At 38.3% G+C, this 50,578-nt stretch overlaps 3 protein-coding genes, 1 long non-coding RNA gene and 3 other non-coding genes across 7 annotated transcripts; 6 read left to right on the top strand and 1 right to left on the bottom strand.

Moving 5' to 3' along the window:
• Positions 1-16,045: 16,045 nt before the first annotated feature.
• On the bottom strand, positions 16,046-17,460 carry LOC122003481. Its single transcript, XR_006117973.1, has 2 exons — positions 17,034-17,460; positions 16,046-16,951 (listed from the first exon to the last, which is right to left on the bottom strand). It is a non-coding gene; the product is annotated as an uncharacterized LOC122003481 (long non-coding RNA).
• A 574-nt stretch (positions 17,461-18,034) lies between these two features.
• TRNAG-GCC lies at positions 18,035-18,105 on the top strand. The gene has a single exon. It is a non-coding gene; the product is annotated as a tRNA-Gly (tRNA).
• Positions 18,106-18,183: 78 nt separating this feature from the next.
• Positions 18,184-18,254, top strand: TRNAG-GCC. Its single transcript has one exon. It is a non-coding gene; the product is annotated as a tRNA-Gly (tRNA).
• Positions 18,255-18,333: 79 nt separating this feature from the next.
• TRNAG-GCC lies at positions 18,334-18,404 on the top strand. The gene has a single exon. It is a non-coding gene; the product is annotated as a tRNA-Gly (tRNA).
• Positions 18,405-19,727: 1,323 nt separating this feature from the next.
• LOC122003480 (polygalacturonase-like) lies at positions 19,728-21,388 on the top strand. Its single transcript, XM_042558590.1, has 4 exons — positions 19,728-20,189; positions 20,290-20,579; positions 20,657-20,885; positions 21,004-21,388. Exons 1-4 carry the CDS (start codon positions 19,758-19,760, stop codon positions 21,220-21,222), a joined length of 1,170 nt encoding a protein of 389 aa, XP_042414524.1. The 5' UTR covers positions 19,728-19,757; the 3' UTR covers positions 21,223-21,388.
• A 23,224-nt stretch (positions 21,389-44,612) lies between these two features.
• Positions 44,613-46,225, top strand: LOC122003479 (bidirectional sugar transporter SWEET1a-like). Its single transcript, XM_042558589.1, has 6 exons — positions 44,613-44,867; positions 44,950-44,986; positions 45,108-45,203; positions 45,289-45,568; positions 45,648-45,767; positions 45,860-46,225. The coding sequence occupies exons 1-6, from the start codon at positions 44,834-44,836 to the stop codon at positions 46,019-46,021; spliced, it is 729 nt and encodes a 242-aa protein (XP_042414523.1). The 5' UTR covers positions 44,613-44,833; the 3' UTR covers positions 46,022-46,225.
• Positions 46,226-47,651: 1,426 nt separating this feature from the next.
• Positions 47,652-48,650, top strand: LOC122007395. The gene has a single exon (XM_042563263.1). It carries the CDS (start codon positions 47,652-47,654, stop codon positions 48,648-48,650), a length of 999 nt encoding a protein of 332 aa, XP_042419197.1.
• Positions 48,651-50,578: the final 1,928 nt, after the last annotated feature.

Genomic DNA, 50,578 nt, shown 5'->3' with positions numbered 1-50,578 from the left:
CTCTCTTTTAAAATCATGAGGATGGTTTCATAAAAGGAAAGTTTTCTCTAAAATTAAAATCTCCTTTCAATCTACAAATAAGGAAAGATATCAAATCTTTTCTTAATCTTTTGTAGAAAAGGAAAGATTTATAATTTTTAAAACTCTCTTTTAAATCATGAACATGGTTACAAAAAATGAAAGTTTTATCAAAAAATTAAAATATTCCTTTTAACTACAAATAAGGAAAGATATCAAACCTTTCACTTAATCTTTTGTAGAAAGCTATAAAAGGAAAGATTTAAATTTTAAACTCTCTTTTAAAACCATGCTTCTACATAAGAAAAGATTTTAAAATAAAAATCCTTTTAATTTGGTTAGGGCCGACCATACCATGCTTGGGCTCCAAGCATTGGCCGGCCACCTACTTGGCTCAACATTTTGGTCTTCGCCAGCCCTAGTTTGGGCTCCAAGCTAACTTGGTCGGCCACCTAAGGGTGGGTAGGAAGGTGAGTATAGGTGGGTATAATTCTCTATATACAAGAGGCTACGATAGAGACCGAGAGGAGGAATTGGTTTTGGTCTCCCGATGAAATTAAGCTTCCCATGTTCGCCCCGAACACCCAACTTAATTTCATCAATAATAATTCATTCCACTAAAGAATTATTATTGAACTACCGTACCAATCCCAAATTACATTTTGGGCTCCTTCTTATCATGAGTGTGTTAATCTCCCTATGTTTAAGATGTCGAATGTCCACTAATTAAATGAGTTATTGACAACTCACTTTAATTAATTTCTTAGTCCAAGAGTAGTACCACTCAACCTTATTGTCATGTCGGACTAAGTCCACCTGCAGGGTTTAACATGACAATCCTTATGAGCTCCTCTTGGGGACATTATCAACCTAGATTACTAGGACACAGTTTCCTTCTATAATCAACAACACACACTATAAGTAATATCATTTCCCAACTTATCAGACATATTGATTTATCGAGCTAAATCTCATCCTTTGATAAGTCAAAGAAATAAATACTAAATATATGTGTTTGTTATTATATTAGGATTAAGAGTACATACTTCCATAATAACTAAGGTCTTGTTCTTTTATTAAGTCAGTATAAAAAGAACTTACCTTAAATGGTTCTGCTCAATACACTCAGAGTGTACTAGTGTAATTTATCAGTCAAGATAAACTAATACCTAATTACACTACGACTATTCTAATGGTTTGTTCCTTTCCATCTTAGTCGTGAGCTACTGTTTATAATTTATATGGAATTGATAACATTATCTTCTGTGTGTGACACCACACACTATGTTATCTACAATATAAATTAATTGAACAACTACACTTAGCTTATAAATGTAGATATTTGACGAATATGATTCTTATTTCTAAGTAAATATTTATATAAAAAGCTAGGCTTTTAGTATACATTCCAACATGACCCTTATAAGGTCATTAAGAAATCAGCATCCAGTGCCTATTACCTGTAGGATGCTCAGGTTAGAAAATTTGATCATCCATGGAGTGCTAATTACCTCCAGTCTTACCGTGTCTGAGGGTGTTATTCTTTATAACAGTAGTTATTTAAGAGAAAGATTTAAGGGCAGGGAATGAGCACTATAGGCATATGCATAAAAAAAACTCGATCGGGTAATCTTGACTTGGATTAAGCTTAATTCTTTCAATGAGGCACTTCGGAAGTCCTCAAGTCACAGACGCAGGACTTAGTTAAGTCCTACTATGCTCCTTATGCAAGCCTCGAACAAAGCTCTTCTAATTCTCGGCTGACTGTCCTAGCCAAGATGGGCAAAGATCTAAAAGATCTCTCACAATAAGTTCTTTTGGCTCTTGGCCTAACGAGCTCCACCTCACTTACATACACAGATCTAGCCTAAGTAGGAAAATCCCAATGGAGAGCAGGGACTAAGGAGCCAGAGACAAGCTTTTATAAATAGGGGAAGTAAAAAAATAAAATAAGATAATAAATGTGCTAGACAAGGAATCATTTAAATTCGAAAAAACATCATCAGACATTTCTTTAATGATTTGATGATGGTTTAGTAAATTCTCAGGAGGGTAGGACGACAAGTACCCTCCCTCTTGGAGTTGTTGGACTTCTCCTGCTGCTCCATAGGCTAGTGAGTGGATGAAGCGATCTCCTACCTGAGAGCCAAACTCCGAAGAGCGCAGGTACTCTACCCGATCGGTCAAGCGACGCTCTTTCTCCCCCGCCTTATAAGTTTCCAAGGCCTGGGCTGAGTGAGACAAGGCAGATCGGGCTTGAGACAGCTCTGCCTATAAGGAGCCTAGCTCTGTAGCTGGAGATTCCAGATCCCTTCTATGGTCTATGAGGAGCATGTCCTTGGAGTTAAGTTCCTTAGTTAGATGGTCCATCTCTTGTTTATACATAAGCTTGAAGTTCTCCAGGGTTGTAGTTTGTTGATCTAGCTCTAATCGAGCCTTCTGCTTGAGGGTCATCTCCTCCTGATACTTAGCATCCGCTGATTGATGGAGGGCCTCAAGCTTCTTCTTGTCATCCCTTAACCGTCGGGCCTTTAGTAAGGCCTCACTGAGGAGATGTTCCTGGGAAGCATTTAACTTTTTTAAGGACGTCATCTCTGCCTTTAGTTGACGCAGCTCTGGAGGGGGGTCAGAAGGAGGAGACTCTAGGTCTTCAATGCGATCCTTCAAGATCTTATTCTATTGATACATGTCCATGGCTATCTGACTCAAGCGCAACATCGTGGTATAGAGCTGACTATAGAAAAGGACAATCAGAATTAGAAGGGAGGAACAATAAAAGAAGTCAAGGACTGACTGCAGTAGCATCTTCAGCAAACAAGTCTGCCAGGCCATGAAGTTGGACAGAGTATGTCTGATCCATAGAATCTTTCCAGGCCGTTGCCAGTTCCCCCTATAACAGGGCGGTACCATCATAAGAAGAAGGGTCATGGCATATCCCCCGCTTGGAAGGTACATTGTCGTGAAAGCGAAACACCCGGGACCTCCGGGAGCGGTCCCGTTGGGGATAGGATGAGTAGAGGTGGATGGTCGAGGAGAGGAAGGCCCGGCCAATGCAGCTGGTATGGATCCCCCCTCTAGATTAATCTCTTCCTTAACGACAGAGATTTTCCCTCAATGAAGCCCCGGTCGAGCATCTGAAGGAATGGAAGGGCTGCCCTGGGATTGTGGTTCTAGAATAGAGGCTGCCGCTGACCGGGGCACCTGGGTCACAGTGGAGGCGCTGGCCCCAGGGCCGACCTTAGCAGGCCTATACCTTGGCCGACACGAAAGCGTCTAATCATCTGAGTTTGACCTCTCTTCTGAAGGAAGAGGGCGACGAGCCGGAGGAGCACGAGAAGTTTGCTGAGCGGGTTCAGGGATAGAGCTACCATGATGTGTTGCAGGAGGGGTGGCAGGATGAGATGAAGTACTATCCGTGGTCATCCCAGGAGTGGTCGGATTGGAAGATGGGGGGCATTGCTTGCTTAGGATTGTTCACCCTCGATGATTTATTTCCAGAGCGTTTAGTGGAAGAGGCATGATCAAAGACGGCCTGCAAGAGTGTCCGCTGTAGCAAAGTAAGGGTTAGGATAAGAAGGAAAAAGCAAATTAGGACAAGGGTAACACTTACCAAGGGAATGTGGAAGCTACGAAGGAACAACGCTCAGCCTAAACAGGTACAACACATTCTCCTTCAATAGCACGCGTAGGTCGAAGTGCCAGCCCGCTAGATGTGCCTCTGCTTCCACAAACGTAGGGTCTGCGCGATAATTGCCTAGGAAAGGCGCTGAAGGAAGCGAGGATCTTCGCTTGGTGGGCCAATCTATGGCAGAGCGAAAGCGAAGGACGAAGTACTTTGCTTTCCACTCGGGCCCTAAAGAGGGTAGGAGGGTGAAAAGAGTGGTCTTGAGGCGGGCCTGGAGACGAAAAAAGCCCTCGGTAGGGCATCGAGGGGAGAAGAAGAAGTGGAATAGGTGAGGGGTCCAACGGAGGTCACATAATTCACAAATAAGAATGTATCCACACATAATTCGGATAGAATTAGAGGTAAGATGACAAAGGGGAATGCAGAAATAACAACTCACTTCAGAGAGGAGAGAGTGAATATGAAAATGGAGGCTAGCTACAATCTGTTCTTTGAAAAAAGTCACATAACCCTGAGGAGACCAGGAAATTTGATGAACCTCGGAGGGTATGATGATGTGCATGGTTGTGGACACTTCGTAGTTGAAGCGAAGATCATCCAGATCTACGCCGCTGAAGGTCAACTTGCCAGGAGCGGGCCTAAAGTATTGAAGGATCCATAGAGAGCAAAAGGAGGGTGAGAAGGCAAAAACATGCCAGAACTCACCCCAACACGGGTTATAAGCAAACAAGGCCTTCACCAACTACCTCTCAGTCAGTATTTTAAACTCACTACATCAGGGGTGATAGAGGGGCAGGGCCCTTGCCTTGGCTCAGGGAAGTAGTTTTTCTGGGGGCAACTAGCGTCGCTATAGTCATGTAATTCATGGATATTCAAAAACCCCCCCTTTCTATTAAAGATGTCTACATGTAGCAAGGGAGTTCCAGTGGGAAAGGAGTAAAGAGACAGAAAAAAAGACTGAAACCTGATCAGATCTACATTTAATTGATAAATTACAGGGGAGCGCCCCTCAAAATCTCATTCTTAAATTAGTAGGAACATAGAGGTAATCTAAGTGCTTAGAATTCTCTTCCGGTGCCAGTCGTGATTCGGTACCTCGGGTAAAAGCGTTCTGCTTGACTTGCTTTCTCAAGATGGATTTGAGCTTGTTCTAGCTCAGCTTGAGTCAACTGAAGGATGCACCGTTGTTGAGCAATTGTTTCATCTTTAATCTTTGCCTTTTCCTGTAAAAGGGATATGGAAGAGGTGTGTTTCTCTTTCAAATAGATCATGAATTGAGCTTGGCTCTCTAGGTTTGAATAAGCTTTTTGTTTCAGTGCTACCTCAGTACAAGCCTGTGATTTAGCAACTAGTTAGAGTTCTTCAATTTCCCTACGAAGAGAAGACTGAAAATCCCTCTCCTGTGTTATCTCGGCTAAGGCCGTATCCATCTGGGCAAGCAGCTGGGTCATATGAGCCAGTTGCTAGCGAAAGTGTGGTAGTTCATCAAACTCGGATTTCAACTCCATGATTAGGGGATGTCAGTTAAAGGAAAGTATGTCTCTATGGGTGAAGGTCATCCCCTTTTAAAGAGGAAGAGAGGAGAAGTCAACTTCTGTAGAGATTTAAGTGGCCCTTCTCCCGAGGTTAATTGAGCAATTAAATAGGTTACAATACCGATGGTATGGGAAAAGAAGCAGCATTTAAAGTCATAATGGTGAAGTAAATGAAACTTGAGTTTGAGTCTAGTCAGTTGGACTTGAGTCTTCTTCGACTAGACTTGGAGGGGAGGCTTGTGATATGGTGCATAAATATGGGACTCGATAAGGCCAGGCAGTCAGAAGTCAAGGGGACATGACAATCAAAGACAGTTGAAAGTCAAGGAGATGTGGCGGTCAGAAGTTAAGAGGACGTGACAGTCAAGGACAATCCAAAGTGAAGGGGACGTGGCGGTCAGAAGTCAAAGGGACGTGACAGCCATCAGTTAGGAGGGGAAAGAAGGAGTTAGACCGCCTAACATCATCAGTCATATAATTCCCGATCGGGTATAAATAGATCAGGGTCTTAGATCTGATACATAAGATGCAGCCTGAAGTAATGTCTGGCCTACCCGGACTGGTCGTGTTTCCTCAGCTCAGACCACATAGCCAGACCTGGTACTTTTAGTAAGACAACTCCCAGTCGGCCCTTTAGCGATCCAAACGTGAAAGATGGGGCCCTCACCACAGCTCGCCCCCCTCATCAAGACTCAAGCCAAGTGTCACACCCGAACGGTCATCCTGAGCTGTCCGTATCTAAACCCGAGTGGGGCAGAAAGCACTAAACGACAACAATGTCAAGGAATCGTAACCTCCTGTCAAGGAATAACTGTCATACATTAGGGAATATTCCAATGGTCTGCTCTCATCTGCGAATGGAACCTTCCTTTCACCAATAGGAGGCAACTGTATACCTTCTCTCACCCTACAGGCCCTGACACCCGATATTCTCTAACAACATGCAGGTTCTGAAGGTACTCAACATCATATAAAAAGGGAGGTCCTCTCCCTTAGCCAGGTACGCGCACATTAGCACTCGTCTTCTACAGTTTTTTTTCCTTCGTACACTGTTCTTCTAGGGAAAAAGTACCTGATTTGAGTATTGGAGGGTCTGCGCCGGGGACTTTTTTCTTAATTTCTAGTCTCTAACATTCCATGTGCTTGTCTAAGTGTGCGCAGAGCCTAAGTACCGCCGGTCTCATCACCACTGTCCTTGAGCTCCATGTGGGGGTCCATCTTTCTGGGGCACATACGCTAGGTGTGTCCAAGTCGCCTCTTCGTCAACACCGGCACCATCTCAACCGGCCTTCGTCTGACTCAGATTTCGGACAGGATCAAGCTCGTTTAATGAGGCTCGTTAAGATAAACAAACCAAGCTCAAGTTTCATAGTATTCGGTTCGTTAGCTCGTGAACATGATCGTTAAGCTCATGAATCAAGTTTTAAATAAAAAATAATAGTTTTAATATTGAATTTATAGATTTTACACTCTACTTATGAAACTTATAGAGAAATATATTAAATTTATTTATTATAATAAAATTATATATTTTAATAAGAATATTATAATTTTCTCTAAATATATAATATACTTTTTAATATATATATATAAATTTATATTTATTAAGCTTATTTAGGTTCGATAAAAGTTCGAATAAGCTCGTGAGACATGAATATATTCGTTAAATAAAACTCGAGCTCGAGCTCGGCTCGATTATAAACGAGTCAAACTCAAACATTCAAGAGTTCAACTCGGCTCAGCTCAATTACACCCCTACTCTGCCCCCACTAGAGAAGAGAAGATAGTCTTTAGGCTGAAGATACAAATGGAATAAATAGATGAACACAGACTCTGATATAGCTATATATGTATTTTTAGTTTTATACTAGAAATTTCTTAATTTTATTATTGGTTTAAATTATAGCACATATATTAATATTGTAAACATATATATGGAGAGAGGCTCTCTCACGTTTGGGTGCGCAGGGATTGGTACAAATTCAGCGCTTAGATTATACTGAACCAAAGTTGACTCGTGTGCGAGCACGACCTGCGCATGTCGAATGCCGGACCGATCAAGGTAAGCTTTACCTAAGCGAATGAATTAACATTTTGCTACCTAAATCTCTTTTTCGCTATCTGTTTAAAAGTGTAACAGAAACATTAATATAAAATTAATGGCGATATTAAATTCATTAATGGTGATTTCGTAATATCTCAACATTAATGATGACATTAAACATATTAATATTGATTCCGTATTAAGACATTAAACCTATTAATGACGATATTAAACTAAATATTAAATAACCATAATTTGATCTTCATTGCAGTATAAGGAGGATGAATATTGAACAAAATATATAGTAGCAGAAGATAGAAGAGAGCAAGCAGAACAGCAGGAAATGAAGCTCTTTCCATCCATGTGCTCCCACAAAAACTCTCTCAGTCGTGCATCCATTCGGCTAAACTACTCGTGATAGCACTCGGATACATTCTCAGTTCGTCACAAACAACAAATTAAATGCTTGGTTGCGTGCGTAGTTTTGCCATTATCTCATGGAACACAGACGATCCGAGAGAACCTCGAAGCACAGCCGAAGGTGGGGCGAATCTGTTTCAAGGAAACTGTGTTGAGCGCAAACCTTCGTATCTTACTCAACGAATTCCCTTTCCGATTCGATTCTACTATGCATTGCATCAACTTCATAACTTAGACTATGCACAGGAAATTTGACAGAACTAACTCCGTAGATAACTTTAAATTATCCGTTCAGAACATCTCAATCAATAAAATAAATTAGAATTAATTTTATATTATTTAATTCATTCCAATGGCTGGGAGTTTGATTAGTGGGACTCGGGATCCAAGATTTGCACAACTGGTGACAGACACGGCGAACTCGGCCTCGATAAAGTCGACAAAGATTGACTGTTGATTAAGTTGAGTTGAGGATTGAAATACTCGTTGTGTTGGATTCAACTTTGCGTTGGATTCAATATATCGATGAACACTTTTGCTTGGAGATGAAGTTGCATTCATGCAGGGTTCATCTGATATCTCAGCAGGAAGAGTAACTTGGCTTCTACATTAAAAAAAAAGGCAACTCAGATGAACAACAACGTGCATGATGATATATATATTCATTAATTCAGCAGTTCCTCTTAACTAAGATTGATGGAAAATAACTGATTCACAGTAAGATAGCGTTGCGTAAGAAGGTTAAAGAGGAAATACCTTTCCTTTAGTTTAGATATTTGCCACAAATACCTTTAACAGTTAATAGAAACAACACTGTCGTGTAAATTGAAGAAGAAACAGAGAGAATCGTAGCTAGTTTTGTTCTTTCTTGACTCTTACCATAAAGCTATCCTGTTTGGGGAGATCAACAAAGGCAAGAAACACTGATATGTATATATTATTTTTCCCCCCTTTTTATTTGGCAAAAAGGAACGATTCGAATTTTAGTGGATTTAGAATGTATATTTGATGATGCACTAAAAATGCTCGAAATTTTCCTTCTGTGTTTATATAAAAAAAAAATCAACAGACCATATAATTAAGAGATATATTGCTTGATTATTATTATTATTATTATTATTATTATTATTATATATTATTATATATATATATATATATATATATATATATATATATATATATATATATATATATATATATATATATATATATATATATATATATATATATATATATATATATATATATATATATATATATATATATATATATATATATATATTATTTTTAGAAGTGTATAGTAGAGGGAATTAAGATGTTTTCCTAAAATAGAGCTTCCTCTTAACATTTTTTGCTTTGCAGTGATTATGAGGAGCTCTTGGACAATTGGAATTCTGTTCGTCTGCATTGAGCCTTACATTAATTGAATTCGTTCTTTATAGAGAACTACTTGGGATCATATAATCTACAAATTCCTCCTTAATTTTGTTACAACACTTGGAACCAGCGGTGGATCTAGGAATTCAAGTATGGAGAGGCTATAGCGATCTTAGTCGAGCGCGGCCAAATTTTTCTTGAACGGTTAATTAATTATATGTAATTAAAAAAATATTTTTTAAATAACTTTACATACAGGAGAAAAAGGTACAATATATAAAAAAATCCATACATATGAAAGCAGTCTACTAACGAATACGTGACAATTACGTTATTCGAGACTTCATATTCTGAAAATACTATAAAATTAGCTCATTGTCGACAGTATTAAAAACATCTTTCTCGATATAGACTACCAAACTGTCATTTATCCATTCATCTTTAATATTATTTTGTAAATCTATTTTGATAATATTCATTGCCGAAAACACCCTTTCAACGGTTGCAATAGCAACTGGAAAAAGTAAGACTAGCTCAATTATCCAAAAACCCAAAGGAAACACACGGTTCTTCATTATTTCAATCATTTTCTTTGTAAGAACTCCCGAATCTGAAATGCTTTCAAATCGTTCATCTGATCTGACGTCATCAATATATGTTTTAAGTTCTTGTTCAACTAACACACGCTCATTCCAAGAAAAATCATCCTCATAAAAATGAACCAGATTCACTAACTTCTAACTTCTATACATCAAATCTAGAGAATGAGTTCTTAGGGTCGGGCATGATATACAAATTAGCAAATCTGTATATAGTTATTTCAGAGAAACGACTATCCATCTCCTGTATAATAATATCGATAATCTATAATTTAAAAACCAAACAACAAAAGTAAAAATTGATAAATATGCTACTGTTTAAAAGAATTTAATTGACTGTAAATAAAAAAAAAGAATTATGAAGTTAAAATGGTAGTAGTGATAAAAGTTAAAATGGTTGTTGATGGTATCTGTCATATTAATTATTTCAATGGAATAAGTATTACAAAACTTCTTCACATCATCAAGTAAAACGTTTGATCCAGAATCTCTCAACTTTTACAATTTGTCTTTCACATTATTGATCAAACGCATCACATTCATAATATTTTGATCTTTATCTTGTAGAACCATTGATAAATGATTTGTGATGGTCAATATATGTTTCATCAATAGTAGAATAAATACAAATTCATACCTCTCCATTCTTTCAACCAAAGTTCTACTTAAACCCTTAGAAGAATGGTTATCATCATTAATCAAATTTTGAAGAACCTCTATAATATATGTCCACATTTGTTCAATACGACATAAAGTTGAATGATGAGACCCTCATCGTGTATCTCCAAATCTAGCTAGACTAGTTTCTTGATTTAGTCCTCTACCAGAACTAATCTCTCCTCTTTCAAGAAATTCAACTTTTCTATCATGTTCAAGTTGTTGAAGTTTATCGGCCCTTTTGCAAGATGATGCAGATGTGTTCACAATCGAACCAACAATCCACATGAAATCATAAACATATTGATTTTGTTGAGCAACAGCTACAACCACTAGCTAGAGTTGATGAGCAAAACAATGAACATACCTTTTGATCCTGTCTGAAGGCTAGAGAGATGACACACTGGTTCTGATGGATGATTTGTTGATCGACAAAAGACTTCTTTAGCTTAGAATGGAACCTTCCTCCAATCTTGCACATAGTCAGACGATCTGACAAAGTGTTAGTGATCAAAGACCAGGGAAGGGATCCCTGGCAAGGCCCTCCAACGCTTACGTCAGTACACTTTTCGGCGAGTGGGCGAAGAAGAAGAACAATAACGGATATGTGTCAGAATAAGGTTTAGATGATGCTCATTATGTACCTTGCTAACAGAGAGGATCCCCTTTTATATACCACCTCTTACAACCTCTGTGATCGTGAGGTGGCTCCTTGTGTCAGAGTTTTTTAGGTGATGGAAAGAGTACAGTCTGGGTGATCGACAATGATAGTCTGAGGAATTTTTTTCTACCCACAGATGTACATCTTTTATCGCTTATGTCTTAGGCCTTTGATGAGATTGTTGAGATATACTATTGTAACTGATCAATTATATTAGTGAGGAAATCCCCAAGGAATATTCCGTAAAAACCTTTAACCTATATTGGTATCAATTTACTCTATTGTGTTCTAAATATTGCAAAAATCTGTCCAGAGACTAGTATGATGCCCATAACATGCCAAAGATCTATTCAAGGAACCATATGATAAATTATGTATGTTAGAGTTTTTATTTTAGGCACAATATAACCTCAAGCAACTTAAACCAAGTCGACCATTACCTAGTTAACCGTATATATAGAGTTTCCTAAAGATAAGTGTCTTTAAGCCCAGTCGGACTTCATCCGGCCGGGCGTACACAGAAAGTCTTATGTTCGACCGACCCTTATTCGACTGATCGTATATTAAGATCTTTGTGAGGCTATGTCTTTGGGCCCGGTTGGACTTTGCCAGGTCGAGCGTACACATAGAATCTTATGTTCGACCGACCCTTATCCGACCTATTAAGATCGTTGTGAGACTAAGTGTCTTTGAGCCCAACCAAACTTTGTTCGGCAGGGCATACACAGAAAGTCTTTTGTTCGATCGACCCTTATCTAACCGATCATATATTAAGATCTTTGTGAGGCTAAGTGTCTTTGAGCTCGACAGGACTTTGCCCGGTCGGGCGTACACAAAAAGCCTTATGTTCAATCAACTCTTATTCAGCCGATCGTATATTAAGATCTTTGTGAGACTAAGTGTCTTAGCTTTGAGCCCGACTAGACTTTGTCCGGCCGAGCGTACACAGAAAGCTTTATGTTCGACCAGCCCTTATCTGACCAATTGTATGCTAAGATCTTTGTGAGGCTAAGTGTCTTTGAGCCGGTTGGACTTTGCCTGGTCGAGCGTACACAGAAAGCCTTATGTCAGACCGACCCTTATCGGACCAATCGTATATTAAGATCTTTATGAGGCTAAGTGTCTTTGAGTTTGGCCGGACGTATACAAAAAGCCTTATATTTGATAGACCCTTATCCGGTCGATCGTATACTAATACTTTTGTGAGGCTAAGTGTCTTTAAGCCCAACAGGACTTTGCCTAGTCGGACGTACACAAAAAGCCTTATGTTCGACCGATCCTTATTCAACCGATCATATATTAAGATCTTTGTGAGGCTAAGTGTCTTTGAGCCCGACCGAACTTTGCCTGGCCAGGCGTACACATAGAGTCTTATGTTCGACCGACCCTTATCCGGTCGATCGTATATTAAGATCTTTGTGAGACTATGTCTTTGGGCCAACCGGACTTTACCCGGCTGGATGTACACATAGACTCTTATGTTCGACTGGCCCTTATTCGACCAATCGTATATTAAGATCTTTGTGAGACTAAGTGTCTTTGAGCTCGACCGGACTTTGCCTGGCTGGGTGTACACAGAAAGTCTTATATTCGATCGGCTCTTATCCGACTGATAATATATTAAGATCTTTGTGAGGCTAAGTGTCTTTGAGCCTGACCGAACTTTGCCTGGCCGAGCGTACACAGAAAGTCTTATGTTCGACCGACCCTTATTCGGCTGATCGTATATTAAGATCTTTGTGAGGCTAAGTGTCTTTGAGCCTAGCTGGACTTTGCCCGGCCGGGCATATACAGAAAACCTTATGTTCTCATTTGAACTCGGCCAGCTATTTACTGATCGAGTGCATTATTTCTTTAGTTTCAGTGTAAAATCCCAGAGTCCTTATACTCGACTGAATGTGTACCCAGCCAGCCTTATCCAAACGTCATGCTTCAAAGACACATAGGTAGGACCTGAGAATTTTGAGGCTGGGTGATCAACAAGACCAAGTGTGGAATGTTTCTCTATCCTAACTTTGACCGCCACATCACCTTGACTTTAACTACCATGTCATCTTCTGTATTCGCTCGCTATAACCCGTATCACCTTCCATACAGATTTTCTTTTATTATTAGTGACTTTAAGCCATTAAATTCTCCAGACATATTTAAAGTATCATCATATCCTTGACCCCCTCAATCTCACCACTGACAAACCATATTTAGCAAATAAAGAGTCGATTGCCTCTTTCAAACAAACGACTATAGTTGTTGCAATATGAACTACAGCCATAAATTGTTCAATCACCTCTCCATGTTTGTTCACATATCTAATAATAACTGTCATTTTCTTTTTCAATAAATAATCACGAGCCTCATCAAGTAGTAAAGTTAACCACCTATCTCCAAGATTAGCTAGAATAGCATTTGTGGTCTCAACCGCACAAGCATTCACCAGTTGCTTTTGAATTCTTGGGGCAATCATTTGATTATTTCCATATGCATTCATTCCAACAACTGCCGCAACTTCTGAACACTCTGAGCTATACCATTCGAGCAATTCTAAAAAATTACCTCTATTAGATGATGTCGAAGACTCATTATGTCCCCGAAAAGGCAATCCTTGTAGCAACAAAAATTGAATTACTTTTAAAATGGCAGTCAGGCGTTTACGATAAGCAACTTCAATCTCATGTTTCCCCGATGAAAATGAATACTCCACACTTTGTCTTTGATTCTTGAAACCCTCAAACTGTATTCTTACCTCATTGTGGGCACTACTAACTCCACCTACATGCTCATTGAATTTTTCAATTGTTTTTTCCAATTTAGGAAACATATCTCGTAAACACATCATCTCCTCCAGACCCTATATTACTAGGTCTAAAAAGATAACATTAGAAACAAAAGGTTATCCTTTGAAACACTATACTCCAACCAATCACAGTCTTTAAACCAAACATCTTTGAAACATCTATTGTCTTTATCCATTTTTTTTCTTGGAAAAATATGGCCTCGAGATTGACAAGGACCCATAGGAACTTATTCTTTTCGAATATGATATCGAACACCAACATCATACTCTTCAATCGATTTTTGTAAACCAGGATCAGCAATAATTTCTACTTCACTACTAAGATTTCCAATATTTTCAAATAAAATTTACGGAGGAGGAGGAGGAGGTGGTTGTGGACCTTGTGGTGAAGGAGTAGGCTTCCCATCGGGAACACTAGATGATTCAATTGAACTCCTAGGCCTCTTTGTAAAATATTTCAACATTTTCTATAAATTATAATATATGGGAAAAAATTATCACATAAAGTATTATTTTACTAAACTTAATGTGAACAACTTAACAATAAGTAATAACATTATAACACAATTAAATTATTTAGCATCATTCATCAACTCAATTCTTTTACAAAAATAAAATTAATTTAACATAAATTATCAATATTTTCAAATCACAATTGACTAACAACTAATAAAAAAACTAATTACATCATAGATTTAGAGTTTATACAAAAACTAAATTTCAAATTATCCAACAATCAAATATACAAAATCTAAATTTTTAATTATCCAACAATCGAATATACAAAAGCATCTAAACATTTAAACAATCAAACTTTTTAATTGGTAATTGTATGTACAATAAGTCAATAATTATTAATAAATCATACGTACATTGTAATTTGAAAACAATCGAAAAATTGAAAAAATAAAAAATAAAACCCACTTACATGAAGTTGTGGCGCCGCGCTGGACCCATGAGGGTCGTGACATTGAGACTCAGTCGAGTTCAATCAGTTGCTAGGGTTAATTGTTTTTGCTCGCCAATTGTTATTCAAAATCAAAATGACACGTCATTTGCTAGAAGCAGACGACGTGTCTGTGTCGTTCGACACATTTAAAAGAGAAAAAAATGTGTCGAACGTTGCATCATCTGCTTCGAGCAAACGACATGTTAAAAAAGGGGGAAAAATAACAGAAACGCATGAGCAGGAGAACGCCATAATAGAGGATGATTTATGCATGGAACAAGAGGAAATATCCTCCATCTCTGCCAATGGAATCCCATAATACTAGGGGTTCCACAGCCGGTAAAGGAGGGGGGACAACCGTCGACACCGCCTCACTGGTGGATCCGCCCTTGCACGGAACAACTTGGCAACATAACAAACATTTGTTTAAAATGGTAGAAAAAATTTAAGGCCATTTGATATGGGCTGTTACGAATGAACTCAGATATGACATGGTAGTCAAAGTCAAGAAGAAATGACAATCAAAATTAAGGTGAGGTGGCGTACCAAGTCAAGGCGAGGTAGCAGTTAGGGGACCACTCGCAACAAGGCTTGGTTCCTCGCCCAGCAAGACCCTCTGTGTCAGGACGTCTGGTAAACAGGCCAGTTTGATGAAAGGAGCTTAGTGCTCTCCGCCTATAGTAAGGTGCCTAGTATATACCCGACCAACCATCATCCGTCCTAATTCCAGAGAGTCCCGACCAACCACAAGGCAGGTCGGGTATAAAATTCGAGCAAGACCCGGGGACCTAGAATTCCGCTTTGGGTGCCTAGTATAACCCCGTCCTAATTCCAGAGAGTCCTTCCTTCTTTCAAACAAAGGGGTCTTCACTGTTCATTCTCCCGTCTTCCTTTATATGGGCGGTCAGATAAACAACTGACTGGAGTTACAAGGTTTAGTATTTTTATCTTCGCCAAGTAACATATAAGACAAATCTTAGAAGAAACCTGACTAGATTTTCAGAGCTCAAATATCACTTCAGGGACAAGCCTCCTAATATAAGGATGATTGACTGAAAGTACCGGTCGAACCTCTCAGGAGCTAAGTTCTTCATTCTTTAGAAACAAGTATCCTTGCATATGGTTGATCGGTCTTAAGAATTGTCCAAATCTAGGGGGCATAGCTTCCCATTGCTTCATAATTAGATCTTCAACATTACACAACATATATTCGAGCGATCTTAAGGGTCGCACGTCCTACCATTACTCTGCTCTTATATATACAACCGGCCGTCTAAATATCCGATCGAGATATTTTCCGAGACCATATTGTTAGAGAATAATAATCACTTGTCAGAGAATAACAACCGCCTGTTGGAGAATATTCTTTTGTTATTACACAAGCATTTAATAGAACTTTCCTCGAAGGTGACTTTACATTTTCCATTGGCTGACACTTACAGCATATTCCTTCAATCGTCTTATTAATGACCTCAGTTACAAAAAGGGTGCACACGGGTAACAGAAGATTCCTCGGAGGGTAACTATACGTCTACCCAAATACATATTCTCTTACTTGACAACTTCTAACACCTGACATTCTCTGTCAACTCATGATTGCAGAGGTTATGAGATGTGGTATATAAAGGGGAGTCCTCTCCGATGGCAAAGTATGTTTTTGGGATGCTTTATCCTTGAATATGCCTTGGCACGCTCTGCTACATGGCTACTGTTTAATTTTTCTGATCAGGCATCACATTAACTTGAGTGTCTGAGGGTCTTCGCCAGGGACCGCTTCCCTAATTTTTGACATTGATATTTGTCTACTCTCTCGAGTGTGTGCAGAAAGAATTTTCATTCCTGTTTGCAACTCCTTCTCCTATCTAAAATCTTCATTCAACCTTGCAACCACCAACCCAGCGCGCTATCTCTCTAACTTTATGACAGAATCATCATTAATATCTAATAATGTTTAAAAGCAGGATTACACATAACCGTGTTATCTACATGTAAGAGAAGGTGATGCTCTTCGCGTCAGAGGGCAACAAGGCTAAAATCAGCAGAACTAGTAGTACGCCAACAGGAAGCAGCAACAGCAAAATTGGAGGTGGAGGCATTGGAGGCAGAACTAGTGGAAGAAATACTAGTGATGCTACAAGGCACAGAAGTACCAAAAACATTTCTGCACCGAAATATATTGGTGCAGGATCTCTCCAGCTATTCTCCTTTGAGTCTATCATTTCTGTTGCTTTCTCCATTTTTCACACTGATGAACCAACAAGCTGGAATCTCACTGATGTCCCCTTGCGTGAAGTATAAGCAGAGATATTTATCACTTTCTTGGATTCAAACAAAAGAAACAAATCGAGGCTTACCTCTGTGCTTTCGTGTTCCTTGGCGCCTCTGAAATATGTGCCCCCTCTATTGCTTATGGTGAGAAGTTTACAGTGGAAGCTCGATCAGTTTTGGGGAAAGAGATGAGATGAATCTGCTTATGTTTGTGCCGAATTGGATGGTCTCTGCCAGTGGTACTCATCCTCAATTTTCTATTATGATAGCGATCGATGTACAGATATAATTGGAGAAGGTGGAGAATGGAGTACAAGTTGGTCCACTAGTTTGGACTTCTTCCAGGATGGGATCAACTTGCAGATGGTGACCTTGAATCCCCCCTTGGCCGAAAACTTCTTCCTTATCAGATACTTGTAGACTACAACCACTGAAGTGAGTTAGATGATTTATGAACATCCTAGTTCCTTGACAAATTGCATTTGTACCCAGAAGTTAGTTTCTCACCATATCTCCCAACCTGCTAATTGCAAAGAACAGCAAAAACAAATACAGAATATGCAAGAAAGATTAGTAAGGGATGGATGAGTATTTTTGATTAATTAGCTATCTGTCTGACACCCAGTGACCAGTTCTGTCCCCAAATTTCTCTATCCCCGTATCCTTTGTCGATCGGACGGATCAGATTATATCTCAAGGCATCATGGCATCCTTAAGATGTGTGCATCATGACATCCTTAAGATATGTGCAGTATCCTCGTGAAATGCAAGGCATCCTTGAGATGTAATCTGGTCCGCCCGATCGACAAAAGGATACGGGGACAGAGAAATTTGAGGACAGAGGATCTGAACTGTTGAATATCACGAGGATACTGCACACATCTTAAGGAAGTCATGATGCATACATCTTAAGGATGCCATGATACCTTAAAATGTAATTTGATCCGTCCGATTGGCAAGAGACACAGGGAGATAGAAGATTTGAACTGAGATCTGAACTGCCCAGCGACAGGCATGAATCCGCGAAACAAGTCCTAATGATACTTCAAAATGTAATATAAAGAATATTTGCACAATAAAAACATCCGCACCAGTGGTCTAGTGGTAGAATAGTACCCTGCCACGGTACAGACCCGGGTTCGATTCCCGGCTGGTGCATCTTCAATTTTATTTTAATTTTATTCTGCAAGTATTTTAAATTATTAATATTTTGTAATATGTCCACAAGATATACCTGCACCAGTGGTCTAGTGGTAGAATAGTACCCTGCCACGGTACAGACCCGGGTTCGATTCCCGGCTGGTGCATCTTCAACTTTATTTTGGTTTTTATTCTGCCAGTATTTTAAATTATTAATATTTTATAATTTGCCCATAAGATATAACCGCACCAGTGGTCTAGTGGTAGAATAGTACCCTGCCACGGTACAGACCCGGGTTCGATTCCCGGCTGGTGCATCGTCGGCTTTATTAATTTTTGGCTGATATTTTGCCAGTATTTTAAATTATTAATACCTTATAATTTGGCCTTAAGATATATCCGCAACGATGGTCTAGTGGTATCATGCTAGTCCAGTATTCCATGTTTATCTGACCGATCTGTAAGCAAATAATTACGAGGCTGTCTATTGGAGTCCTTTTATTTGCTTCATAAAATTATTGTTTAGAATTTTTAACTGATTAATAGACTAAAAAGATTATGTGATCTGAATAAGACAATCGACCCAATTTACTCGGCTAGATTAAAGATTGGATGAGCCAGATAAACATTTGTGTACAAATATAAATTTAATTAAGTTTATTCGGATATGAAAGAATCCCAAGTACACATTCAGTTCCTAAACGTTTTAAAATATCAGACTAACTTGTCAATATCAAAATGCAAAGAAGGGAGCAAATCTCGGCTTCTTTTGCAGGTTACTTAACTGGTTTATGGGCAAAATATGTGACTCTCTCACTAACAAACACAAGGCAGAGTTTAATTTAGTAGATTGGCATAATGTTGGCTACCTTAAACCGTACTCATTCAACAATATCCATTTCTCTTCAGTCAAAATTTCCACTCGACAGACAAGAGCCAGGAAACAAGAACCTTGCATGTATCCAATTTCCATGGAAGAAAAGGCATGCATGGACAAAGCCAAATAATAACACTCTTATAATATTTATAACAAAATCAGAGTGATATATGATATATGTATCTTGATATCATTTTTTTTGGGTAGTTTAGGTTAAGTTCAGCCTAAAGAATTAATAAATGTGCATCATGATTTCCATGCGAACAAGTTAAGATCTGCAATCAAGTGTTTGGCAGAAGCAGAAAATGATGGACGATAATCACAAGCCTTATATCGCGCTCAATTCGGTGGAAAATTATCAACAATTAAGTCAAAAGTTGGATATTACTTCTAGCTAGCTCGTAACTAACTTGTAAACGGTTTCCATTTTACAATTGACGAATTCATTAAGAGAGAAAAAAAGTTAGGTAATTCTGGCCAACTATATATATATATATATATATATATTTCCTGTGGAAAGCAGAGATTTTTTCCATTCACTTTTACTTAACTTTTTTGACTTCAAGATTCATTCACTTCTAATTAGGACCGCATTTATCTCCTGCTTTGCCGCATGCATGCAACCTTCGAACTTGAATTAATGCTCAAAAGTGGTCAATTTTCGGTTACAAATCAATTTCCAATTCTCTATTTAGCCTCCATTTCCACGTCTATAAATACCAACACAAGTTAATTAGCATGATCATCATCAGTTGCTCAGGTAATTAACAAGCTCTTAAATAGCCGATAATTCATGTCTCAACTCAAAAAACCCGTCATTCTTCTCTTTCTGACGATCATCTCCGCCACGCACGCCTCTCCGGGCGAGGTGCACGACATCGTCGACTATGGTGCGAGACCCGATCGACCTCGGTTCGACTCGTCCGATTCCTTGCTCCGCGCATGGGCCGCGGCCTGCGAGTCGACCGGATCGCCGACCGTCAGTGTTCCGGCGGGAGACTTCTTGGTCCACCAGGCCACCTTCGCTGGCCCCTGCAAGAGCAGCGAGATCACCGTTCGGATTGGCGGCACGCTAGTCGCGCCGTCGGGCTACGGCGGCGAAAGTTGGATCGTGTTCGACAACGTAGAGGGGCTGTCGGTATACGGCGGGACCATCGACGGTCGAGGCGGGGCCTTGTGGGCTTGCAAGGCCGCCGGCGGTCGCCACTGCCCCGCCGGCGCCACGGTACGTACGTTCGGAAACGTGCATTAATGCAGAATGACGTGGCATTTAATGCTAATCAGTAATTCGCACGTTCTGGGTATAATTGCATGCGCACGTGCAGTCGTTGAAGATAATGAACTCGAAGGACGTGGTGTTGAGCGGGCTGACGTCGGTCAACAGCGAGCGGTTCCACGTCGTGATCCACGGATGCGAGCACGTGACAGTGCACGGCGTGAGGATCTCGGCGGCGGGCAGTAGCCCCAATACCGACGGCATCCATGTCCAGATGTCGACGGACGTCACCATTACCGCCGCCAGCATCAGGACCGGCGACGACTGCGTCTCCATCGGACCCGGCACCACCAACCTCTGGATAGAGCAGGTGGTCTGCGGGCCAGGCCACGGGATCAGGTACGTACAGAATCAGCATCGGCATGCATGCAAGATTTTAATTAATTAATATATATATATATATATACTTGATGTAGTATTGGGAGTTTGGGGAAGGAGTACGAGGAGAAGGGGGTGGAGAACGTGACGGTGAAGACGACGGTGTTTACGGGAACGGAGAACGGGCTGAGGATAAAGACGTGGGGGAGGCCGAGCCAGGGTTTCGTGAAGGGGGTGGTGTTTGAGAATTCCATCATGCAGAACGTGCACAACCCCATCATCATCGACCAAAACTACTGCCCCGACCACAGAGGATGCCCTGACAAGGTCAACATGCAGCTTTTATATATATATATAATATAAAATATAAAATATATATATATATAATATAATATATAAAATATATTTTATCTTACTCGGACGACTTTCTTAATTCTGCATGCAGAATTCTGGCGTCAGGATCAGTGAGGTAACTTACAGCGACATCCATGGGTCGTCTGCAACGCCGGTCGCCGTGAACTTTGACTGCAGCGCCAGTAACCCGTGCACCGGAATCGGATTGCAGAACATCAAGCTCACCTATGGAGGGGCAGCGGCGGAATCATGCTGCAAGCACGCCGACGGCGAGGCATCCGGTTTGGTCGTGCCTCCGAGCTGTCTATGATGAACGCCGCCTGCAGCGTAGCTTGTACACATGGCTCCGATATGTTAAAGATGAGAAGCAACGAAGGGAAAAAAAAAAAAGAAGGAGAAGAGTGTTGTAGTAGAAACTGGATATCATGAATATATATATATAATTCAGACTGAGCGTCGTCTGATTCTTATTAAAATGCTAAATTTTTAATTCGTGTCTGCAACTTGGTAAGTGATCATTCTACAAGAATAAGTTCAGAGCTATTAATTTCTGAACTTAAAATATATAGCTTGATTCGAATATACTTGTTATCTAGGTTCAGATATTTTAGGACAGACCATTTTAATTAAAAGAGGGGAAGCCCTGTATGTCATGTCATTGCCAAACCTAAAACCTGCCATAAGTGCCATCGTGATCCTCCAACTCCGATCACGGTGTATGTCATGTCATTGCCAAACTTAAACCTTCCTTAATTGTCGTCGTGATCCTCCAATTTGTTGGAAGAAACAATATGCTCTCGTAAATTTACGGGTTATTAGTTGAATTTAAATTACACTGAATTAAATTCAACTTATAGTCGAGATGACCTGAGCGGATAATTTTAGGCTACCAGCAAGGGTTGGTTTCTGCTACGAGCCGAAGAGCGGCAGAGTAGATTGAGTCGCCGAGCGGGGAAGATCGACTGAGCAGCAGGTATGTGTTGCCGAGTGGGCAGATCGACCAAGTAGCATATCACAAAATCCGCTCGGGCAGAGCAGCCGTCTGATCAGATAGGTCGACCGAGCAGTACAATCGGGCAGGTAGAATGGTCGATCGGGCAAACAGAGAGAGAGAGGCTGAACCGGCAGTAAGGCTGAGCAAGTTCGACCAAATAAAGAGTCGACCGGACGAGAAGTTGGCCCGAGCGAGTAGGCAGACAGAGCTAGGCCGGTCGGGCAAAAAGACAGGCGGGTTGAGATGGTGTCGGTCGGGCGAACAGTGCAGGTCGGGCAAAGATGTCTAGCGGAGAGGCTGACCGGACAAGTGGTCGGTTGGGCTTTGAGCAGCGCACCGAGGCCTACGATTAACGTTTCCTTGAAACAGATTCGTCCACCTCCGGCTGTGCTTTGAGGCTTATTTGGGTCGTCTATTTCCCAAGACGAGCAGGAGTTACACGACAAAGGAGGAGGGGAATAAAGGTGGAAAGCCCACCATTTCACTCGACCATTTTTATTCTGCATTAATCTCGAATTTAATCCATCCATTACACGACAGTAATCCCGATCAAGTCAACATGGTTTAATGCAATCTGAGCTCTGAATTTGCACCCCCCCTACGCACTCACGCGTGAGAGAGAACCTCTCTCCATGCATTTGTTCACATCCTCAATGCATGTGAATCAATATAAACCAACCAACATGCCATGAAACTCCCAATGTGGGACTAAAGTCTCATTCACAATGGAGTCTCTTTCTTCTTCCATCTTTTCTCCATTCACATCACTTATATCCAACAATCCTTCACATGAATGGAGATAGAGTATGTGATAGCATTCAATAGTTGAGTCAAGTATAGGATAAGTAGGTTTTACCTTTCGAAACTTCTCTTGTGAAGATCTGGTTGCTTACTGGCTGATAGTAGATATGATGTCCTTGAACTATACTGTCGTTTGTGCAAGCAGTGACAAATCTCACCCAAGACTCTCCCTGATACAACTCAGTTCTCATGAGTGTGTTCATTCTTGGCCATGAACACGCCTGGTTCTATGAGAAGCTCTAAGAATTGTGCCTCCAATTCTCTTCGAAGTGACCCCACTTCTTTCTCACATAGGTGATCCCTTAAGAGTATTTCATGTTACTCTTCTTGGACCATTAAAAGTCGTGTGCTTAACCTCCATCCTTCATTGATTCATTGGGGCATTCTCCCACAGTGTGTCTAGTCAGTGCAAATTAGTTGTCCCTTTGAACCTAGTTCTTGAGATCTCCAGTCAGCATAGGTTAGGTGTCCTCTGCACTGATCGCTGACAACGGTATCAAGCTCATTCCTCGTGATAAGCTTGCAACTAACTTTCGATTGAACCCTTTGGTTAGCGGATCCGCTAGGTTATCCTTTGACTTCACATAGTTAACCGTGATAACTCCCGTTAAAAGTAGTTATCTCATAGTATTATGTTTACAACGAATATGCCTAAACTTACATTATACAGATGACTTTGTGCCCACCCGATTGCTAATTGACTATCGCAATGTATGCAAATCGCCGACACAGGTTTCGATCATCTAGGAATATCTTCTAAGAATTGTTGTAGCCATTCAACCCTTCACCATATTTGTCAAGAGCTACAAATTCAGATTCCATCGTGGATTGGGAGACGATCGTTGCGCAGGATAAAGCTTTGGCGAGCGTCTTCCTCTGCAGATCTTCCTCTCCACTTCTTGCGATCATTCTCACAGGCATACACCAGATCTTGGAGGCTTAGAGAGGAGTGTTGGTGCACTTCCAAGCAAGTCAAGAGGCGTATTCAAGCAAGAAGAAGCAAGCTAGGGTTTTGTAAATCTTGTAAGATTTAATTGTATAAGCTTGTTTTTCTTTCTTCTTGTATTGTGAGTTTGTACAAGGTTTCTCCGCCTTCGGTAGTTACTGTAAAGGAGTGTTTTCATAGTGGATGAGTGAGTGAGGGTAGGATCCTTGAATTAGTCACCTCTTCTTGAGGTGGATACCAAGCATTGTGAATGTGCTTTGGGTGTATTTCCGCTGCATATCATCATCATCAAAGCAAGCAACGAGCGCGCGACGAGCTATTCACCCCCCCCTAGCACAAATCGACCATAACAGGGGGGTCCATCACCGACTGAGATACGTGAGGTTCATTGTTTGCGCTAGAGTTACTGTTGCTTCATTTTTCTTTACTATTCCGGTGACCGATTTGAGCATCGGACGGCCAACCCCGGGGACCCTTCCTTGGCTCAGTACTGACATTACTTGTTTTGCATAGCGGAGCGAGGTCTATAGCCAGTCAGCGAAGCCGCCACATCCCCAGCTTTCCACCTTTTCGCTTTCGGACAAGATCACCCTATATTTTTTTTTATCTAATAGTATTTTGTTCCTTGTATTTAAAAAAATAATATTTGACCCCTTTCTTAAATGCGAAAAAATTTATAAAAGAATGTTCTTATCTTTTTGATATTTTTAATAATCTTAACCAGAAAAAAAATATATTGAATTTATTGATAATTTATGTTTATTTCTATTTCCTTTATTGATATTTGAACTAATTCTAGATAATTCAAGGCCTAATTAATACTTTCAACATGTGCATGATGACTGATTTACTAATTAAAATTAATAAATTATATGTAAAATCTAATAATATATAAAAATTAATACTTAATTATACAATTAAAATAAAATTAAATAGTTTAAAATGTATATTTTCGTCGTCCCAACTTCGCAGCCTTCAAATACAATGTATAATAATTATTTTCTTCACTTTTTCCTAAATTTAAAATTTTAGATCTGTCCTTGTCCATGATTATATAAGGTTATGCGAAAATAGACAAAGGTATAATTTTCTTTTCTTACGCGAAGATAAATTTTCTTCATCTTCTTCAAGTTCTTTTGCTTTTTCGTGTATGCACATGAGCCTCACATTTCAATTCATCATTGACTTGAGTCTTGACTGTCAAAGAGGGTAACACCGATAACGCTAACCCTCAGCTGACAAGCTTTGCTTTACAGGACACTGAGAGCGGATGCACCGATAAACTGACATCAATCACAGATCCGAGCGAGCAAGAAAGGGTACCATCACTGGATGCTTCTATATATTTTTTTATCCTTTTATGTATATTTTTTCCTTATGTATACCATCGATCCAACTAATCAATAATTCAAGAGCTAACCCTGAAAAAAAATATATAATTATTTTCTACATGAATTCAATATATTTTTTCCTATTAAAATTATAAAAAAAAAACATATCAAAAAGATAAGGACATAATTATCTTTATAAAATTTTCACATTTGACTTTGGTCAAATAAGGGTTAAATATTATTTTTTAAACACCAAGAGTAAAATGCTACCTGATAGAAAATACAATGATTAAAGGTATTTTTCCCTCAATATTATTCAATTTCTATATATAATTTTTTAAAAATAAATTTTTTAAAAATAAAAGCTCAATAATGTTGAACCAACGGAATCATTGGTCTAATAAAAGTTTTTTACCATTGACATTATAGTGGATGATCAGAAGTATAGTATCCCATAATTATATATTTTATTTGAAGGAAATTTTTTTATAAATATATCATAATTAAAAATTAAATATATTTAAGGTGACAACTTGACCTTCTCCACCGTAGCTCAAGGAGAAAAAAAAACTCAATAAGATTATTAATAAATGAGGTTGAATAAGTTTAATAAATAAGTTTGCAGATTATTAAGTTTACATCTTAAGCTGTCAGCGAGGGCCTGTACCCCGCCTTTAACAGCCGGTGTCAGAATCCAGTAGCAAGAGACAACGCCAGATTACTTACTACATATCTCCCCTTCCTCGTTGCCGTCGCCACCGTCTCTTCCTTATCCCTCTTGCTCGACGCGTCACTCGTCTTCTCGAGGAAAGCAGTGATATTGGATGGATTCTTGGAAGAGCAACGGAGGTCAAAGAGCCGCATACGATGGGCTTCCGGCCGCCGCTGCGGTGGGCGGAGAGATCAGCCTGAGTCACAACCCTGGCCTGGCGGTGCACTGGTCGACGGAGGAGCAGGCCATTCTGGAGCAAGGATTAACTGAGTGAGATTCGCCTACAAGTTATTTTTCCTATAATTCATGGCGATGGCACAAAAATAAGGTTCACTCCACTTGCTTGCAGATATGCATCAGAAGAAAGCATTGTTGCCTATGCAAAAATTGCATCGAAGCTGCCAAACAAAACGGTTCGGGATGTAGCCCTGCGTAAACGGTGGATGAATGATTGTAAGTAGCTAGGTTCCTATCCTACTTATTTAATGTATGCTTTCAAATGATAATATTCACACGACAATTGTTGGCTATTTTCAAATGAGTTCCCCTTTCTGGTTCTATTTTTTTTTTAATTAAAAAGACATGCCATATATGAAAAAAAAAACCATAATGAAAGAAAACCCTTGCTCAACAGAACATGCACTATAGCCATCACTTCAGAAGACTAGAAAAAGATGCTCCATGAGAAAAACCAACAGCACCAAATTCAGCTTGCACCAAAAGAAGATGTCCCACAAGAAGTAAGAAGCTCCACCAGAAGAAGATATTCCACACTACATTCAGCCCAAAGAAACATGAACATGAGAAGAAAGAAATGCCCCCCAAATAATAAACATATAGCCTCAACAACAACATTTCATAGCTTCATGAAGTCCTGAAATTTTTAAAACAATTGAAAGCCCAAGAAAACCGACATGCCATAACATAACACCAACCGCCAAAATGTGCATCCACAACACGCAAAGAAACATGATAATGTCTCCAATAAACCAAACCCAGTACACCTCCAAAGGAATTTCATCAGCTTCCCATTACATCAACTCTTGATCTCCCCTCAAAAGAAACTCCACAGCCAGTCCAAGGCTGCCGATAAGAAACCTCAAGATCACAAACAAACTCCACTTCAGAAAAGCCACAACCCCAAGATCTGCCTTCAAAGCCAAACACATTCAAAACACACTTCGGATTTGAAAACCAAACACCAATCCTTGTTCTTCCACCAAAACAAAACCTCCCCCATTCCACAAAACCAAAGAAAATACCTTCCTCAACAATAACAAGCCTAAACTCTTCATCAATAAACATTTTACACCGGCACCAAAGAATATTAATTTTGAAACAGCATTCCATAACCAAACCAATCTTCACTACCATCCATATCTACCAAAATATCTCTTCAACAAAAACATCTTCAACTCCGACAATCAAAAAATTCAATCCAGCAAGAGAAATCCGAAAACATAACTTCAATGGAATTACCACAGCTTACTTAACCAATGCAGAATTTGCATCCAAACATAGTTTCAAAACTCTGTTCTGAACCTCCTTGAAGAACTACAATCTCAGAACGAGCAATATTGAAAAACTCCACAAGAAAAGGAGCAATCTCCTCCTCAATAGATTACAAATAATCTCTTGCCTTCCAATACAGCCAAATAATGTAAATCCTTTAAACTCCAAAGTTTATCAAGCCTCCAAAAATCTATTGGAAATGTGAATAGAATAAGGAGGTGAAGACGAAGATACTCTATTATTCATGCATTTTTAGTCCCACATTAAAAGCCTCTTGATTTTATTGTTAGTTTAAATTATGACACATGCATTGATATTGTAAACATATGCATAGGGAGAGACTCTCATGCATGGGTGTGCAGGGGTGGGTGAAAATTCAAGGTTTGGATTTACACTAAACCAAGTCACGACTGAGGTTTTTTTTTTGCTTTTAATGGCAAAAGAGAGAGCAAGAGGAAAAGCAGGAAGTACCCGTGTTCTCCAAAAAAAAAAACTCTCTCAGTCGTGCATCTGTTCGGCTGAACTACTTGTGATAGCATTCGGGCGCATTCTCAATTCACCACGAACAACCAATGCTTGGTTGTGTGCGTGGTTTTGTTATTGTATCTTGCGAAATAAACGACCTGAGAAAACCTCGAAGCATAGTTAGAGGTGGGGTGAATATATTTCAAGAAAATTACATTGAGTGCAGACCTCAGTATCTTACTCAGCGAATTTCCTTCCCGACCTCAGATGATTAGAATGTTGACATATGATGAATTATATTTTCTTCGACAGCTCATTATACAACCATTGATTAGCTGGGGCATAGGAAAACAAGAGTTAGAAATACTAAAGTATATATATCCTTTATGTCAAAGGCAAATACATTAATTCAGACATGTACTTAAATCTATATCACGTATCCAATGTTTCAAATGTTATCAATACATTCATCAAATAATCAAATATATTTAATTAGGTGATTCTCTGTCCATGAGTACTTCATTCAACTTGTCTAAAGGATGAGTTATACGTTGGCTTGTCATTCTTTGGGAACAATATGTTGATATATATATATATATATATACAGAACAGATCCGCTGCGGACCTGTTCGTGCGGAATGCTGCGGACCTGCCCTCGTGGCAGGTCCGCGTCAATCTTATAAGTTTTTATTAATTTTTTTATACCAGCTCCCAACCCTAATTTCCGCAGCGGACTTCTGCTTCGTCTCTCGCCGCTTCATCCTTCGTCGCGATGCACCTGCCGAGCGCTCCTTCCTCCTAAACAGAGTCGAGTCCACCTTCCTCCTTCGCACCCGCCGTCTCTCGCCGCAAAGGAAGCTACGAGTCCTCCGCACGAAGTCGTCGCAACACACTTGTTGAAGAGGAAGCTAGGGTTTTCCCATGTCGCGACGCACTTGTTGAAGAGGAAGCTCTACTTTTCCTCCGCTTCATCCTTCGTCGCGACACACCCGTCGAAGAGGAAGCTAGGGTTTTCCCACGTCGTCGCCGTCTTTTAAGCAAGACTGGTAACACGATCCTGCATTCTCATTTCTTCTTTCATCATTCCTAATTTCTGAAACTACTTAATACATTTTGTATAGACTTGATTAACTTCTGATTAAACCTCATTTCTTCTTTCACTTTTCTTAATTTCCAGCATTCTCATTTCTTCGTTCACTTCAAAAATTTAATTACCTATGATATCTAATTTTGAAAACATGGGAATAAAGGTGACAATTGTCTGTATCGGGCACCTTTATTGTAAGTTAATTTTATTGTAGGAGTTGATTGATAGGGTTCTAATGTGTAACACTTGCAACTTGGAAAAAAAACAGAGGATGTATTAGGCAAAACACTGATTGGGGTACTAGAATTATTGAGAAATGGCTTAAACAACAGTGATTTATTGTTATTGCTATTGCAATATTCCTGTGTGACACATGTGTCCATGGTTGTATTTACATGATCTTAAAAAGTCAAGCAATAATCTTATCATACACTATAATTTTTCTGTTGATAAAATCATTTGGTTACTGCATTATTTCTCTGTTGGTGCTTAATCTTTTGATCAAAGTTGATCATAGTCATGTATACTTGTTTACTTGGCTTGTTTGAAAACCCATATCTTGTAACTTTATGCGATGCTTCAAATTTCAAAGCCACTGTTGAATCTGTTGATTGTAGTCCTGAATGAGCTTAAAATTGTGGTGGGTATGAATTGAGGAAATTTAGGTATTTTAATGCAAATTGTGGCTACTTTTAATGCAAATTGGTCAAATTTTTTATAAAATTGTGTGATTTCCCCATTGCTTAAGCAAATTGCTATTGTTTAGCTTAATTTTCTCAAATTTTACTTTTTAGGTTGCGCTAGAATGACTTCATCAAGTAACAGCAGCATTATTCATACCAAATATGAAACTGTGCGATGCAGGGACTGCGGACTAAGAGCATTGGTGCTAGTCTCTAGATCGATCAAGAACCCAGGAAGACTATATTATGGATGTAAACATCATGGATGGTTAAAGTGGGTGAGGTCTGATACTGGATTAAATGAAGACACTAATGATATACATTTTAAGATGTTGCCAAGAGTTGAGTCAAGGGTGGTAAGTGAACACATTGCTTATCCAGGATATAATAGGGGAAATTGGAATCTACCGCTTATGGTCTGGATATTAGTGATAGTGAATTTAATTCTTTTGGCTATATACTTGTTTTGTTTGTTGGTTGGCCTAGTTAAGTAGTGCTAGTGTTGTAATGTGATAAAAAAAATGTAATTATGGATAATGTCGACATTTGTCTTTTTTTTATTATGGATGGATATTAGTTTTGTGCTATGCTTAACTTGATGATCTTAAGTTTACTATTTTTCAAGTCTTAACTTTACTATTTTGTAAATGCTACATACAAATCTCACGATAATTGTTGAAATTCTCTGGCCAATTCTTCCCTTATATGTCTGTTGTTCTTTGGATCAACCTCTTGTCCATGGCCATGATTTAAGCTCCTTGCGTACTCGATCTAAAGGCTGTAAAATAAAATTTGAACTTAAGCACTTTGTCTTATTCCTTAATTTGAACTTAAGCACTGGCATGATATCTGCAACGTAAAAAGCTCACACCAGATTCACACCAGATGGTTAAATAATAAATCAGACGAATCAGAAGCGAAACAGACAATGTTGTGGATCGGTCAGCAGACCGATCCATAGCCCTCTGGACCGATCAGGACGATCGGTCTGGGAGGCTTCTGATCGGTCTGTGGACCGATCCACCTATATTCACACCAAATGGTTAAATAATAAATCAGACGAATCAGAAGTGAAACAGACAATGTTGTGGATCGGTCAGCAGAACGATCCATAGCCCTCTGGACCGATCAGGACGATCGGTCTGGGAGGCTTCTGATCGGTCTGTGGACTGATCCACCTATATTCACACCAGATGGTTAAATAATAAATCAGACGAATCAGAAGTGAAACAGACAATGTTGTGGATCGGTCAGCAGACCGATCCATAGCCCTCTGGACCGATCAGGACGATCGGTCTGGGAGGCTTCTGATCGGTCCACAGACCGATCCTCTATTGTCCTCCGAATCCCATCGCTTCCTGATCGGTCACCAGACCGATCAGATAACCCACAGAAAGCTACTGTTTGGTTACTGATCGGTCTGGTGACCGATCAGATAACCACAGTATCGCTGGATCGGTCTGTTGACCGATCAGATATCCATAGTATCACTGGATCGGTCAACAGACCGATCCAATGCCTATGTAAGGTCAGAGGTCCCCTCTGACCTAGTCCGGAGAATGAACGAGGAGTATCATTGAATTTGCGTCTGATGAGAGACTTTGATGCTTCAGACAATGGAGTATCATTTTTTCCTTGTATGCTCGATCTTTTCACCCGTGTCTCTAATATAGGGGTAATACTCCCAATTGGTTTAGGAAGAGGACAAGAACTAGGTTTGGTCGGAATTAAAAGTCTACGTGGTGGTTTTGCAGCATTATCCTTTCCGGACACATTGAATACACTTATCAGCAGAGTCCTCTAGCTTCAGATACCCGTTACAATGGAACACTGAACTAATTATAAATATTAACAGCCCAAAGGTAAGTAATAACCAGGAACACTAAACTAATTGAACTTCAAGAAACAAAAACATCACAACAAACCAATTTAAATGTCGTCGATTCAAGACACAAAATTACTTAACGAAATGAAATAGTACATAAGATGTAAAGAACCGTGCAACACCAAAACTAAAACCCCAGTTCACTTTCACTAAAAAAATACACCAACCATATTTTTAAAGCCTTGATAAAGGTAGAGGTACAGCACAAGAAGTTCCATTGGGGTTCAACCCTTCACACAACATAAACTGATAAGAGATATACTTCCAAGCAATAATAGAATTATAGCAGTAGTCCCTATTGTAGGCATGGATTAAGGTTGTTAAAGAAGTCAAAGCCGGTGACACTCACTACTCCCAGCCTGGTTTAGTTATCAACTAATCCTTCACTGAGAGACATTATCTTCAGTTGATTAATGTCGGCAACAGAAAGGTATTCCACCCGGGACAAGGCAGTCGCAATCTTTTGAAATAGAGCCTGAAAAAGTAAGCATTCTAAAACAGTATGCATTAGAAGTATGAATTCTATATCAGATTCTTTAGAAGTATGTATTAAATACAAAAAAAAAATACACTAAACCAATCAAACATATAAATAAAGGAAATAGATGAATACTAACCATAGAAAATTACATCTTAGGGCATGCCACTAGAACCTGTAACAATAAAGATAATTTATTAATCTCATTTTCTCAATAAACAATAAACCACTATAATTTAACTAATTAAAACTTTGTTAATACCCGTTATAGATCCCAAATCAAGTTCATATGTGTCGTCAAGATTGATATGATTATTATCTCCAATTGATCTGATAATTTACACATTATCAAATATAAAATATAATAAAAATAAATTTATTTGCATGAACAAATATAAAAAAAATGAAAAAATGAATCGGCACAAACCCTTGTTGCAAATTTGGACAGTTACGCTTATCATGTGATACTCCTCGTTGTCTGCATCCACGACAAAGCCTAAAATTTGATGTAGATTTCTCCTTTGATGATTTTAATCTCTTCCCACATCCCTTAGTTCTTACTACAGAAGGATCAATAATACCAAGGCTCTCATCAATGGAATTTTTTCTTTGACTTCTATCACTGCATGTTGTACTAATGGACATCTCTTGAATTTTATTGTATATACAATCGAATTGTTCATCCAAGAAGGTTGTCCTTTCATTACTCAAAGATGCATCATCAACTAACACAGAAGCTTTATAGGATAACCTCGAATGCCTCGACATTAAATACCTTTCTGAATCTGGATCATCAATGACATTTTGCTCCCCTAAAGCATATATTGCTCCAACTTTTGCATTTCGTGTCCATCGTTTAAGTATATACTGTTGGAGCAATCCCAATGGTTCGTGGGACCATGTGTTTTGGTGTTTGGGCAAAGGGTTTAAGTTAGGTTTACCCTTGTTATTTGATATGTGTACTTGAGTTGTGCAGGACTGCAGGTGACACATGTGATTCAGGTTGACAGCTTCGGGTCCGGTGAAGGATGGAGCATCCGAGGGACCATGGACAAGGCAGCAAGGACAATGGCCGAGGGAAGCGACTTCGAGGCATATGCGAAGGATGGCATTGGAGACAAGCCGCGAGCTTGGATGCATCCGAGGGACAAGAGCCAAAGGAAGTAGGCTTGAAGGCAAGAGGTCAAGGCTGCAAAGAAGAGTCAAATGAGTCGTGAGGGTACGAGTGCATGAGAGATTGTACTCGGAGTAAAATCCTAGTTTTAGGGTTTACTGTAGCGGCACTGTAGCAGTACTGTAGCGTACTGTAGCAGCCGACTGGTGTATGGACCAGTCGACTGATGCACTGTAGCAGATAGCCGTTGAGAGAGCCGTTGGGCTGGTATCAGTCGACTGGTGCAAGGACCAGTCGACTGGTAACGGGCAAATCAGGTTCTGATTTATTCCAAGCTCTATAAGAAGGAGCTTGGTATGGCCGGCCAAGGTGACGAAATTAGACTTGGTTAAGGTCTAATTAGTAGTCTACAAGTGCTTGTGTAATCCAAGAGGTCTTGGTGAGTTTGTGGTGAGGTTTCTCCACCCACAAGGAGCAACTTGAGATAGCCGGAGTTTCCGGGGGCTAATCCACCGAAGGATCGGGATCGTCCACCTTACGGACAGCCGTGGAGTAGGAGCATCATCTCCGAACCACGTTACATTGACGTGTATTGGTTTGCTAGTTCTTTTCTTTGTCTTTAGCTTTCGTATTCATTGTTTTAGTATTTGTATTTCCGCTTGCGCACTAACGAATACGTAGGAAGCGAGATTTGGGGGTGCCGTCTATCCAACCCCCCTTCAAGCTGGCCACCGATCCTCCAACATATACGTATTAGGCAGATGAAACACTTGGTTGATACGAAAAAAAGCTAACATATGTCTGCATGGAATGCCCTCAAACTCAAATTTTGTGCAGCTACATGATATGTAATCTCTTTGTTTGTCATGCGTGAGGACTCTTGATTTTGAGGAAGAAGAACTTTGAAATTTCATCACGTGGTAAACCGCTGAGTCAACTCCTGTAAATGTTTGTTGCACATAATAACTATGACTCTCGGTCATTTCACTTTGGAACTCCAGCCATTTCTTTTTTGTGTACAGCTTAACCATTTGAGTTTCCATTGGCCAAGTTGTATTAACCCTGGGTTGCTCATTCATATCAATATGGTCCGCAACTAACTCATTGTGTCTTTGATGTCTCAATGCTCTATTAAAACATGTGATAAAATCCATTAATGAGTTCTTATTTGAGACATATTTCTTGAAAAATGCATGTGAGCCTTCAGATCTTTAGCTACTTGACATTCCTGCAGAAAATACATGACTAAAATATGTTGGCACCCATCTGTGTCTCAATTCATACATCAAGGATAACCAATCATTTTTCTCTAAGTTAGCATCCTTGATAGTCTCTTCCCATGACTTCTCAAAATCATCAGGTGTTGTAGAATTTACAATGACGTTCTTTATGCTATGATAGTGGTTTCGAAAAGTCAAAAGGTCTAATTTATCTAGGAATTTATTCAATATGTGCCACAAACAATATCGAAGTACCGTTTGAGGGAAAACTTGTGCAATTGCTTTTGTCATAGCAGGATCCTGATCAGTGATGATAATGTTTGGTGCACCTTTAGGCATGACTTCTGAGAACTTTGTAAGCAACCAAACAAAAGACTCAGTTTTCTCATCACTAAGAAACCCACAACTAAAAAGAATTTTCTGATGATGATGATTAACCCTTACATATGGTGCCAAAATTAAGTCATATTTGTTAGTGTTATATGTCGTATCAAATACAACTATATCACCAAATACACTGTATGCCCTCCTTGATATATGATCAACTCAAAAACACCTACTAAATCTGTTATCTAAATCTGTCTCATAATAAAAAAAAAAAGCTGAATTTTTCTCTTGCTCGGATGTAAAAAACTCTATTAGTATTTCGGCATCAATACCCTTTTATTCATCTCTTAGATTTTTCTCCAAATTTCTAATATCTCTTTCTGTGCAACCGACTCCCTCAGGCCCTCCATACTCTATCTCCAATATTCGCATTTGCTGACAAGTTGGTACATTGGCCTCTGAAAACTGTTTTATCAGTGTTTTCTTTACTACTGAAACATTACGATGTGAGCGTAGCAAATGCACCTTTGATGGAGTCGAGAGTGGATGATTATGAGTTTCTATGAAGTTACTGACAACCCAATTAGGTCCGGTCTGTTTCTTTGCAAATGCAATATTCGACTTACAACCCGTTCTAATTGCGCCACGTGCTCTTTCCCTTGATACATGATCAACTTTTGCATGTTTATTCCACCGCATTAGATCTGTATAACCCTCTTTAAAGCAAACAATTTGTTTCCACGTCACTTCATTTGTTATCTTATTTTTCTTGCTTGTGTTTATCCTTGAACTAAATCCAGCTTCTCGTGCATATTGGTTATAGAACAAATATGCCTCCTCTAGTGATGAGAATCTCATTCCAATTTTTGGCTTTCTATCATCTGTAACTTAGGGAATGAATTCTTGATCATCAACTCTATTTTCTTCCATTTTTGAGAGTCCTCGCATTATATTTGACAATAGATAAGTAGATAAATAAATAAAGCCAACGGGAGATATCTAAAGAAACGAATATCTGTACTTCACTAGCTAAGAAGCGAATATCTGTATTTGACAATAGAAACGAATATATACTAAAGAAATTAGAAGTCAAGATACCATGAATATCTGACTAGCCAACTGGAGATATATATTTTTCATGCCTCAAATGTAAAAGCACTAAAATATTACAATTGAAATCTCAACTCAGGTACAGTTAATAAGATAGATCTAATAAAATGAACTTACAATAAAGGTGCCCGATACAGAAAATTGTCACCTTTATTCCCATGTTTTCAAAATTAGATACCATAGGTAATTAAATTTTTGAAGTGAACGAAGAAATGAGAATGCTGGAAATTAAGAAAAGTGAAAGAAGAAATGAGGTTTAATCAGAAGTTAATCAAGTCTATACAAAATGTATTAAGTAGTTTCAGAAATTAGGAATGATGAAAGAAGAAATGAGAATGCAGGATCGTGATACCAGTCTTGCTTAAAAGACGGCGACGACGTGGGAAAACCCTAGCTTCCTCTTCGACGGGTGTGTCGCGACGAAGGATGAAGCGGAGGAAAAGTAGAGCTTCCTCTTCAACAAGTGCGTCGCGACATGGGAAAACCCTAGCTTCCTCTTCAACAAGTGCGTTGCGACGACTTCGTGCGGAGGACTCGTAGCTTCCTTTGCGGCGAGAGACGGCGGGTGCGAAGGAGGAAGGTGGACTCGACTCTGTTTAGGAGGAAGGAGCGCTCGGCAGGTGCATCGCGACGAAGGATGAAGCGGCGAGAGACGAAGCAGAAGTCCGCCGCGGAAATTAGGGTTGGGAGCTGGTATAAAAAAATTAATAAAAACTTATAAGATTGACGCGGACCTGCCATCGCAGCATTCCGCACGAACAGGTCCGCAGCGGATCTGTTCTGTATATATATATATATATATATATATATATATATATATATATAGGTTTGATATTGTGCGCGACTGTGCGCGTCGCGCACAATATCAACGTTTTTTTGTTTTTTTAATTTTTTTTTTAATTTGTAAATTAAAAAATTTCTTTACGATTTTATTTATAGGGTTCAGGCTTTGGGTATAGTGTTAAAGCTATTTTTTTTTTTAGATTTTACCTATAGGGTTTAGGCTTTCCAATTAGGTTATAGTATTTGGTTTAAAAAAAAAATTAAAATAAAATTAATTTAAGTATTTATTGACTATTGTAATTTGTTTAGGGGATATATTTATATATTAAATTTTAAATAAGGAAATGTTGAATTTTTTAAATTCAAAAAAATAAAAACAAAAAACAAAAAACGCTGATATTGTGCGCGACGCGCACAGTCGCGCACTTTGCGCGTCGCGCACAATATCAAACCTCTATATATATATATATATATATATGTATGTGTGTGTGTTACCTTCTTTAGTGCAACTAATTGCATCTTGATACTTTTGGTTTACCATTGACTAAAGAACATGGTCATGCATATATGGAGGCTTGACATTTGACGTGCTCATATATATGGACAATTACTTTGCCATCCTCCAATTACTTCTAAGAAACATGTCCATATATATTTGAAGTAAATTCAATCAGAAATGAATCGTTGCCCCTATATCCCTTTGTAAAGACAAGATAATTTGCAAACCTCATGAATAGTCAAAGGAAAAAAGTGAATTTTACAAATATAAGAAAGATTTAGCTCATAAAAGATTTTGAATGGTGAAATTTTCTGAAGCTTTACCTTGATAAATCATACATATATAGCAGATCTCAATGATAGAGAAGCATCCTGGTAGTTTGGAAGTATCTATAAAAATGTATGTTGCTTTTGTATAGTGAGATTTTGTTCTCAAATTGGCCTCATGTTTCTATGTAGAGAAACACACATCGGAGAATGAAAGAGGACCGAAACATCCTATAGTGCAGCTATCTAGCAAGAATGCAAAGGAAGGTATGAGTTGATTATACTTGAATTCCTTCCTATGTTAAAGGGAAAACACAGATTCTTTGACATGTATATTCTCTGAATTCTACTTGTATTATCAGTTAATTAGGATGCTAAATGGCCATGAGCATAGTTTGTGGAATCGTGATTCTACGCAGAATCGATTTAGCGTCAGGATCGGATCGGTTGGGATCGGATCGTAGAATTGTACGATCCTACCAAAACCCTTAAAATCTTATCATATATGATTAATAATTAAAAAAAAAATCATTTACATATAAATAGATAACTAATTTTACATATATATGCAATCATTTACATTCAACATCTCATATTACATTACTATATATACAAATTTAAATTAACTAGTAATTTAATTATCATTCTTATATAGTAATAATATTTATATTTTCATATCATAAACGGAAAGAATATAAAATTTCTATAAACACGATAATAATAACACATTCAACGTCAAAAAATATTTCCTTAATTTATAAGATAATCTAATTTAAAGGTTAACAAATCACTTAACTTACATAACATAAGCTATTCAATCTTTTAATTCAGAAATAATCTTCTAAAAATTGATTGATGTCACACAATACTAGACAATCGACATCCAAAAACTCATCATTCTGGAGAAAAGAAATGACAGAATGTTATTGATAAAAAACTAACTCAAAAATAATTAAATATATGTTTAAATAATTTAGAACCCTAATAAGACAAAAAATAATAATAAAAAAGATAAAAGCTTTTGGACATCCAAAAAGGATTTAAATGATATTTTTTGAGTTTGAAATAGGGTGGTTAAGGATAAACTTTGAAATTTATTAAAGATCTCTGAACGAGATTTGATTTGATATATTATAGGACTCGTGGTTCAATCCGAGTCAAAAGTTATGACCTCTCAAAGTTTCCACCTATTATGCTCCGATTCTGTTACGATCCTTCCGATTCTGTTACGATCCTACCGATTCTATTCCGATCCTACCGATCCTGCTATGATTCTACTGTAAAAATCAATTATGCACAATCCTGGATCGATTTTGAATTTCCGGATCATACGATCTGGATCGTAATTTTACAGACCATGGTCACGAGTTCACAGCTGGTGCTTACTGGATATCTGATAACTTTTATCTCTCTTATCATCCGTACATGAAATTCCAAACATTACCTGACGAGCAAACTATTATTGAATTTTGTTTTACCAAACAACATGGAAGAGTTTGAGTTGTGGTATCTTTGGTTAGAATTTTGTACAATAAAGAAAGTAGTTAACTTATGACCTCTAACTCATGCCAAGATCGAGTTGCCTAACAACAGTTATATTGAGTTAAACTACTTTCTTTTCTTTTCTTTTTTTCTGCACAATAAGATCACATTTCTCAATTGCAAGCTGAATACAGTGTACTTTATACTATGTAGTTTGCACACTAGTTTCCTGTTACTGAAGCGACAATTTTCAAATTATGAATGAGATATTTTGCATTGCACGATAGTAAATACCTTCAATGTATATATAGACTTAGCTTCCTAGTTATATTTTTATATGTTGTGCATTCCTATATGTATTGTGGATAAAGATCTCTGAGTTAAGATCGATTTTTCAACTCGCTTTAACAGAAGCTGAGAATTTATTTTTGCAGGGATTAAATGGCTGAACTCTGGCCTGTTTGTTTGGGCAAACCTGATTTAATTAATATTATTTTGATCAGACCTTAGTTAAAATAATATATACCTAACTAATTTACATTGTATTCTTATAACTATTGTTTTTGCTTGGTTATTAGGTCGATCGGCACTGAAATATATTATACTTATTCTTCTATATATGATAATTTAATTATTTTTCTTTACATTTTTTTTTACCGATCGAGGCTTTTCCTTTTTATATATATATGGGTAGATACATCATGATATATATACATGGATAATGCTAAATGGTCAGAATCTGGTCAACCAGAATCAATACATACAAGTGTACACATGGATATTTTAGTAATATCATCTGTGTACATTAATTACATATATATACATACATGCATTCTAATTGAAGGATAAAAAATTCTAACTGACCAAATTCTGATCAATAAAAATTATTATATATATATATATATATATATATATCATGACGTATCTATCCATATATATATATAACATATGAATATTACGGCCTAGATCTTCAATGTTGACTCGTAAAGCTGATGGATAATTGGATATGCATCCTCGAAGTCTCGCAAGGTTCCAAAGGCTGAAGTTAAAGGGCCTAGATTTGACCTACGACTACATGCATGCATGGCACTGTCATTAATTATTAACGTGTGCAGAAAACTAGGGAACCATCTAGCTTAAAGTTTATCCAAATCCAACCAACTTACACGATCTTGGCCTCTTGCACGCGGCAGATTATTTGACTTGACTCCATTTGATTTGATTTAAATCGATCTCATCCGAACCGTGTCATCAGGCATGGCGATGGCTCGAGCAGTTGCACCTCAATCTTTGAATTTTGGGAGAGAGAGAAGACCAAGTTAATTTAGTTCTACGCGCACAGCCGAAATCGCAAGTGCCGGCGATGACAAGGCGCCTCATTAATTGTCGTCTCACAATGTCGATTTTGCATATAAAATATTTAATTAACACTGTAGAAAATTAATTATATATAAAAATTGCTTCATTATATGTAAAGTCTATTTTCACTGTCAAACGTTTTCATACTGTGTTTAAACATTGTAAATCAAACACGCCATTAAAGATTTCATTCAATGAAATGCCCACCTAACAAGGCAACAGACACATACCAATCTTAATTGCACCGCATTGTACATAACCTGACCCTTCTGCTTGGAAGCAGAAAACATAGGGCCACGTCACTATAGGTTTCGAGTTGTTCATCAATTTACAGAAAAAATCAGAAAGATTTTACTTGATTATATTAATTATATCTATATATTACAATTCAATTCCGACTAATTACCAGATAAATTTATAGAAATGGACACTCCTAAATGATTAAAATCTTACCAACCAAAGTACTCTTTGTAAGTCATTATTAAAGATATTTTAGTAATATCATCTCTATATATTAATTATATGCATATATTAAAATTCAATCTTGATCAAATAGATTTATCGATATTAAATTGACTTTCAACTAAGCTCGAACTCGATCGACTGTATAAGACTTATTCATTTAATTTGTTTATTCTCCCCCTATAATTTTGTCAACAACTAAACTATACTATAAATAATATTTTAATTAATCTACTGACACTGATTGCCTTTTTAAAATTAATATTAACTAATTAAGTACAGCAGTCTCGAAGCCTATAGCCTTCCTCCCACGGTGGTGGTGTGTTATCATGAGGCGTTGCCCTGGTCGATCGAGAATTTAATTCCTCCCACAATTTCCACGGCACGGCAGAAATCATGTCACCAGAGCTCTTCTTAACTCCCTTTCATTCATTCATTCACGAGATGGACAATTAACGAACTTCGATAGAGGAGAATGTAGAAATTGATGCCAAATAATAAAAAAAAAAAAATCACCTTAATTTGATGAATTGAATAAGTATTTAATTAATTGAATAAGTATTTAAGAAATAAAGAGTACAAAATTTTATATATTTAATTAAAAAAAATAAATCTTAAATTAAAAAAGGTAAAAGATTAAATTACTCTAAAAGTTATATATAAATAAATAAATAATTCTAATAAATTTATATAATCTAACATCCCCTTAAAGCATTGAGAGTTTGTCAGACAAAAAATAGAAGCACAAAGCGAAATGAGTCTTGGTAAATATATCAGTTATTTGTGGTGAGGAAAGAACAAAAGGTAGTGTGATAGTGTCAAGCTGTAGATGATGACGAGTGAAATGATAATTTTTCTCAATATACTTTGTTCTCTCATGAAAATTGTATTACGCGCAATATGAATGACACTCTGATTATCATAATGAAGAGCAGTAGATTTTTGAAGAAAAATCCTCATATATATCTACAAGCAACTAACGTAGCTAAACAATCTCACAATGGTGGTAGTCATGACACGATACTCAACTTCTATGGAGAATCTGAAAATAACATATTACTTCTTACTCTTCCAAGAGATAAGAGAATCTCCAAGAAAAATATAGAAGTCTATGGTCGACTTACGATACGTAAGGTTGTCTGCCCAATCAGTATCAGAGTATGTACAAAGCTCTAACGAAGAAGTAGAAGGGAATAAGAGACTCTAAAACAGAGTTCCCCGTAGATATCGAAGAATGTGAAGAACAACAACCCAATGAACTGTGGTCGGTGCAGTGACAAACTAACTAACCACATGTACAACATACGTAATATTAGACCAAACTTCCTACAACTGTAAAGTAGATCTTAAGATCTAGTAAAAGAAAACTATTTGATAGAGAGTACTGAGCATTAGTATCATGAGAAGTATGAACTACTCTATTGTCAATGAGACTTGTACGCTTAAATAAATCAGCTATGTATTTTGACTAAGACAAGAGATAACCCTTAGGTAAAGAAATGATCTCGATCCCCAGAAAATAGCGTAGTAAACTCAAGTCTTTCATAACAAAACAACGAACTAGTTCAAACTTCAAACTCAATTCTATCAAAATCATCACCAGTAATTATCATGTCATCTACATATAAAGGCAAAAGTATACAACTTGCATGCATACACTTGACAAATAAAGCTGAATCATGATTACTAGGATGAAAGTCATGCGAGGTAATCACCATGAAGAACTTCGCAAACTAAGCACGTGGTGCTTATTTGAGTCCATAGAGAGCTTTGCAAAACCTACAAATTTCACCAAATTGATGAGCAACTCCAAGAGGAGGCATCATATACACTTCTTCTTGAAGATCACCATTCAAGAAAATATTATTGACATCCATCTAAGATATTTTCCATTAACAAATAGAGGGAACATCAATTAACATACGACAGTGGTCATTTTAGCAACAGGGTCAAAAATTTCCTCATAATCCATGTCATACTCCTAAAAGTAAACTTTAGCAATAAGACGAGCTTTGTACCATTCGACAAAACCATAAGATTTAGTTTTGATCTTATAGACCCAACGAGAACCAATGACGTGTTTCCCTGGTGGTAGAGGTACCAAATCCCAAATATGGGTATGATGCAGAGCAGTTAATTCCTCGTCCATAGCATTTTACCAAAGAAGGTTACCAACAATTTCTCTATAGGACAAAGGCTCATAAAAGATGATGAACAGAAGCAACAAAAGAAGCAAAGGAAGTAGAATAATAAAAATAAACAAAATTAGTAGTTTAGTAGACTTATGAGGACGTGTAGACCGACGAATACCATTGTCCACAATCTCATGAGGTGATAGAACAGTTGCAGGAGGTGGAGGTAGAGAAGATGTCTCGAGAATACTAGATTCGGTGAAGCCGTCATGTGAAAGAGTAGTCATCGGGGAGGCTTCGTCGGTGTCGATACTGAAGGGATCAATGCAATAAGATATGCATTAGTCATGTCATGTGGTGGAAGAGGTATGGAGAAGAAAGGAATATGCTCAAGACACATAACATGACAAGAGACATAATTTTTTACTAACTAGATCAAAACAACAATATCCCTTTTGACCGACACCATAATCAAGGAAGACACACAAAGCAAACTTAGATGACAACTTATCATGCTCAACGTGTAGTTGGAGAATAAAATAGGTACAACCAAAAACACATAAAGAGAAATAATCAGGAGCATAACCATATAGTTTTTGAAAAAGAGACAAACTTGAATTGTGAAAATTGTTAGAATCCTATTAATTACATGAGTAGCAGTAAGAATTACTTCTTCCCAAAAAATATTAGGAATATATGCAAATAATAAGAATGAACGGGTTATCTCAACAAGATGTCTATACTTTCTCTGTACAACCCTATTCTGTTCAGGTGTTTCTCGACATGAGATTTGATGTATAGTACATTTTGATACAAGTATGAAAAAAATATTATAAGTATACTCGCCCTCCAAATCACAACGAAAATACTTGATAACCGTTGAATTTTGAGTTTTGACAAGAGCTTTAAAGTCATTGAAGATGATAAGATAATCATATCTGTGTTTCATAAGATAAATCCAAGTATAACAAGTGTAATCATCAATAAAAGAAATATAATATCTTGATCCCCTTTTTGTCACAGGAGAAGACCCTCACACATCAGAATAAATAAGATCAAAACGATTAGGAGAAAAAAATAGACTTTTATTGAAAGGTAACATAGAAAATTTTGTCAATTTACAATCACTACAATAAAAAAAATCACGATTTTTTAAAGTTCTTAATATTCCAGACGAAACTAGTAATTGTAAACGAGACGCTAAAATATGATCTAGACAGGTATACCATAAATAAAAATTAGAAGAAGAACGATTTAATCGAAAAAATAACAAATCAATACTATAAGGATGATCCAATCAAAATGGTAAGATTGTGCCATTTTTTTTTTTTTTTCAATCCACGAAAACTGTGAATCAAATTAATAATTTTTTAATCAAATCAAAAAATATAAAGATGAAGGCCATACAGAAATTGATGTCAAGATAACAAATAGCCGTCTTGATTTGATTTGATGAATCTAAAATCTATAAAAAAAAAAAATAATTGTACAAGTTTTTATATAAAAAAACCTAAGAAAGTAAAACACTAAATTATTATAAAAATTATAAATAAATAATTTTAATAAATTTATATACCAGCGATTTCATGCACTGTCCAATTTGAATTCCCGCTGGCAGTCGATAATTAATGAGCCACGTATTTTGCCTGCGTGCAATTCAATCACTCAATCGATTCGCCGCCGTGACACAATTAATATTGATTCCTACTTCAATCATTCAATTAATCGAGCAGTCCTCTTTGGAAAGGGTATTGACTTTCGAGAAATGTCCCCATCGAACTCTGATGAATATTACATTTATTTGATTGAATTAGTAAATAAATAAATAAATTTCCCATGCCAATGCAGCCAGCAATATGAATTAATCTGCAGCTCGTTGTCGTTTACCGCGATCCCCTCGGCGGTTGCATCATGCATCAGGCACACCGGATTCAATTCCCCCACCGCCTTCGCAGTTGCTGCTTCGATATCCCTAGCTCGCACACGCATATCGCGCAAACCTGCAACCTTCAAACTTTAAAACCTCAGCCTTAACTTGATTTCTAAATCTTTTTAAGGATCGGAGAAGATATTAATTAATATTTACTTGGAGACTACGGATCGATCCAGTTGAAATATATATGGAGGGAGGAGGAACGATCAAAATGCATGGATGGCAACGGATAAGAACGAAATCCATGCCGTTCTCTTCCTATAAATGCAAGCATCTTTCATCTTCATCTCACTCCAAAAGCTACCCACTGCCTTCACTTTCTCTGTAACAGGTGCTAAACATGGAGGTGTTGCATTTCTTGTTCGGCATCTTCGGTGGGTTAACTCGCGCGGATTCTTCTTTCTTCTCTTGATCTCTATCTGTTCCTTGTTTAATTCTTGCATGTTAATTGATCAGGTAACATGACTGCCCTCTTCCTGTTCTTGGCCCCGGTGTAATTACTCCTTTCTTCCTTCCTCCCTCTCTTAATTTCTCCCCTGTTTTTTTTTCTTCTTCTCCTTCTTTGTTTTATATAACATGATTATGTTGTTTTCCTTATTGATTTCGACTTCTAGTGTCACTTTTCGGAGGATCATCAAGAAAAGATCGACCGAGGATTTCTCTGGTGTTCCTTACACCATGACCCTTCTCAATTGCCTCCTCTCCGCTTGGTATATATATGTCAACTTAATTTCTGTGATTGAATTCGCGTCGCGTATGTACAAATGTTTGTGAATTAATGAAACTGGAATTAAGGTACGGGTTGCCGTTCGTGTCGCCGAACAACATCCTGGTGTCGACGGTGAACGGCGCCGGCGCGGCCGTGGAAGCGATCTACGTGGTGATTTTCCTGGTGTTTGCGCCCAATAAAGGGAAGGCCAAAATGTTGGGCATCTTGGCCCTCGTCCTCTCCATTTTCGCCTCGGTCGCCCTCGTCTCCCTCCTCGCCCTCCACGGCCAGAGCCGGAAGGTCTTCTGCGGCTTCGCCGCCGCCATCTTCTCCATCTGCATGTACGCGTCGCCTCTGTCCATCATGGTGAGACGTAATTAATTAATTAGGATATATAGACTCGATCGATCGGAACATCCAATTAATAACAAATCGGATACTGCAGAGGTTGGTGATCAAAACCAAGAGCGTGGAGTACATGCCTTTCCTTCTCTCCTTGTTTGTGTTCTTGTGCGGCACATCGTGGTTCGTCTACGGCTTGCTTGGCCGCGATCCATTCGTCGCTGTATGAGATTCACTAAGAATCACGCTTCGTTAATTGAGCTGTGAGATTTCTTGAGCGTAATTAATTAAATCCAATCTACTAATTCTGGGCAGGTACCAAATGGCTGTGGGAGCGCGCTGGGGGCCATGCAGCTGATACTGTACGCGATTTATAGGAACAAGAAAGGCATCCCCGGCGATGGTGACGGCGCCGCCGACAAATGCAACGGGACGACGTCGCCGATGAAGATGAACGGGAAGCCAGAGATGGTGTAATCGTCACTTAATTAGCTAGCAGCCCCGGAATTGATCTCTCGTAAAATTATAGTTGTTTGATTGTAGTTGAGTCTGTTTAGATCAAAGTTTAAGCTGCAAGTTGATTAGTTCTTAGAGACTCTCAAGGCAACTGAGAAATTTCAAACTTTTAGTGCGTTCATTTTAAATAAGTTCTATAAGACTCTTCGATTTAAAGCTCATTAATTAGCTGTTTCTTTATATTGGGTTTTTCATGGTCGAATAAAACTTGAGAAATGTAAATAAGTTTCATTTTCTTTAATTTTCTACTATATTAAATTTACTTTACATCTATTTTCAAATTTTGTTTTTTATATTTAAGATAACAAATAAATTAAAACAATTCGAAATGAGAGTGGGCTGGGCAAAATAAAAAACTATATCTTCATTTCTTCTTTGTCTCTCTAGTTGATCAGCATTGTATGGCGAACGTAGATTTCTGTTTAGAGGAGTAAATAATTAGCGTTGATTTTCAAATAATTTTTAAAAAATGTTTTATAAATTCTTTCGAGATGAGGAAAAAAAACATTAAGAGAGACCAAAGCTGTCGGCCCTGAATAATACATATTTAAAGTATATTTCAGATAATTAAGATGGCGTGAAGGAATTTTAGCAACATTAATATTAAATATCTCTATTAAATTTTTTTAATAAAGTGGATGCATTTTTTTAATAACAATGTATATACTTTTCATTGTATACTCATTTTATTTTAAATTTTATAATTTGTAAAATTATTTTAAAATATGTATGGCCAATTACATTATATGTATGGCCAATTACATTATATTTTAATTTGTTCTATATCTAATTGGTCCAGTTTTCTAAAAAATTATATTTTATGTACCATTTAATTATCTAAAGTCATATCCACATAAGTCCCAATCCCCTTTGCAATTATAGGCCGCAATTCCCATTCAAATTATAGTTTAGATCAGGATATATAATTAGAGGTCGTTCAAAGATTACTTGCGATAGGCGGGCGGCCGGACTACAGGGCGCTGAGCAAGGGGCTGCCCCTAAACGGCCTCCGACAGCTTGTCTCGACTGAAATTATAATCTGTGTGAGAATGTGAACCCAGGGAGGGATCACAATCAATTATAGCCGAATTCTAACCGTAATCCGGTCATAATTACGGAGAGAATCGAGAGGAAGCAATGAAAAGTAGAACAGAGGATCTGCTCTCATATCGACACGTAGAATTTAATGAAAAAATTTCATGAGATCGTGAATAATTGGATGAATAAGCTGAATACCTATATTATAAAAAAAAAGGCATGCCAAAGTTATTAAAGGTAAAATTATAAGGATAATATGATCAAAATTTGACCCGTCAAAATTTATTTTGTAAGATATTATCAAAAGCATTTTAATAATATCATATTTAAATATTAATTATATACATGTAGATACATGAATTATAATTCATTCCTAGCGGTGAAGTTACTGGAATTATAAATGGTAAATTTCAATGCTAGAATTTAGCCTATCATTTGGCCACCGTCTCCTCGTTCCGATCGTCATTCTTATTTGATCTCTCTCCCGTCGCAAATCCGAATCCCCAATCTCCACTCTAATCCCATCGATTAATTAGCAGAAGCGGCGGCAGCCATGGATTGCCAGCCGGAGGAGCTCCAGTTTCTGGGCATGTTCGGCATTTACCGGGAGGCCGCCAAGATCCTCGCCGGCTGGCGCCGGCTCTTCGCCCAGATCGGCGGCGCCCTCGTTCTCTCCATCTCCTTCTTCTTCTTCGCCCACAGTGTCATCTCCCGCTGCCTCTTCATCGCCATCGACCGCGACGAGGCCGTTTTAGACAACTCGCCCCCAGGATCCACCTCCGAGTCCTACGCCCTCAATCGCCTCGCGTCCGACAGTGCCTCCTTGTTCCTATTCAAGGGCGTCTACCTCCTCGCCCTCCTAGTCCTCGCCCTCCTCTCCACCGCCGCGGTCGTCTACTCCGTCGCCTCCATCTACGCCGGCCACCGTGACCTCACCTTCCGGAAGGTCATCGCCGTCGCGCCCCGAGTCTGGCTCCGCCTCATGTCCACCTTCCTCTGCGCCTTCCTCATCCTCTTCGCGCTCCACTCCCTCGCCATCGCCCTCGCCCTCGTCGCTATTGACAGCTCCGTCACTTCCCCCCTCCTCGCCACTTTCGTCCTGATCCCGCTCTACGTCGCCTCCCTCATCTACATCAGCGTCGTTTGGCACCTGGCCAGCGTGCTCTCCGTGCTGGAGGACGCTCGCGGGCTGGAAGCGATGCGGCGGAGCCGGCGGCTGATCCAGGGCAAGCTCCTCCTGGCATGCGTCATATTCTTGAAGCTCAACTTCTGCTTTGTGTTGGTGGAGTGGGGCTTCCAGTTCCTGTTGGTCAAGTGGAGCACCAACGGCGCAGGGTTCAGCCTGCTTCTGTCCCTCGTGCTGCTGCTGTTGCTGCTGGGCCTTGTGATTCTCTTCGCCCTCACGGTGCAGACGGTGGTCTACTTCGTGTGCAAATCGTACCACCACGAGAGCATCGACAAGACGAACTTGGCGGATCATTTGGAAGCGTACGCGGGGGAGTACGTGCGGTTGAAGTCGCAGAAGCTGCAGATGGAGCAGCCGGGGGTTTGATTTCTCGAGAAACAAAATGCATCCTCCCTTTGGAAGCTTGTTGATGGATTTCAAGTTATATGATTTTCCATGCACAACGAAAAAATGTACCAAATAGCTACCGGAATAAATCTATTATATTACTAAAGCATATTGTGACAGAATAACAACAGAATGTATACTCTCGCGTAGATATCCATCCTATTGTGACAGAATAACAACAGAATGTATACTCTCGCGTAGATATCCATCCTTAACACTATAAGGACGGATGTTTATATATCAATCACTATATATATAATGATAGATACTTATATTTCCATCGAGAGTGAAATTTTATTAAGATATTAGTGATGGAAATTTAAATTTTCGTCGCAATTAGTGACGTATATTTAAAATATCCATCGCTAATCGCTAATCTTATAGAATCGGAAGTATCGAAAAAAATATTGATGTTCAACCATTAACCAAGGATATTTCAATATTTTGTCACTGTTGACGATTGATATTTGAAGTATTCATTGCTAATTGTGCTAGAAATTAAAATTTCCGTCGCTAAACTATACTATAATAACACATGACCTTTTTATTTTTCTTATTTTTCATGTTTACATATAAATCTAAATCACTCTAAATGTGGATCCGCTACATTAACAACCCCTCTAGTACCGGTTTCATGGATATAGAGGGAGGTACATACATGTACACAGACGTTAGACATATGGTGGGGTAAACCCTAAGTTGTCAGTTCCTGAGAATCGACCCTTGATTATTACGCCTGAGATGTCATACGTCCATCGTCTAAATCACTCTAATTATCTCAAGTGATGGTTTTTACAATAAACTCATAATACATAAGAATAAAACTCACAATAAACTCATTACATATCAATAATTATAACATAACAAACGCATAATATATTACAAACAACGCAACAATCTAGCTGAATTAAAATAAACAATAGATACATAATAAATCTAAACACAAGTCCAAATCTAATATAAGGTAATGTTTGTCATGATAATCAAAATAAGGAACAAGATAAAGTAATTCAATACAATACATTATAATCAAAATAATGAATAAAATCATCTCTAGGTCCTGTATGAAATTTCATTGAAATTAGTTATGAATAGAAAATATGATATTAAACTATAAAAGATATAACTATTTATCTTAAACGGATAAGTAGCTTATCTAGCGGATATTTTTTAAAAATACAGACCTATCACTAGGATAAAAATATGTCAAATTTAAAAATAATCATGGAAATATATAATACAATTAGAGATGCATATAATTATTAAAAATAATAACATTATTTTTTACTGAAATTAAAAGTTAAGATAAATAGTACATACCTCAAAATAATCTACTCTATAGGAGAATGGTCGGGATTTTGGATCTTTTGAACAATGTGAATGATACATTTGTGAATCTAGAGACAACATCGCTGCAAATGCTTTCATATGACAAACTATTACCTCAGTCTGAGCCTATCGCTCCTGCATCTCCCGTATCTCTGCATCTCTCTCGACCATCGTCTCCTCCAATGACGATAGTCGAGTTCGCAAGCCCTCATATTTCTTCTTCAATTCTCGTACATCACTAGACGAGGAGGAGGAATTAGGGCAACCCCTTATCCCTAAAGCCCTCCATAAATACCCCGTGTAGATTTTGATGTGATCATAACCAAGTCAAATTAGTCTCTACGTAATTTGATATCTTGTGTCTGAGTGTGCAGGGATTTAAGAACGCAAGAAGTCGAGCGGAATACATGGCGGACGAGAAAGATGGCACGAGAATTGAGTTGATGGGCTCGGTGCATCTGAGGAACAAGAAGCTATCGAAGAGTACGTCGGTGGAATGAGAGGGACGCACGCGACGCTTCCAAGAGACGAGAAGCGAGAGCGGAAGCCTGCTCGAGGAGAAGGCCGAAGTTGAGTTC

This window comes from Zingiber officinale, chromosome 7B, assembly GCF_018446385.1.
Source record: "Zingiber officinale cultivar Zhangliang chromosome 7B, Zo_v1.1, whole genome shotgun sequence".
Lineage (NCBI taxonomy): Eukaryota > Viridiplantae > Streptophyta > Magnoliopsida > Zingiberales > Zingiberaceae > Zingiber > Zingiber officinale.
The sequence above is the reverse complement of the archived record's forward strand: the minus strand, read 5'-3'. Positions and strand labels throughout refer to the sequence as shown.

Bases quoted from the DNA above. Each gene is read 5' to 3' on its own strand.
- LOC122003480 (XM_042558590.1), top strand. From the start codon at position 19,758: ATGTCTCAACTCAAAAAACCCGTCATTCTTCTCTTTCTGACGATCATC. The intron at 20,190-20,289 runs GTACGTACGTTC...GCGCACGTGCAG, and splicing joins ACTGCCCCGCCGGCGCCACG to TCGTTGAAGATAATGAACTC. The intron at 20,580-20,656 runs GTACGTACAGAA...TACTTGATGTAG, and splicing joins GGGCCAGGCCACGGGATCAG to TATTGGGAGTTTGGGGAAGG.
- LOC122007395 (XM_042563263.1), top strand. From the start codon at position 47,652: ATGGATTGCCAGCCGGAGGAGCTCCAGTTTCTGGGCATGTTCGGCATT.
- LOC122003479 (XM_042558589.1), top strand. From the start codon at position 44,834: ATGGAGGTGTTGCATTTCTTGTTCGGCATCTTCG. The intron at 45,204-45,288 runs GTATATATATGT...ACTGGAATTAAG, and splicing joins AATTGCCTCCTCTCCGCTTG to GTACGGGTTGCCGTTCGTGT. The intron at 45,569-45,647 runs GTGAGACGTAAT...CGGATACTGCAG, and splicing joins CGTCGCCTCTGTCCATCATG to AGGTTGGTGATCAAAACCAA.